The 72,089-nt window shown below is 45.3% G+C and overlaps 1 pseudogene across 1 annotated transcript; it reads left to right on the forward strand.

Annotated features, from left to right (window-relative positions):
- Positions 1 to 15,270: 15,270 nt before the first annotated feature.
- Positions 15,271 to 39,771, forward strand: LOC149469918 (nicotinamide N-methyltransferase-like; annotated as a pseudogene). Its single transcript, XR_016311471.1, has 3 exons — positions 15,271 to 15,479; positions 32,272 to 32,479; positions 39,157 to 39,771. The product of XR_016311471.1 is annotated as a nicotinamide N-methyltransferase-like (transcript).
- Positions 39,772 to 72,089: the final 32,318 nt, after the last annotated feature.

A 72,089-nucleotide genomic window follows, 5' to 3' on the forward strand; every position in this document is an offset into this window, starting at 1 on the left:
TGACAAAATGGAACACACCGGCAGTGTGAGGAGACCTGAAAGTGGCACATGGCAGAGTGTGGCGATGGAGACAGCAGCAATGGGAGGCCGTACAGGGACCCATAAGACACTGTGGACCTGGCAGCAGCATGAGGAGGCGGTACAGGGGCCCATGGCAGATTACAGGCCTGGCAGCAGCAATGGGAGGCCCGTAATCTGCCAGCACCCTATGACAAAATGGAACACACCAGCAGTGTGAGGAGACCTGAAAGTGGCACATGGCAGAGTGTGGCGATGGAGACAGCAGCAATGGGAGGCTGTACAGGGACCCATGAGAGACTCTGGACCTGGCAGCAGCATGAGGAGGCGGTACAGGGGCCCATGGCAGATTACAGGCCTGGCAGCAGCAATGGGAGGCCCGTAATCTGCCAGCACCCTATGACAAAATGGAACACACCAGCAGTGTGAGGAGACCTGAAAGTGGCACATGGCAGAGTGTGGCGATGGAGACAGCAGCAATGGAAGGCCGTACAGGGACCCATGAGACACTCTGGACCTGGCAGCAGCATGAGGAGGCGGTACAGTGGCCCATGGCAGATTACAGGCCTGGCAGCAGCAATGGGAGGCCCGTAATCTGCCAGCACCCTATGACAAAATGGAACACACCAGCAGTGTGAGGAGACCTGAAAGTGGCACATGTTTGGGGCATGATTCATGGCGGATTTAGTCAGTTGTGTCAGGAACTGGTGGTTTGAAATCCAGACTAATCCACGCCTGATTCATTTTCACAAACGTGAGTCTCTCCACACTTTGGGTGGACAGTCGTGTCCTCCGTGGAGTTACAATACCTCCTGCCGCACTAAACACGCGCTCCGATGCCACGCTACTGGCCGGGCATGACAGCCTTTCAAGGGCAAATTCAGCTAGTTGGGGCCAAAGGTCAAGTTTCGTTGCCCAGTAGTCAAGGGGATTGTCTACCTCGGTTGGCAGGGTGCTGTCCAAGTAGGCCCAAGCCTGTTGTTTGAGGTCCTGCTCCAGGTCCACCTGATGCTGCTGCTGCTGCGGCTGGTTAGTAGTTTCCTCACTGCGCTGGTGAAGAAAGCTACTCATCATCGACTGCAGACTGTGGCAGCCGCTGCTGGTGGAGCTGCCACTGCTCCTACCACCCCACCCCTCCCCTGCTGCCATGGCAGCGGAACGCGAGCGCACAGGGCCCACAGTGTCTGAGTATGGACGTTGGCGCAGAAAGGCAGAGACCAACTGACTACATAGGTGGTTTTTATAGTACGTTATTTTGGCCTCCCTCTCAGCAGGTGTGAAAAAGGCCACCATTTTTGAACGGTAGCGAGGGTCCAACAAGGTGGACAGCCAAAAGTCATCCCTCTGTCTGATGGTTATTATTCGGCTGTCGCTACGCAAGCAACCGAGCATGCTATGGGCCATTTGTGCCAAGGAATGCGAGGGACTCCCTGCCTCCATCTCCACAGCATACTGCCACGGTGCGTCTGGGTCCTCTGTCTCCTCCTCCTCTACCAGATGCTCCTGCTCCTCCACTCCTGTCCGCTGAGTGGAAAAACCACCCATTTCACTCAATAATTCCTGAGCACCAATGTCCTCCTCTACCTCCTCCTCTTCTTCCTGTCCTGCCCCCACAGGGGTCATGTGGCGTTGAGATCTGTGCGCCACGTCTACCGCACCCTGACCAGCCATTGTTAACAGCATTTGTTCCAGGACGTGCAACAGAGTAATGACGTCGTTCATCCCATAGTCCTGCCGACTCACGAAAGGGCCTGAGCAAGCGGCAGGTGTCACGCATGAGCTGCCAATGGCTGACATCGAAGTTACACAGGGGAGTACCTTTATCCGCCTGTAACATCAGGAAATCGGTGATGGCCTTTCGCTGTTCGTAAAGGCGGTCTAATATGTGTAGGGTTGAATTCCACCTTGTTGCAACGTCGCAGATCAGGCGATGCTGTGGAATTCCGTTCTGCCGCTGCAGCTCAAGGAGGGTGTGCTTTGCGGTGTAGGAATGGCTGAAATGCATGCAAAGTTTACGTGACATTTTAAGGATGTCTTGCAGTGGGATGGTGGATTTTAGGAACCGCTTGACAACCAGATTGAACACGTGAGCCATGCATGGCGCATGGCACAACCTTCCTTGACGCAGAGCAGACACCATGTTCTTTCCGTTGTCGGTCAACATGGTTCCGATTTTCAGTTTGCGCGGAGACAGCCATCTGTCGATTTCTCTGTTCATTACACTCAGAAGTTCCTCCCCTGTGTGACTACGTTCACCAAGGCATACCAGGTGCAGCACAGCGTGACACCGTTGCGCCCTGCACATGTGATATGCCGGTCGGGTAATGGGTCTTGGCACGGGGGTGGCGGCTGAGGACACGGCGGAAGAAGAGGTGGTAGAGGCGGACATCTTTGCCGGACCAAGAACGTGCAAACGTGGAGGCAAAAGCGGCGTGACCTGTCCAAGTTGCTGGTGCGGCTGTGCCGGCACCACGTTCACCCAGTGGGCCGTAAATGACATGTACTGTCCCTGACCGTAGTTACAGCTCCACACGTCGGCGCTCCCGTGCACTTTGGCAGAGACCGACATGCTCAAAGACTGGCCCACCATCTCTTCTACATGTGAATGCAGGGCTTTCACTGCCTTTTTGGAGAAGAAATGCCGGCTTGGCACTCTCCACCGCGGCGCGGCACAAGCCATCATTTCTCGGAAAGGTGCTGAGTCCACCACTTGGAAAGGGAGGGACTGCAGCACCAGCAACTTGGACAGGAGGACGTTCAGCTTCTGCACCGTCGGGTGCGTGCTCGCAAACTGTTGTCTCTTGGAAACGGATTCCAAGAAAGACTGCTGACGGAATCCGTGAAGAGGAGTAGCAGGAGAAGGAGCATCTGAACGAGCGGAAGATGCCAACGAGCGACAACTCCCCTCAGCAGAGGTGTTGGAGCCTTGACTGGCTGATAGAGGGCGATTGACGTCGGGTGACGGAGCAAGTAACGGAGCGGGTGATGGAGCGGGGGCTGGGGCAGGCAGAACCGCCGTATCTTTATCACGGTTTTCCCAGGCCACCAAATGGCGACGCTGCATATGCTGCCGCAACGCTGTAGTCCCAACATGGGCCCCCTGGCCACGCTTGACTTTCTGGCCACATAGTCGACATACGGCTACGTTTACTTCCTCGGGCGGCTTGACGAAAAATTGCCACACCGCCGAGTAGGAAACTTTGCCCCCGCTACTCCTCACTGGCTGACTGCTACTTCCTCCGTGCACACCGGCACCACTAGTGGCCGTGGTGGTAGGCTGCAGTGGAGCTGGTGCTCTACTCCGTGGCCGTTTGCCTCCACTGACACTGCTGTGACCCTGCTGCCTCCTGGGCAACCCACCGACTGTTTTGCTCGCAGCCAAGCTGGCACCCTCTTCTCCTGATGATGCGGAAGCAATAGCCTGATGACGACGAGGCTGCCAAGTGCGATCAGCCTCATCATCATCAATTAGGGTCTCTGCCTCACTACTAGCCCCCTCGGCTGCGTGTGGGTCAGGAGACAGACCTGTCTCTAGACCGGCTACCGAGCCACTCTCCTCGCCAGTACTTCTTCGCCTGGCTGCTGAAGAGGCGGATGTCTCCCCCCGTTCCTGACCGCCCTCTGTTAGCTCTTCCTCACTGTACAGTGGGGCTGAGCCCACAGCATGCGATACTTCGCTTGGTGAGGGAACACCAAAGGACAGGGGCAGGTAGAGGACACGTGATTTCAGTGGGCTTGCTCCCGGGCCATGCCAACTAACGGTTGTGTCTGACGTACCCACCGACCGTTGGCTGTAGGTGTCAGAGGTGACCTGGGAAGAGGAAGACGACCGAGCCAACCAATCGATGACGGCAGGGTTGTCGGTGGAGACACGACCGCTGGATGACACCAGGAGCACTGGCCTCTGGCTGCGACTAGTGCTGCCTCGACCCCTTCCTCTGCTGCCACGTCTGCTCGCTCCTAAAACATTGCCTCCTCTGCCACTCCTCTGCATGTTGTCTGACATACTCTTTAATTCAACGATTCTGTGTCCCTGAGTAACAATTCTGTGTCCCTCAGTAACAATTCTGTGTCCCTCAGTAACAATTCTGTGTCCCTCAGTAACAATTCTGTGTCCCTGAGTAACAATTCTGTGTCTGTCCCTGAGTAACAATTCTGTGTCTGTCCCTGAGTAACAATTCTGTGTCTGTCCCTGAGTAACAATTCTGTGTCCCTCAGTAACAATTCTGTGTCCCTCAGTAACAATTCTGTGTCCCTCAGTAACAATTCTGTGTCTGTCCCTGAGTAACAATTCTGTGTCTGTCCCTGAGTAACAATTCCGTGTCCCTCAGTAACAATTCTGTGTCCCTCAGTAACAATTCTGTGTCCCTCAGTAACAATTCTGTGTCTGTCCCTGAGTAACAATTCTGTGTCTGTCCCTGAGTAACAATTCTGTGTCTGTCCCTAAGTACCAATTCTGTGTCTGTCCCTGAGTAACAATTCTGTGTCCCTCAGTAACAATTCTGTGTCCTTCAGTAACAATTCTGTGTCCCTCAGTAACAATTCTGTGTCCCTCAGTAAGAATTCTGTGTCTGTCCCTGAGTAACAATTCTGTGTCTGTCCCTGAGTAACAATTCTGTGTCTGTCCCTGAGTAACAATTCTGTGTCCCTAAGTAACGGTTCTGTGTCCCTAAGTAACGGTTCTGTGTCCCTAAGTAACGATTGTGTGTCCCTAAGTAACGGTTCTGTGTCCCTAAGTAACGATTCTGTGTCCCTAAGTAACGGTTCTGTGTCCCTAAGTAACGGTTCTGTGTCCCTAAGTAACGATTCTGTGTCCCTAATACAGAGAGATCTGTCTCTCTTGAATGACCAGAGGCAAATGGAGAATTGTAAGATGGCCGCAATTTATAGCTCCACCATTACACAGTGCTGGCTGGCTGGCTGCTGATTGGCTAATGCGATCACATGTCATGAATGAATGCATTATGGGTCAGCGCGCCTTGTCTGCGCGCCTTCCCAGAGATCCCTGCTCCGTCGCCGCACATGTCGCCGCCATTTTTGGAAAAATTTCGATTCGCGCATCCGAAGTCTGCTAATTTTCGGATTCGGCGCGAATCTAAATTTTTCTAATATTCGAAACGAACTCCACTTCGCCGAGTTCGATTCGCTCATCTCTAATCACAACTAATAAAGTTACAAAATTTTCCCTTTTTGAAATTCTTATGGGCAGAATATTCCCCATCCCTGGACAAGAGGCCATTTGGTAGTTATGTCAGGTGATTTAGAATTAATCCAGGAGAGATATGTCCAGGAGTTGAATAGGATGTTGAATGGTGCATACGGCGATGTCTCTCTCTCGTTTCCTCTTCTCACAGATGATCCAACCCACCCGTAAAAGCAAGGAGATCGGGTGGTGATTAATGAACTTCACAGACACAAGACCATAGATCCTCCATATGGGAAACCCACCATAGTGATGGCTGTGACAAGAACCGCTGTTCTGACTGCTGAGTCCAACGTCTGTATACATGCTTCTAGAGTAAAAAAGCTCCCAGAACCACCAAATAACCAGGAGTAACAGACAAAACAAGGAAAGGAAAGAGACTTAGCGACGCCCTCCAACCTACAGGATGCTGCTTCATCCAGAGATGACTTATTATTTTGATTTCTGTCTCTCAGTGATAACTTTTTCAGTGACTTACTGGGCTAGCCATTGCTGCTATCACCCAGAAGAATGGCCACCAATTTGTGGACACAACAGTGAGACTATGAATGACACTGAACTAATAAAAAAAAGGAGCAGATTGGGCATGGCTTGGACAGTGACAGAGATAGCCGCCTAATCCACTCGCTCCGACACACGGAGATCTGCTGATACTCCTGCACGGAACAGCCCGCCATGAAGCTGCATTACATGAGGTAAGGGGCACTGCGGAGGCCCATACTACTCATATTTATGAACTTCATAGACATTTAGAGGACTTAGATAATAGGGACAAACGCAACAATCTGCAGATCAAAGGTGTCCCGGAAACAGTTGAACCAGGCCAGCTACCCCACGCGATTTTATCGCGATTTTAGTGATACTGAACAACCTCTTAGACAGGTCCCCAGACACACCGATCGAAACTGAACGCCCACACAGAGTGCTACGCCCCAGAAGCAGAGACACGGACCCTCCTAGAGATGTAATATGTTTTATTACCAGCTTTCGTATGAAAGAGGCGAGCAAGGAATAGAAGCTGCATCACTTATCATGGGGCAGAAATTACACTTTCTAAGGATCTATCTCATATAACTTTACAGCATAGGAAGGATCTCCGCCCTCTCCTCGAGCTCCTTCGCTCAAGAGGAATCGCATATAGGTGGAAGTTCCCCTTTTGCCTTACTGCTACCCACTCGGGTCACACAGCGATTCTGCAAGGCCCTGAAGACATGCGACTGTTTTTTGACACTAGATATACTGGTAGTGGCACTGCCGGACTGGTATAATGGTCTTCGGCCCATCATCCCTACCTGAAGGGGAACCCCTGGAGCTCCAGTTCCAGCATAGACCCGCAACAGCCAGACGCCCTAGATCTCTGCGTCAAGAATCGCCATTACCTGTAAACCGGCACTCCCCATATGAAGGCAGCCAACCAACTTCCCCTGCACATCGTAAAGCCTGACGTGACTAGTGCCAACATGGAGGCCTGCTGCCCCCTGACTTCTCCACAAGAAAACTGTCTCATATTATAATTGACTAGATTCAATCTACAGCAGATTCTTTTTGAGGTACGCATATTTGAACTCCCTAGTCTCAGGAAGAAGATTCCTATGTTTTTGCTATCCTGCATATCAGTGATCATCTGACTGGGGACAGTGCAATCCCCCAATACTTTTGATACCATGTGTAGGCCCCCCCTCCCTCAGTATATGACAACCTGGAGCTTGAGTGCTCACAACTAGTTCCTAGAGGTTGTAGGCCATTATCACGCAAACCCGTGTAAAGGTTATGTATATCTCCAGCACATTGCACATTTTGGTGTCTCATTACTGAGATAGTGATCTCCCATCCCACATGTGCCTTATGTGAAAGGTTCGCCTATCTGGCGTTGATTGAATAGAATTACCAGGTACATAGTTACATAGTTAGTCTGGCTGAAAAAAGACAAAAGTCCATCCAGTTCAACCTTAGAAAAAAAAAAGGAAGGCAAAAAAAAAAAAAAACCCCAACACAGCACGATCCAATTTGCTCCTGCAGGGAAAAACATTCTTTCCTGATCCCCTGAGAGGCAATCGGATATTCCCTGGAATAACTTTACCTATAAATGTTAGCATCCAGTTATATTCTGTGTATCTAAGAAACAATTCAAAACAATACATTGTCAGTTAACGCTTAAATGTTATAGTGACCGCATTTTTCAGGATCTTGTCACTTCCCACCACCTGACTCCCTACCAGGGGGAATAATGTTACTGAGCCATATATTAGGTTACACACTGTGTCCATGTATTGTTTGTGTTACTATTGTTTGATTGTTTGCTTTCTTTCCCTACTGTACTTTGCCCATTGGGAAGTGTAATTACACTATAGGACCCTCTTATGAGTCCTCTACTGTAAATCTGCTTAGATATATGCCTCAGCTAGTGCACTGATCCGCTTAACCCTCATGACAGTGAATTTCGGTGAGGCATACTCAGTTTTAGAATACCTGAAGTAACATCAATACACAGGTGGGTTGTTTCTCCACTAGTTCTGTGGAGGATATTAACATATTGTTATCTGGAGCAGTGCACCCGGCCTTGTCTGAGCGGACCTCATGTGCTTTACAAGCACCATTATAAGTGCTGCTGACGAAGTTACTCCACTTATAGGTTGTGATGGATATATTATCATGCTTACAAGCTCCCTTGTGTATTCAGCTTTGTCTATGTTTGCGAATGTGCCCCATTGGGGATGGCCCTCGGGTAGAAAGGTGAGATAGGCAATCTGACCCAGTTGAATAGGAAACTTGACAGCATCGCTGCGCCATTACGTCCAAGGCCTGCCTTTGTGTTCGCTATTAGCGGGAAACTTAATACAGACTTCTTATGATGACAATGAGACAGGTAATGTGCACCACATAGGCGCTTCTTGAGAATCTCCGCCTACAGTGTAATACGTTCACAAACAAATATATCATTAATATAGAGTTTTCCCCTTCAGTCTAATCTATAACATGGGTATCATTCCCTCTTTTCATTGCCTACCTCACCCCTCTGTGGTCGGAAATATTCTGACACTACTCCAAGACTTTCAATTACGGTGCCTTGGGTGGCACAGCGGGCGGCGTCCTAACACTCACTCACATAGCTGGTTCCCCCGAACCGAGCTACACCTATCCTATCCTAGACTTATCCTCCTCCACGGGTAAGACAGCTGGTCTGTCATACCACCGGTTGACAACTTCTCCCCTCTTCATATAGTTTTCAACTAGACCCTTCTCCTCCCCCCCCCACTTTTTTTTTCTCTTTCTCTTCCCTCTCCTTTTTTCTCCTTCTTTATCTATCTCAGGGTGCTTTTTACTCTCACCTACGAGTTTACCAAAACTTCTATACGCATACTGGTCAGCACCAGCCCCTCCTCTCCCTCCTGTATCAGTTGCATCAGTCAACATATTGTTCGAATACCATGGTACTTCTTAACCCTTTAAATGCCTTCCCTCCCCTTGCAGACTAAGATGGCCACTCTTAAGGTGGTCTTGATTAATGCAAAAGGACTGAACCTTCCAGAGAAACGCTCACAACTTCTGACGCTCATGTCTGGCATGCAGGCTGATGTAATTTTCATACAGGAAACGCACTTTCGCTCAAACTGCATAGCAAAAATATCCAACCAGAAATACACAACAGTGTATCATGCCACTAATTCTCAAGCCAAAACTAAAGGAGTGTCAATACTAATATCAATGCAGTTACCATTGCAGATAGACGAGTCACTGCCAGACAAGGAAGGCAGATTCATCTTTCTCAAAGGATCCTTGTGGGGAAAACCTCTAACCTTGGTGAACATATATAGTCCAAACACGAATCAGGTGGGATTCTTTGGAAAGACCACTCAGGCCTTTGCTGCCTTCCACTCAGGAATGCTGATATTAGGAGGCGATTTTAACCTTGCACTCAACCCCCTTGAGGATACCTCCACAGGTTCTGTGTCGATACCTTTCAAAGCTCTCAAACGGATAAAGCTTCACTTACATGAGCTGTTGCTCCATGAGGCCTGGCGCACACTGCACCCAAACACGAAAGACTACACTTTTTTTCTCCCCTCTGCACAAAAAATACTCTAGAATAGATTACTTTTTTCTGACCCAGAGAGATTTGTCTTTCTTAAAAACAGCGACCATAGAAGCAATGGTCATCTCAGACCATCACCCTATAACCATGACGATACAGTTTCCTGTACATCTTCACTGTACCAAATCCTAGAGATTGGATGCATCACTTCTGACGGACTCTGTGCAGGTAACCCAAATTCTGAATAGCATGACAAACTTCTTTGCTGAAAATGATACACCAAACACCTCCCCCCTAGTACAGTAGGAAAAACACAAATGCGTATTATGAAGAACTTTTTTGAGTATAGCAGCAAAGCATAAGAAGGATTCACAAGCTGTCATGTCAGCATTGTTGCACAAGGTAAGGTCACTAGAAGCAACTCACAAACGCACTCTAGCCTTGCAGCCCTAGCAGAATTGCTTGATACACGTATAAAGTTATTGGAGGAACTAGGTCGCAAAACCAGGAAGTAATTTGTCCTTTCGCAGAAGCTCTTTTATAAACAGGGCAATAAAAGTAGTAAACTTCTAGCTAAAGCTATTTAAAATAAAAAGGCAATATCTACGATACGGCAGGTACGCTCCTCACAGGGAAACTTGGTCTCTACTACCCCAGAGATAGTGCACCAATTCGAGACATATTACTCTAACCTATACAATTTACCATCCGCTCACAGACCGACTACTGACCAGAGGCCCAGAATGGAGATTATAGATGACTTTTTGACAAAATATAGTCCAAAACTGATAGCTGCAGACGTGGCACATAAAATAAACAATCCTCTGACTAAGGAAGAATTTATCTCTGCAGTGAAACAATTGGATTCTGGAAAGAGTCCGGGGCCAGATGGTTACTCATCGGTTTATTGTAAAACTTTCTCTGAAACGCTGGCACATCCCTTTCTGAAGGCCTTTAACTCTCTTGAACAACAGGATGAGGATATGACCCATCTTTGGGAGGCCCATTTAACGGTCATCCTTAAACTAGGGAAAGATCCTGCACTAGTTTCCAACTACCGCCCAATTTCTCTGCTCAATGTAGATCTAAAAATTTACGCAAAAATTCTAGCAAATTGGCTTCTAACAATCATATACTCTATCATCGCCAAAGATCAAGTTGGATTTGTACCGGGAAGGGAAGCTAGAGACAACACAATTAAGGCAGTAAACATTCATCACTGGCTCACTACCTCTCAACAACAAGGTTTTTTTCTCTCTTTGGATGCGGAGAAGGCGTTCGACAGGCTAGCCTGGGACTACTTGCAATTGGTTCTTCAGGTTGGATTTGGGAACCCGATTAATCAATTTCGTTATGACCCTATACGCTAACCTTACAGCAAGAGTACATGTTAATGGGAATCTGTCGAGCGCCTTCTCCATCCACAATGGGACACGACAGGGATGCCGCCTGTCCCCGCTGCTCTTCATACTCACACTAGAACCCTCCCTTAACTGCATTCGGCAGAATGACAATATCAAAAGCATAACAATTGCAACAAAACAATACAAATTAGCAGCTATCGCAGATGACCTCCTGCTCTTCTTAATAGAACTACATACTACTCTCCCCAACTTTCTGCAGGACGTCTCCCTCTTCCAATTTATTTCCAACTTTAAATTCAATTTTGGAAAATCTCATGCTCTGAAAGTTACCCTGCCAGCGCCCATGGCTAAGCTTTGTAGAGACAATTTCCCCTTTTCTTGGCAACCAGAGGCCATCACGTACCTTGGTATCCAGTTGCCAAAATGCCTCAACAAATTAGTCACCTGAAATTATGTTCCACTTTTACGCACTGTGACGGACGATCTTAAAAGATGGGATATACCCATGTTTTCCTGGTTTGGGAGAGCGGCAATTTTAAAAATGAATGTGCTCCCACACCTTTTGTAAATCTTACAGACCGTACCAATTGAAATTCCCCAGACCTTCCCAAAAGCTTACCAAAGGATATGCTCACAGTTCCTATGGTGTGGGAAAAACCCATGTATTAGTTATAGCCAACTGACAATGCCATAGCAGTTAGGAGGAATAGGACTCCCCAACCTTACGAAATTCTACTGGGCTTGCCATATATCCAGAATAGTAGACTGGCATGTCCATGGTAAAATAAAAGACTGGATTAGTCTGGAAGTCTCCTTTTCGGATTTTCCCTTACAAGCGATTCCGTGGCTAGCTAGCAAACACCTTTCTTCCGCTATTCAAGCGCACCCCTTGATCAAACCGACCATTCTCACCTTTCACGCAGCATGTAAGCATACTGAAATCTTGATCCCAGGCCCTATGACCCCTATCAGAAAGAATCCAGATTTTCAACCCGGTATGACACCAAGATTTATACCTGACCTCTCCTTAAATACAGTCATCCGGGCCCACCAGTTCTTTCATGCTGGAAAACTGAGGGATCGAGAATACTTCACTATGCAACAGACAGTGATAAAACTCTCCCCGTGGACATACCTCCAGCTTCGCCACTTTCTCACGTCTGCTCCATACTTGATGTCTTTGTCTCGTAGTCTGACACCACTTGAAAAAATTTGCTTGAAAACCGCTACACAACATGTCATTTCCACTGTTCATTTTCTCCTACACACTTATATATTGGCTGGTCCGGAGCTGGCATGTCCAAAATGGTCTAAGGACCTACAAATTGAACTTTCTCCTGAGAATTTTGTACAAATATTTCACAAAGCACATAAAGGTACAGTGAATGTATCGACCCAGGAGACTAATTATAAACTGTTGTCCAGATGGTACAGAATGCCAGATAGATTACACAAAATTAATCCGGCGCTTCCCGACAAATGTTGGCGATGTCAACAACCCGTAGGAACTCTCCTGCATATCTGCTGGGAATGCTCAAAGATTCAAACTTTCTGGACGAAAGTTCACACACTGATACATCAAATTACCTCTGACTCACTAGAGTACTTGCCTGCTCAATACTTACCGCATTACTCCACCTCATCTAGTCGGGCTTATCATAAGTCACTAGCAATGCACCTGGTGAAATGGGAAGGAAGGGAGGGAAAGGGGAAAAAGAACAATATAAAGTGCAGATGTGTTAGGAGTATATGTGACAAGATGTACATCCATTTTCTGTTTTCTCTTTGTATGTTGATTATATTATTGTATTAGTATGACACTAATGTTTTTCCTGAAAAGTTGTGCTATAGCATCTGTACTCAATGACTATATTTTTATTAAAAAAAAATTTTGAAAAAAAAAATGGAGCAGAAAAGTTCATTGACTGAAAATATGTTACTATTGAAATTTAAGTACAGGTATGCCAAGCTCTCAGGATTCGAGAGCTGTTGGGTTTGCAGTATGCTCCACCCTCAAACCATCAACATTCCTTTGTATGCTGCTCCTAAAAATGTGACATCAATGTTTATAAGTAATCTGAGTATTATCCTTAAGAATGTTACTACAAGGCCTAAATTTGAAGTGTTGGGAGTCATGATGGAACCTGAGAGGTGTTTTCATTTAGGCAATAAATCAAATGAAGGGAAAGAATGTTGTAGCAAGTCTAAACTTAAAGTGTTACTAAACCCACAGCAGTAAAATCAGTCTGTATATGCAATAAAACATGCGTGTTATACTCACTGTGGAACCTAAGGGGTTAATCCTCTGCATTGTGTAAAAAGGCTGTTTGATCCTTTCTTCTCTGCTCCTCCTTTTGTTGAAATGACCAACTGATACAGACTGAATCCATAGTCACGTGCACATGCTCAGTTTAGTCTGTATTGCTAGAGAGGTTTTTTTTTTTCTTGGGAGAGTGCATGTGATCAGCACAGGGCCAATCAGCACAGTCCAGACAGTGGGTCAGGGGTTTCACAGCCTCCTAGAGCAGAAAGAAAGCTCCTCCTACAAGCTGTAACCAGCGCTCTGCTTAAGTCACAAGACTGCTCAAATTGCTGATGAGAAAAGGTATTTAGCAGTTTATATTTACTAAAATAATTGCATTTCCATGTGTGGTGTGTACTGTGGGAGACCAGATATAGTGAATGCAGGGTCAGGGGTTTAGTAACACTTTAATGTTACTGGGAAAGTACCTGAGGATGGTAACTTTATACAAGTAAATACTACTAAGAATAGATGGAAACAATACATGGAAAGCATAACTAATGATGCATACCACAGGAAACTTTACAGATTAGGCATTTTTATTAACCTATCTCTAGTTAGTTACTGTAACCCAAATGTAAGCCAAGTATTGAAGAGTCAATCAGTAGCCTTTACTGAAGGAGTCCAGGTAAGTTGTGGGAAAACTTGTCATCCATGGATCCCCCAGGAACAGGAAGGATGATGTTATTTAGCCACCTTGATACCAGTAATGGATGTTATGGGATTGACACACAGTGATGCCTTAATGGCTAGTAGTCATCCCCCATATCCTTAGAAACGTAGGTATGAGCGGGAACTATTTAAAACAGGTGACCAAGCCTGGCCATGGTTCCCTTGATGGACTGGGTGGGGGATAGAATTGATGAGAAGGTTAAATAACTATTCACTCGTTATGGATCAGATCATAAGTAAAACAAAGCAAGAGGTGAGTCTTTTGAATGTTGAACTATGGGCATTGAGAAAACAGGTGTTCATAAATGAAATGAAAATAGAACAAATGGATGCAGCATTGACGGGGCTGTGTGAGTCTACTATTGACTATGAGTGTTGTACATGGATACATAACACATCTGCTGAGATCCAAGACTACTATGAAGTCATTGGGAATCATACAGCCCAAGTAAATGCGTTACAAGCTCAAGCTCGATCCATAGTCGAGGATGGATGGAACCCTTTTAAAGCGTTGAGAAGTTTTGGAGATTTCTTTGGATGGTTGAAGAAAGTAGGCATGCTGATTTTGTTATGTCTTTTACTAATATTTGTGTTCTATATTGTTGCTAAACTTTGTATGTGCATTTTTGACAAGCTTTTAAAGAATCAGGATGCATATTGGAAACAACAACTGTGAAATTGTGTGTTGTCACGTTGTGACAAAAGGGAGGAACTGTAAGGAGATATATCTTTAAACTGGCATCCATTTTGTATAATGCCTCCATTTCAGATATGTAACTTATTACATGCAAGCAGTAGGTTTTGTTTCTCAACAGTACTCAAATTTCTCTGTAAACGGATGCACTTTATATAGTAAAGTAGGTTCTGGACTCCCTGCTATACTTTCTGCTAGGCAGGAACTTCCGCCTGGTATCAGATCATGCCCCATTGACGTGGATGAGACAAAACAAGTAAGCCAATGCCATAGTGACCAGATGGTTACTATCTCTCCAGGAATTCAACTTCATGGTAGAGCACAGACCCAGGAGACAACATCAAAATCCTGACCATATACCACCAAATGAAAGCCTGAAAAAAAAAACGAGGTATAATTCACCTGGATGTACAAAGTGTGATGATATGACCGGTTTTACTAACATGTCAAAGTTGCAAAATTTTCCTTGGACATTAAGATTTGTTTTACCTTTAGGCATGAAGGGGTTAAAAAGGGTGTGGGTTTAAGGTGACATCACTCACACGCATGCGCATGTGTAGCTCACTGTACAAGGGCAAACAGGCAGGTAAGTAACTTTAATGCAGAGGAGACAAAGACAATGTCTCTCCTCCATTAAAAATGCTGCTTGTTTGCTAAATGTCATTTTTTACATGAAGCTCAACTTTATATGTCTGAGCAGGTTTCCGACCTGTAGGGGGGACAGAGTGCTGAGACTAGATAAACAGTGCAAGGAGACAGGTAAGTACCACTAAGCTTGTTAGGTTTACTAAATAGTGTGTATTCATTAGTATTCCAGAAGTAAGTCTTCCTCCACTCTTTAACATATGCAAACTCATATGGTAGGTATAGATCAGTCAGCACAATTCCCATGACTGGCTCATGAATATATTCTTGATTATATTGAATTAGAATATAACAACCTTCTTTTGCCTGAATATAAATTGAGCACCAACAATAGTAAAGTTTAATGTAAAGTAAAAGTCAAAGAGGTGAAGTGCAGCTTTTTTATTATTGCAGGATAATGGATTTCAAAACACATAAACTCTATCACAAACATGGAATGGATTCCAGAAGTCATCTGGATTTATATTTCTCTAATAAGGAAGACATGGTCTTTGCTGAAGATTCTTTAAAGTTTCCAATGGCGAATATTTACTATCAACTCATCAGCGGTATGTACATTATATATCTATATATTTAACAAAAAAGACAATTTTTTAATATATCTAAGAGTATCACTCAGATAAGTGGGGGTCCCTATAACTTGGTCCTCACAGCTTTCTATTGCTGGTAGCGGAGGAATGCTTTATTGCTTGTTCAAAAATCAAGCTATTTCTATGGAAAAAATTATTCACGCCACCTTGGGCTATTCCACATTTTGTTGTGCTCCGACCTGCAATTTAAATGAATTTGATTGGGATGTTTTATCACAGATGTACATGAAATTATATTTAATTTGTAATTAAATAACAAAGGTCAACACTAAAAAAAGTTTGGGCTTCATCTGGAGCAAACAATCACCCTCTAAAGTTGCATAATTGGTTGAATGAAGTCTACTTTTGGGTAATTAGTGTTTCTGGTGTAAGCAAGTCCAGGATAAGGTTTTAGACAAATAACAATCAATTTTAGGTTCTAGAAATAATTTTGAAAAACGTCTCCAGTGGCCTCTTAGTACCATTTTATTGTGAAAAACTGTGTTGGGTGCCACCTCAATGGGAGGCAAATGACAACTTCAGGATTAAACCTCTGTCTCATTTAGTCCATCCAATGGCATAATGAAGGGATAGAGAAGATGTCATTAGTGCTAGCCTGATCCAAAGAAAATTATTTTAAAACAGGATTAATTCATAAACTGGTACCTCATCATGTTGAAACAATAACTAATGATAATTTATTTGTCATGACTCAGTTTTATTTGGTGAGTGTGTCACTCTTCGCCATTAAATTATCACTTTTTATGTATTTGCTTGCAAAAGGTCAATTCAAAAACATTATCATTAGAGATGAGTGAAGTATTCAAAAATTCGATTCGACTGATTCGGCGAATTCGTGGAAAAATTTCGATTCGAGTCGAATATATTCGCTGTGAATTTAACTTAAAAAAGGGTGTTTCTAGGCTTCAGAGAGACTTAATATTAGTGCTGAACACTGTACCTTTAATTTAAATGCCCTTGGAGTCTGCTGGGGAAGAGAAATAATACTGTCAGTCAGTATGACATGCAGATGAGTGCCGTCGATCTTAGAATCACCGCACACTTCACTCATTTGGGCAGTCACGGGGCCAAAACCAGAGTGTGGAGCCACAGTGTGGCGGTGGAGGCAGCAGCAATGGAAGGCCATACAGCACCCTATGACAAAAATGGAAACCACCAGCAGTGTGAGGAGACCTGAAAGTGGCACATGGCAGAGTGTGGCGATAGAGACAGCAGCAATGGGAGGCCGTACAGGGACCCATGACACACTCTGGACCTGGCAGCAGCATGAGGAGGCGGTACAGGGGCCCATGGCAGATTACGGGCCTGGCAGCAGCATGAGGAGTCGGTACGGGGGCCCATGGCAGATTACGGGCCTGGCAGCAGCAATGGGAGGCCGTACAGGGACCCATGACACACTCTGGACCTGGCAGCAGCATGGGGAGGCGGCACAGGGGCCCATGACAGATTACGGGCCTGGCAGCAGCATGAGGAGTCGGTACGGGGGCCCATGACACACTCTGGACCTGGCAGCAGCATGAGGAGGTGGTACAGGGGCGCATGACAGATTACGAGCCTGGCAGCAGCAACTTGGACAGGAGGACGTTCAGCTTCTGCACCGTCTGGTGCGTGCTCGCAAACTGTTGTCTCTTGGAAACGGATTCCAAGAAAGACTGCTGACGGAATCCGTGAAGAGGAGTAGCAGGAGAAGGAGCATCTGAACGAGCGGAATATGCCAACAAGTGACAACAGGGGCCCATGACAGATTACGGGCCTGGCAGCAGCATGAGGAGTCGGTACGGGGGCCCATGGCAGATTAGGGGCCTGGCAGCAGCTATGGGAGGCCCGTAATCTGCCAGCACCCTATGACAAAAAATGGAACCCACCAGCAGTGTGAGGAGACCTGAAAGTGGCACATGGCAGAGTGTGGCGATGGAGACAGCAGCAATGGGAGGCCGTACAGGGACCCATGAGAGACTCTGGACCTGGCAGCAGCATGAGGAGGCGGTATAGGGGCCTATGGCAGATTAGGGGCCTGGCAGCAGCAATGGGAGGCCCGTAATCTGCCAGCACCCTATGACAAAAAATGGAATACACCAGCAGTGTGAGGAGACCTGAAAGTGGCACATGGCAGAGTGTGGCGATGGAGACAGCAGCAATGGGAGGCCGTACAGGGACCCATGAGAGACTCTGGACTTGGCAGCAGCATGAGGAGGCGGTATAGGGGCCCATGGCAGATTAGGGGCCTGGCAGCAGCTATGGGAGGCCCGTAATCTGCCAGCACCCTATGACAAAAAATGTAACACACCAGCAGTGTGAGGAGACCTGAAAGTGGCACATGTTTGGGGCATGATTCATGGCGGATTTAGTCAGTTGTGTCAGGAACTGGTGGTTTGAAATCCAGACTAATCCACGCCTGATTCATTTTCACAAACGTGAGTCTCTCCACACTTTGGGTGGACAGTCGTGTCCTCCGCGGAGTTACAATACCTCCTGCCGCACTAAACACGCGCTCCGATGCCACGCTACTGGCCGGGCATGACAGCCTTTCAAGGGCAAATTCAGCTAGTTGGGGCCAAAGGTCAAGTTTCGTTGCCCAGTAGTCAAGGGGATTGTCTACCTCGGTTGGCAGGGTGCTGTCCAAGTAGGCCTAAGCCTGTTGTTTGAGGTCCTGCTCCAGGTCCACCTGATGCTGCTGCTGCTGCTGCTGCGGCTGGTTAGTAGTTTCCTCACTGCGCTGGTGAAGAAAGCTACTCATCATCGACTGCAGACTGAGGCAGCCGCTGCTGGTGGAGCTGCCACTGCTCCTACCACCCCACCCCTCCCCTGCTGCCATGGCAGCGGAACGCGAGCGCACAGGGCCCACAGTGTCTGAGGATGGACGTTGGCGCAGACAGGCAGAGACCAGCTGACTACATAGGTGGTTTTTATAGTACGTTATTTTGGCCTCCCTCTCAGCAGGTGTGAAAAAGGCCACCATTTTTGAACGGTAGCGAGGGTCCAACAAGGTGGACAGCCAAAAGTCATCCCTCTGTCTGATGGTTATTATTCGGCTGTCGCTACGCAAGCAACCGAGCATGCTATGGGCCATTTGTGCCAAGGAATGCGAGGGACTCCCTGCCTCCATCTCCACAGCATACTGCCACGGTGCGTCTGGGTCCTCTGTCTCCTCCTCCTCCTCCTCCTCTACCAGATGCTTCTGCTCCTCCACTCCTGTCCGCTGAGTGGAAAAACCACCCATTTCACTCAATAATTCCTGAGCACCAATGTCCTCCTCTACCTCCTCCTCTTCTTCCTGTCCTGCCCCCACAGGGGTCATGTGGCGTTGAGATCTGTGCGCCACGTCTACCGCACCCTGACCAGCCATTGTTAACAGCATTTGTTCCAGGACGTGCAACAGAGGAATGACGTCGTTCATCCCATAGTCCTGCCGACTCACGAATAGCGTGGCCTCCTCAAAGGGCCTGAGCAAGCGCAGGTGTCACGCATGAGCTGCCAATGGCTGACATCTAAGTTACACAGGGAGTACCTTTATCCGCTTTTAACATCAGGAAATCTGTGATGGCCTTTCGCTGTTCGTAAAGGCGGTCTAACATATGTAGGGTTGAATTCCACCTTGTTGCAACGTCACAGCATGAGGAGTCGGTACGGGGGCCCATGGCAGATTACGTGCCTGGCAGCAGCAATGGGAGGCCCGTAATCTGCCAGCACCCTATGTCAAAAAATTCTACACACCAGCAGTGTGAGGAGACCTGAAAGTGGCACATGGCAGAGTGTGGCGATGGAGACAGCAGCAATGGGAGGCCGTACAGGGACCCATGAGAGACTCTGGACCTGGCAGCAGCATGAGGAGGCGGTATATAGGGGCCTATGGCAGATTAGGGGCCTGGCAGCAGCTATGGGAGGCCCGTAATCTGCCAGCACCCTATGTCAAAAAATTCTACACACCAGCAGTGTGTGAGGAGACCTGAAAGTGGCACATGGCAGAGTGTGGCGATGGAGACAGCAGCAATGGGAGGCCGTACAGGGACCCATGAGAGACCCTGGACTTAACAGCAGCATGAGGAGGCGGTATAGGGGCCCATGGCAGATTAGGGGCCTGGCAGCAGCAATGGGAGGCCCGTAATCTGCCAGCACCCTATGTCAAAAAATTCTACACACCAGCAGTGTGTGAGGAGACCTGAAAGTGGCACATGGCAGAGTGTGGCGATGGAGACAGCAGCAATGGGAGGCCGTACAGGGACCCATGAGAGACTCTGGACCTGGCAGCAGCATGAGGAGGCGGTATATAGGGGCCTATGGCAGATTAGGGGCCTGGCAGCAGCTATAGGAGGCCCGTAATCTGCCAGCACCCTATGTCAAAAAATTCTACACACCAGCAGTGTGTGAGGAGACCTGAAAGTGGCACATGGCAGAGTGTGGCGATGGAGACAGCAGCAATGGGAGGCCGTACAGGGAACCATGAGAGACTCTGGACCTGGCAGCAGCATGAGGAGGCGGTATATAGGGGCCTATGGCAGATTAGGGGCCTGGCAGCAGCTATAGGAGGCCCATAATCTGAAAGCACCCTATGTCAAAAAATTCAACACACCAGCAGTGTGAGGAGACCTGAAAGTGGCACATGGCATGAGACACTGTGGACCTGGCAGCAGCATGAGGAGGCGGTATATAGGGGCCCATGGCAGATTAGGGGCCTGGCAGCAGCTATGGGAGGCCCGTAATCTGCCAGCACCCTATGTCAAAAAATTCTACACACCAGCAGTGTGTGAGGAGACCTGAAAGTGGCACATGGCAGAGTGTGGCGATGGAGACAGCAGCAATGGGAGGCCTTACAGGGACCCATGAGAGACTCTGGACTTGGCAGCAGCATGAGGAGGTGGTATAGGGGCCCATGGCAGATTAGGGGCCTGGCAGCAGCAATGGGAGGCCCGTAATCTGCCAGCACCCTATGTCAAAAAATTCTACACACCAGCAGTGTGTGAGGAGACCTGAAAGTGGCACATGGCAGAGTGTGGCGATGGAGACAGCAGCAATGGGAGGCCGTACAGGGACCCATGAGAGACTCTGGACCTGGCAGCAGCATGAGGAGGCGGTATATAGGGGCCTATGGCAGATTAGGGGCCTGGCAGCAGCTATAGGAGGCCCGTAATCTGCCAGCACCCTATGTCAAAAAATTCTACACACCAGCAGTGTGAGGAGACCTGAAAGTGGCACATGGCATGAGACACTGTGGACCTGGCAGCAGCATGAGGAGGCGGTATATAGGGGCCCATGGCAGATTAGGGGCCTGGCAGCAGCTATGGGAGGCCCGTAATCTGCCAGCACCCTATGTCAAAAAATTCTACACACCAGCAGTGTGTGAGGAGACCTGAAAGTGGCACATGGCAGAGTGTGGCGATGGAGACAGCAGCAATGGGAGGCCGTACAGGGACCCATGAGAGACTCTGGACCTGGCAGCAGCATGAGGAGGCGGTATATAGGGGCCTATGGCAGATTAGGGGCCTGGCAGCAGCTATAGGAGGCCCGTAATCTGCCAGCACCCTATGTCAAAAAATTCTACACACCAGCAGTGTGAGGAGACCTGAAAGTGGCACATGGCATGAGACACTGTGGACCTGGCAGCAGCATGAGGAGGCAGTATATAGGGGCCCATGGCAGATTAGGGGCCTGGCAGCAGCTATGGGAGGCCCGTAATCTGCCAGCACCCTATGTCAAAAAATTCTACACACCAGCAGTGTGTGAGGAGACCTGAAAGTGGCACATGGCAGAGTGTGGCGATGGAGACAGCAGCAATGGGAGGCCGTACAGGGACCCATGAGAGACTCTGGACTTGGCAGCAGCATGAGGAGGCGGTATAGGGGCCCATGGCAGATTAGAAGCCTGGCAGCAGCAATGGGAGGCCCGTAATCTGCCAGCACCCTATGTCAAAAAATTCTACACACCAGCAGTGTGTGAGGAGACCTGAAAGTGGCACATGGCAGAGTGTGGCGATGGAGACAGCAGCAATGGGAGGCCGTACAGGGACCCATGAGAGACTCTGGACCTGGCAGCAGCATGAGGAGGCGGTATATAGGGGCCTATGGCAGATTAGGGGCCTGGCAGCAGCTATAGGAGGCCCGTAATCTGCCAGCACCCTATGTCAAAAAATTCTACACACCAGCAGTGTGAGGAGACCTGAAAGTGGCACATGGCAGAGTGTGGCGATGGAGACAGCAGCAATGGGAGGCCGTACAGGGACCCATGAGAGACTCTGGACTTGGCAGCAGCATGAGGAGGCGGTATATAGGGGCCTATGGCAGATTAGGGGCCTGGCAGCAGCTATGGGAGGCCCGTAATCTGCCAGCACCCTATGTCAAAAAATTCTACACACCAGCAGTGTGTGAGGAGACCTGAAAGTGGCACATGGCAGAGTGTGGCGATGGAGACAGCAGCAATGGGAGGCCGTACAGGGAACCATGAAAGACTCTGGACCTGGCAGCAGCATGAGGAGGCGGTATATAGGGGCCTATGGCAGATTAGGGGCCTGGCAGCAGCTATAGGAGGCCCATAATCTGCCAGCACCCTATGTCAAAAAATTCTACACACCAGCAGTGTGAGGAGACCTGAAAGTGGCACATGGCATGAGACACTGTGGACCTGGCAGCAGCATGAGGAGGCGGTATATAGGGGCCCATGGCAGATTAGGGGCCTGGCAGCAGCTATGGGAGGCCCGTAATCTGCCAGCACCCTATGTCAAAAAATTCTACACACCAGCAGTGTGTGAGGAGACCTGAAAGTGGCACATGGCAGAGTGTGGCGATGGAGACAGCAGCAATGGGAGGCCGTACAGGGACCCATGAGAGACTCTGGACCTGGCAGCAGCATGAGGAGGCGGTATATAGGGGCCTATGGCAGATTAGGGGCCTGGCAGCAGCTATGGGAGGCCCGTAATCTGCCAGCACCCTATGTCAAAAAATTCTACACACCAGCAGTGTGAGGAGACCTGAAAGTGGCACATGGCATGAGACACTGTGGACCTGGCAGCAGCATGAGGAGGCGGTATATAGGGGCCCATGGCAGATTAGGGGCCTGGCAGCAGCTATGGGAGGCCCGTAATCTGCCAGCACCCTATGTCAAAAAATTCTACACACCAGCAGTGTGTGAGGAGACCTGAAAGTGGCACATGGCAGAGTGTGGCGATGGAGACAGCAGCAATGGGAGGCCGTACAGGGACCCATGAGAGGCTCTGGACCTGGCAGCAGCATGAGGAGGCGGTATATAGGGGCCTATGGCAGATTAGGGGCCTGGCAGCAGCTATGGGAGGCCCGTAATCTGCCAGCACCCTATGTCAAAAAATTCTACACACCAGCAGTGTGAGGAGACCTGAAAGTGGCACATGGCATGAGACACTGTGGACCTGGCAGCAGCATGAGGAGGCGGTATATAGGGGCCCATGGCAGATTAGGGGCCTGGCAGCAGCTATGGGAGGCCCGTAATCTGCCAGCACCCTATGTCAAAAAATTCTACACACCAGCAGTGTGTGAGGAGACCTGAAAGTGGCACATGGCAGAGTGTGGCGATGGAGACAGCAGCAATGGGAGGCCGTACAGGGACCCATGAGAGGCTCTGGACCTGGCAGCAGCATGAGGAGGCGGTATATAGGGGCCTATGGCAGATTAGGGGCCTGGCAGCAGCTATAGGAGGCCCGTAATCTGCCAGCACCCTATGTCAAAAAATTCTACACACCAGCAGTGTGAGGAGACCTGAAAGTGGCACATGGCATGAGACACTGTGGACCTGGCAGCAGCATGAGGAGGCGGTATATAGGGGCCCATGGCAGATTAGGGGCCTGGCAGCAGCTATGGGAGGCCCGTAATCTGCCAGCACCCTATGTCAAAAAATTCTACACACCAGCAGTGTGTGAGGAGACCTGAAAGTGGCACATGGCAGAGTGTGGCGATGGAGACAGCAGCAATGGGAGGCCGTACAGGGACCCATGAGAGACTCTGGACCTGGCAGCAGCATGAGGAGGCGGTATATAGGGGCCTATGGCAGATTAGGGGCCTGGCAGCAGCTATAGGAGGCCCGTAATCTGCCAGCACCCTATGTCAAAAAATTCTACACACCAGCAGTGTGAGGAGACCTGAAAGTGGCACATGGCATGAGACACTGTGGACCTGGCAGCAGCATGAGGAGGCGGTATATAGGGGCCCATGGCAGATTAGGGGCCTGGCAGCAGCAATGGGAGGCCCGTAATCTGCCAGCACCCTATGTCAAAAAATTCTACACACCAGCAGTGTGTGAGGAGACCTGAAAGTGGCACATGGCAGAGTGTGGCGATGGAGACAGCAGCAATGGGAGGCCGTACAGGGACCCATGAGAGACTCTGGACCTGGCAGCAGCATGAGGAGGCGGTATATAGGGGCCTATGGCAGATTAGGGGCCTGGCAGCAGCTATAGGAGGCCCGTAATCTGCCAGCACCCTATGTCAAAAAATTCTACACACCAGCAGTGTGAGGAGACCTGAAAGTGGCACATGGCAGAGTGTGGCGATGGAGACAGCAGCAATGGGAGGCCGTACAGGGACCCATGAGAGACTCTGGACCTGGCAGCAGCATGAGGAGGCGGTATATAGGGGCCTATGGCAGATTAGGGGCCTGGCAGCAGCTATGGGAGGCCCGTAATCTACCAGCACCCTATGTCAAAAAATTCTACACACCAGCAGTGTGTGAGGAGACCTGAAAGTGGCACATGGCAGAGTGTGGCGATGGAGACAGCAGCAATGGGAGGCCGTACAGGGACCCATGAGAGACCCTGGACTTGGCAGGAGCATGAGGAGGCGGTATAGGGGCCCATGGCAGATTAGGGGCCTGGCAGCAGCAATGGGAGGCCCGTAATCTGCCAGCACCCTATGTCAAAAAATTCTACACACCAGCAGTGTGTGAGGAGACCTGAAAGTGGCACATGGCAGAGTGTGGCGATGGAGACAGCAGCAATGGGAGGCCGTACAGGGACCCATGAGAGACTCTGGACCTGGCAGCAGCATGAGGAGGCGGTATATAGGGGCCTATGGCAGATTAGGGGCCTGGCAGCAGCTATAGGAGGCCCGTAATCTGCCAGCACCCTATGTCAAAAAATTCTACACACCAGCAGTGTGTGAGGAGACCTGAAAGTGGCACATGGCAGAGTGTGGCGATGGAGACAGCAGCAATGGGAGGCCGTACAGGGACCCATGAGAGACTCTGGACCTGGCAGCAGCATGAGGAGGCGGTATATAGGGGCCTATGGCAGATTAGGGGCCTGGCAGCAGCTATAGGAGGCCCGTAATCTGCCAGCACCCTATGTCAAAAAATTCTACACACCAGCAGTGTGAGGAGACCTGAAAGTGGCACATGGCAGAATGTGGCGATGGAGACAGCAGCAATGGGAGGCCGTACAGGGACCCATGAGAGACTCTGGACTTGGCAGCAGCATGAGGAGGCGGTATATAGGGGCCCATGGCAGATTAGGGGCCTGGCAGCAGCTATAGGAGGCCCGTAATCTGCCAGCACCCTATGTCAAAAAATTCTACACACCAGCAGTGTGTGAGGAGACCTGAAAGTGGCACATGGCAGAGTGTGGCGATGGAGACAGCAGCAATGGGAGGCCGTACAGGGACCCATGAGAGACTCTGGACTTGGCAGCAGCATGAGGAGGCGGTATATAGGGGCCCATGGCAGATTAGGGGCCTGGCAGCAGCTATAGGAGGCCCGTAAACTGCCAGCACCCTATGTCAAAAAATTCAACACACCAGCAGTGTGTGAGGAGACCTCAAAGTGGCACATGTTTGAGGCGTGATTCATGGCGGATTTAGTCAGTTGTGTCAGGAACTGGTGGTTTGAAATCCAGACTAATCCACGCCTGATTCATTTTCACAAACGTGAGTCTCTCCACACTTTGGGTGGACAGTCGTGTCCTCCGCGGAGTTACAATACCTCCTGCCGCACTAAACACGCGCTCCGATGCCACGCTACTGGCCGGGCATGACAGCCTTTCAAGGGCAAATTCAGCTAGTTGGGGCCAAAGGTCAAGTTTCGTTGACCTGTTGTCAAGGGGATTGTCTACCTCGGTTGGCAGGGTGCTGTCCAAGTAGGCCCAAGCCTGTTGTTTGAGGTCCTGCTCCAGGTCCACCTGATGCTGCTGCTGCTGCTGCTGCGGCTGGTTAGTAGTTTCCTCACTGCGCTGGTGAAGAAAGCTACTCATCATCGACTGCAGACTGAGGCAGCCGCTGCTGGTGAAGCTGCCACTGCTCCTACCACCCCACCCCTCCCCTGCTGCCATGGCAGCGAAACGCGAGCGCACAGGGCCCACAGTGTCTGAGGATGGACGTTGGCGCAGAAAGGCAGAGACCAACTGACTACATAGGTGGTTTTTATAGTACGTTATTTTGGCCTCCCTCTCAGCAGGTGTGAAAAAGGCCACCATTTTTGAACGGTAGCGAGGGTCCAACAAGGTGGACAGCCAAAAGTCATCCCTCTGTCTGATGGTTATTATTCGGCTGTCGCTACGCAAGCAACCGAGCATGCTATGGGCCATTTGTGCCAAGGAATGCGAGGGACTCCCTGCCTCCATCTCCACAGCATACTGCCACGGTGCGTCTGGGTCCTCTGTCTCCTCCTCCTCTTCCTCTACCAGATGCTCCTGCTCCTCCACTCCTGTCCGCTGAGTGGAAAAACCACCCATTTCACTCAATAATTCCTGAGCACAAATGTCCTCCTCTACCTCCTCCTCTTCTTCCTGTCCTGCCCCCACAGGGGTCATGTGGCGTTGAGATCTGTGCGCCACGTCTACCGCACCCTGACCAGCCATTGTTAACAGCATTTGTTCAAGGACGTGCAACAGAGGAATGACGTCGTTCATCCCATAGTCCTGCCGACTCACGAATAGCGTGGCCTCCTCAAAGGGCCTGAGCAAGCGGCAGGTGTCACGCATGAGCTGCCAATGGCTGACATCGAAGTTACACAGGGGAGTACCTTTATCCGCTTGTAACATCAGGAAATCGGTGATGGCCTTTCGCTGCTCGTAAAGGCGGTCTAACATGTGTAGGGTTGAATTCCACCTTGTTGCAACGTCGCAGATCAGGCGATGATGTGGAATTTCGTTCTGCCGCTGCAGCTCAAGGAGGGTGTGCTTTGCGGTGTAGGAATGGCTGAAATGCATGCAAAGTTTACGTGACATTTTAAGGATGTCTTGCAGTGGGATGGTGGATTTTAGGAACCGCTTGACAACCAGATTGAACACGTGAGCCATGCATGGCGCATGGCACAACCTTCCTTGACGCAGAGCAGACACCATGTTCTTTCCGTTGTCGGTCAACATGGTTCCGATTTTCAGTTTGCGCGGAGACAGCCATCTGTCGATTTCTCTGTTCATTACACTCAGAAGTTCCTCCCCTGTGTGACTACGTTCGCCAAGGCATACCAGGTGCAGAACAGCGTAACACCGTTGTGCCCTGCACATGTGATATGCCGGTCGGGTAATGGGACTTGGCACGGGGGTGGCGGCTGAGGACACGGCGGAAGAAGAGGTGGTAGAGGCGGACATCTTTGCCGGACCAAGGACGTGAAAACGTGGAGGCAAAAGCGGCGTGACCTGTCCAAGTTGCTGGTGCGGCTGTGACGGCACCACGTTCACCCAGTGGGCCGTAAATGACATGTACTGTCCCTGACCGTAGTTACAGCTCCACACGTCGGCGCTGCCGTGCACTTTGGCAGAGACCGACATGCTCAAAGACTGGCCCACCATGTCTTCTACATGTGAATGCAGGGCTGGCACTGCCTTTTTGGCGAAGAAATGCCGGCTTGGCACTCTCCACCGCGGCGCGGCACAAGCCATCATTTCTCTGAAAGGTGCTGAGTCCACCACTTGGAAAGGGAGGGACTGCAGCACCAGCAACTTGGACAGGAGGACGTTCAGCTTTTGCACCGTCGGGTGCGTGCTCGCAAACTGTTGTCTCTTGGAAACGGATTCCAAGAAAGACTGCTGACGGAATCCGTGAAGAGGAGTAGCAGGAGAAGGAGCATCTGAACGAGCGGAAGATGCCAACGAGCGACAACTCCCCTCAGCAGAGGTGTTGGAGCCTTGACTGGCTGATGGAGGGCGATTGACGTTGGGTGACGGAGCAAGTAATGGAGCGGGTGATGGAGCGGGGGCTGGGGCGGGCAGAACCGCCGTATCTTTATCACGGTTTTCCCAGGCCACCAAATGGCGACGCTGCATATGCTGCCGCAACGCTGTAGTCCCAACATGGGCCCCCTGGCCACGCTTGACTTTCTGGCCACATAGTCGACATACGGCTACGTTTACTTCCTCGGGCGGCTTGACGAAAAATTGCCACACCGCCGAGTAGGAAACTTTGCCCCCGATACTCCTCACTGGCTGACTGCTGCTTCCTCCGTGCACACCGGCACCACTACTGGCCGTGGTGGTAGGCTGCAGTGGAGCTGGTGCTCTACTCCGTGGCCGTTTGGCTCCACTGACACTGCTTCCACTGACACTGCTGCGACCCTGCTGCTGTCTCCTGGGCAACCCACCGACTGTTTCGCTCACTGCCAAGCTGCCACCCTCTTCTCCTGATGATGCGGAAGAAATTGCCTGATGACGACGAGGCTGCCAAGTGCGATCAACCTCCTCATCATCAAGTAGGGTCTCCGCCTCACTACTAGCCCCCTCGGCTGCGTCTGGGTCAGGAGACAGACCTGTCTCTAGACCGGCTACCGGGCCACTCTCCTCGCCACTACTTCTTCGCCTGGCTGCTGAAAAGGCGGATGTCTCCCCCCGTTCCTGACCGCCCTCTGTTAGCTCTTCCTCACTGTACAGTGGGGCTGAGCCCACAGCATGCGATACTTCGCTTGGTGAGGGAACACCAAAGGACAGGGGCAGGTAGAGGACACGTGATTTCAGTGGGCTTGGTCCCGGGCCATGCCAACTAACGGTTGTGTCTGACGTACCCACCGACCGTTGGCTGTAGGTGTCAGAGGTGACCTGGGAAGAGGAAGACGACCGAGCCAACCAATCGATGACGGCAGGGTTGTCGGTGGAGACACGACCGCTGGATGACACCAGGAGCACTGGCCTCTGGCTGCGAATAGTGCTGCCTCGACCCCTTCCTCTGCTGCCACGTCTGCTCGCTCCTAAAACATTGCCTCCTCTGCCACTCCTCTGCATGTTGTCTGACATACTCTTTAATTAAACGATTATGTGTCCCTGAGTAACAATTCTGTGTCCCTGAGTAACAATTCTGTGTCTGTGCGAGTAACAATTCTGTGGCCCTAAGTAACAGTTCTGTGGCCCTCAGTAACAATTCTGTGTCCCTGATTAACGTTTCTGTGGCCCCAAGTAACAGTTCTGTGGCCCTCAGTAACAATTCTGTGTCTGTGCGAGTAACAATTCTGTGTCTGTGCGAGTAACAATTCTGTGGCCCTAAGTAACAGTTCTGTGGCCCTCAGTAACAATTCTGTGTCCCTGATTAACGTTTCTGTGGCCCCAAGTAACAGTTCTGTGGCCCTCAGTAACAATTCTGTGTCTGTGCGAGTAAGAATTCTGTGTCTGTGCGAGTAACAGTTCTGTGGCCCTCAGTAACAGTTCTGTGTCCCTGAGTAACAATTGTGTCTGTGCGAGTAACAATTCTGTGGCCCTAAGTAACAGTTCTGTGGCCCTCAGTAACAATTCTGTGTCCCTGATTAACGTTTCTGTGGCCCCAAGTAACAGTTCTGTGGCCCTCAGTAACAATTCTGTGTCTGTGCGAGTAACAATTCTGTGTCTGTGCGAGTAACAATTCTGTGGCCCTAAGTAATGGTTCTGTGGCCCTCAGTAACAGTTCTGTGTCCCTGTGTAACAATTCTGTGTCTGTGCGAGTAACAATTCTGTGGCCCTAAGTAACAGTTCTGTGGCCCTCAGTAACAATTTTGTGTCCCTGATTAACGTTTCTGTGGCCCCAAGTAACAGTTCTGTGGCCCTCAGTAACAATTCTGTGTCTGTGCGAGTAACAATTCTGTGGCCCTAAGTAACAGTTCTGTGGCCCTCAGTAACAATTCTGTGTCCCTGATTAACGTTTCTGTGGCCCCAAGTAACAGTTCTGTGGCCCTCAGTAACAATTCTGTGTCTGTGCGAGTAACAATTCTGTGTCTGTGCGAGTAACAATTCTGTGGCCCTAACTAACAGTTCTGTGGCCCATAAGTAACAGTTCTGTGTCCCTGAGTAACAATTCTGTGTCTGTGCGAGTAAGAATTCTGTGTCTGTGCGAGCAACAATTCTGTGGCCCTAAGTAACAGTTCTGTGGCCCTCAGTAACAGTTCTGTGTCCCTGAGTCACAATTCTGTGTCTGTGCGAGTAACAATTCTGTGTCTGTGCGAGTAACAATTCTGTGTCTGTGCGAGTAACAATTCTGTGGCCCTAAGTAACGGTTCTGTGGCCCTCAGTAACAGTTCTGTGTCCCTGTGTAACAATTCTGTGTCTGTGCGAGTAACAATTCTGTGGCCCTAAGTAACAGTTCTGTGGCCCTCAGTAACAATTCTGTGTCTGTGCGAGTAACAATTCTGTGTCTGTGCGAGTAACAATTCTGTGGCCCTAAGTAACAGTTCTGTGGCCCTCAGTAACAATTCTGTGTCCCTGATTAACGTTTCTGTGGCCCCAAGTAACAGTTCTGTGGCCCTCAGTAACAATTCTGTGTCTGTGCGAGTAACAATTCTGTGTCTGTGCGAGTAACAATTCTGTGGCCCTAACAGTTCTGTGGCCCTCAGTAACAATTCTGTGTCCCTGATTAACGTTTCTGTGGCCCCAAGTAACAGTTCTGTGGCCCTCAGTAACAATTCTGTGTCTGTGCGAGTAACAATTCTGTGTCTGTGCGAGTAACAATTCTGTGGCCCTAACTAACAGTTCTGTGGCCCTAAGTAACAGTTCTGTGTCCCTGAGTAACAATTCTGTGTCTGTGCGAGTAAGAATTCTGTGTCTGTGCGAGCAACAATTCTGTGGCCCTAAGTAACAGTTCTGTGGCCCTCAGTAACAGTTCTGTGTCCCTGAGTAACAATTCTGTGTCTGTGCGAGTAACAATTCTGTGTCTGTGCGAGTAACAATTCTGTGTCTGTGCGAGTAACAATTCTGTGTCTGTGCGAGTAACAATTCTGTGGCCCTAAGTAACGGTTCTGTGGCCCTCAGTAACAGTTCTGTGTCCCTGTGTAACAATTCTGTGTCTGTGCGAGTAACAATTCTGTGGCCCTAAGTAACAGTTCTGTGGCCCTCAGTAACAATTCTGTGTCCCTGATTAACGTTTCTGTGGCCCCAAGTAACAGTTCTGTGGCCCTCAGTAACAATTCTGTGTCTGTGCGAGTAACAATTCTGTGTCTGTGCGAGTAACAATTCTGTGGCCCTAACTAACAGTTCTGTGGCCCTCAGTAACAATTCTGTGTCTGTGCGAGTAACAATTCTGTGTCTGTGCGAGTAACAATTCTGTGGCCCTAAGTAACGGTTCTGTGGCCCTCAGTAACAGTTCTGTGTCCCTGTGTAACAATTCTGTGTCTGTGCGAGTAACAATTCTGTGGCCCTAAGTAACAGTTCTGTGGCCCTCAGTAACAATTCTGTGTCTGTCCCTGAGTAACAATTCTGTGGCCCTAACTAAAGTTTCTGTGGCCCTAAGTAACAATTCTCTGGCACTCAGTAACAATTCTGTCTGTCCCTGAGTAACAATTCTGTGGCCCTAATAACGTTTCTGTGGCCCTAAGTAACAATTATCTGGCACTCAGTAACAATTCTGTCTGTCCCTGAGTAACAATTCTGTGGCCCTAATAACGTTTCTGTGGCCCTAAGTAACAATTATCTGGCACTCAGTAACAATTCTGTCTGTCCCTGAGTAACAATTCTGTGGCCCTAATAACGTTTCTGTGGCCCTAAGTAACAATTCTCTGGCACTCAGTAACAATTCTGTCTGTCCCTGAGTATGAATTCTGTGGCCCTAACTAGCGTTTCTTTGTCCCTAAGTAACGATTCTGTGGCCCTAATTAACAATTCTGTGTCCCTGAGTAATAGTTCTCTGTCCCTAAGTATCGTTTCTCTGTCCCCAAGTATCGTTTCTGTGGCCCTAACTCTGTCCCTGTCCCTAATACAGAGCGGTCTGCCTCTGTTCAATGACTGCAGGCAAATGAAGAATTCCAAAATGGCCGCTATTTATAGCTCGACCATTACACAGTGCTAGCTGGCTGGCTGCTGATTGGCTGATGCGATCACATGTCGTTGAGGAATGCATTATGGGTCAGCGCGCCTTGTCTGCGCGCTTTCCCAGACATCCCCGCTCCGTCGCCGCACATGTCAGCCGCCATTTTCGGAAAAATTTCGATTCGTGCGTCCGAATTAGGCAATTTTTCCGATATTCGACTCGAATTCCACTTCGGCTACTTCGATTCGCTCATCTCTAATTATCATGCTTGTTTTCTATTTTTAAATGCTCAGAACAAATGTAGAGCAAAGTGACAATATCTGCTAATAGCCCCCTGAACAATTTATACTCAGGTTACTTGCACTCCCTTTCAGATGCTTCCTCATTTGTCACTTTCATATATGGAGGATCATGTGACATATAATGGTGGCTGGGTCTAGAAGCCAATCCCATGACCATATCACATTATGGTGGAGAACAATTTTTTAAAGCTTTACCTAGAAGTGTCATGAGATGCCAATTATAATGAAAGGTGAAATCTCTTTTTTCGCAGTAAAATTTGGTTCGGGGAAAATAACACATGAATCTGTAATATCCCTGCAGGTCGATTTAAGGGAGAGATTTTAATTGACATCAGTGTTGGTTCTATCGTTCACCATCTTTATTCCACCTCCAAATTCTTCAAAAATATAGTCATATTAAAATTCCAAGAGAAATGTATCATGGAACTGACCAGATGGCTACATGACCGTACTGGAGCATATAATTGGAATCATACAGCAGCAGTCGCCGCTGACTTAGAAGGAACAAGGTAACTTTTTCACTTTTGCATTTTAGTTTGGAAAAAATTATTTCTTTAAAGACAACTTCAATTGTTTTTGAGTATATTTCATTTATTGAGTTGTTTAAAATACAAACTTTTTCATGTTTTTAGTTAAGTACAGTAACTTTGCTATAATGTATTTGAAAAGTTCAAATTTATATCTCAGCTCTCAGCTTTTTATAATGTTTTTATTCAGGATCTCCTTAACTGCTATGCTGAAAAAAGTCTGTTCACAAAATTTACAGTAGTAGTCCAGTCAAATTCTATCTAAACCTATAACCTGCTCCCACTCCCACTCCAAGCCATATACTAACTACCCTATAAAGAAAATATGTCTATACTTACCTATTTTGAGGGCCACCCAGTCCGGTCACATGATCAGCTCCCAGTTTTGGCTTCAGTGTAGAATAGGGAGAGCCAACAATGGATGCCCCATAGTAAGCCTATAGGTCAGTGGTTCTCAACCTTTCTAATGCCGCAACCCCTTAATACAGTTCCTCATGTTGTGGTGACCCCCAACCATAAAATTATTTTCGTTGCTACTTCATAACTGTAATTTTGCAGTGGGAGGACTAGCGCCCCATCACTGATGTCAGTGGGATGAATAGTGCCCCATCGTTGGCATCAGTGGGAGGAATAGTGCCCCATCGTTGGCGTCAGTGGGAGGAATAGTGCCCCATCGTTGGCGTCAGTGGGGGGAGGAATAGTGCCCCATCGTTGGCGTCAGTGGGGGGAGGAATAGTGCCCCATCGTTGGCATCAGTGGGGGGAGGAATAGTGCCCCATCGTTGGCGTCAGTGGGGGGAGGAATAGTGCCCCATCGTTGGCGTCAGTGGGGGGAGGAATAGTGCCCCATCGTTGGCGTCAGTGGGGGGAGGAATAGTGCCCCATCGTTGGCGTCAGTGGGGGGGGAATAGTGCCCCATCGTTGGCGTCAGTGGGGGGAGGAATAGTGCCCCATCGTTGGCGTCAGTGGGGGGAGGAATAGTGCCCCATCGTTGGCGTCAGTGGGGGGAGGAATAGTGCCCCATCGTTGGCGTCAGTGGGGGGAGGAATAGTGCCCCATCGTTGGCGTCAGTGAGGGGAGGAATACTGTCCCATCGTTGGTGTCAGTGGGGGGAGGAATAGTGCCCCATTGTTGGTGTCAGTGGGGGGAGGAATAGTGCCCCATCGTTGGTGTCAGTGGGGGGAGGAATAGTGCCCCATCGTTGGTGTCAGTGGGGGGAGGAATAGTGCCCCATCGTTGGTGTCAGTGGGGGGAGGAATAGTGCCCCATCGTTGGTGTCAGTGGGGGGAGGAATAGTGCCCCATCGTTGGTGTCAGTGGGGGGAGGAATAGTGCACCATCGTTGGTGTCAGTGGGGGGAGGAATAGTGCCCCATCGTTGGTGTCAGTGGGGGGAGGAATAGTGCACCATCATTGGTGTCAGTGGGGGGAGGAATAGTGCCCCATCATTGGTGTCAGTGGGGGGAGGAATAGTGCCCCATCGTTGGTATTAGTGACACAAATGATGGGGCACTATCCCTTCCACTGACACCAATGATACTTACCTTGCTGACTCCTGCTCCAGCCTGGGCTCGCTCTCTCCCTCTCCCATCTACAGCCTGCATACCTGGCTGCAGCAGCAAAATTTGCACTTACCTGTCAGCTGTCTTCCTTCTCTGGCCTCTCTCTTCACTCGTTCCTGCAGCTCCCTCAATCTTCTTCGATCTCCGCGCGCTGCCGCTCGGCTCCTCCTCTCCAAGCTCCACCTTCTCGCCGGTGATTGGCCACCTGTGTGCCTCTCCTGAGCTACAGTTCCGGTGGCCAATCAGCGGCGAGGAGGCGGTGACAGGGGCAGCATATCATCCCGCCCACACATCGCCGGAGACAGCAGCGGTGTCTCGGTTCCTAAGACCATCGGAAATATGTTTTCCAATGGTCTTAGGCGACCCCTGGGAAATGGTCGTTCGACCCCCAAAGGGGTCGCGACCCCCAGGTTGAGAACCGCTGCTATAGGTGATGTCACCACTCATACACCGCTCATGAAAATACAATATGACATGTTTTATGGCTGCCAGTCACTTTCAGATGTTTTATGGCTAACAGTCACTTTCAAATACATTATTTCATAATAAGTAAAACTGTGTGAGCTCCACATGTTAAAAGTTACAATATATCGGTGAGAAACAAAGGAAATTGTTAAAGGACTAGATCATGCTGATACATTAAGGACAATTTATTAAAAAACGTCAGACTCTTCACAAATAGATTCCTGTTCAATTTGAATTCAATCACATGCAGATACTTTTTTTCATACAATTGGATAATTGAGTGAGTACTTTTACATTTTTTTCAGTGGCGATTGCTAACTTAGATAGTAAGACTAGGTTCACAGTGATGTGATCCGACATTCAGTGCGATTATGTAGTGATACTTTGATGCAACTTTGATAAAGTTTGTATAATCTATGGGGTCAAAAGTGGACTGTAATTGCACTAAAGTAGTACAGGAACCTTTTCCCAAATTGTTTAGTCCTAAGTCGCTTAGATGTGAATAAACGCCATTGAAATCAATGTCATTAACCTTGTCATGCACTTCTGTGCGACCCAAGTTGCATCCGAAATCACACTAGTGTGAATCTGGCCATAATCAATCAGATTAACTAACATATGCAGTATGTCATAAAATAAGGTGAATATATATGTGGGTAAAAAGAAAATGATAATGATAATATTGTATAACAAGATGTATTATAAAGTATATTTATTAAAACTGAACTCCAGGCACATATTAAAGACAGAACTATGGAATCCAGGCTTTCAACAGAGTACCAAACAAGTCTGCTGAAAAATTCAAGGAGCTGAAAAGCAGGAAAATTTTAGGTCTAAGAGATTGTTCTGCTCTCAGAGAAAAATTGTCCTGACCTCCTTCAGAATGGTGTTGCATCTCATTCTCCCTTTCCTTGGAACATAAGACACTACCATCTTGTTGTTTATTTGTTTGCCATGCCACTCAAAGTTCTAGAATATTAGAGACTGTTACTATTTCTAACCTCGGCTAATTTCCCTAAGACTAGGGAACTACTAACACTGACATACAAAGCCATTCATAACGCTGCCCCAAACTACCTTACCGACCTGATACCCAAATACTACCCAACCACCCAACCCGTACTCTTTGCTCCTTACAAGACCTCCTACCTTCTAGCTCCCTGGTCTCTCTTTCCCATGCCCGACTGCAGGACTTCTCCAGGACTTCCCCCATCCTCTGGAACTCACTATCCCAATCCATCAGACTGTCACCTACCCTCCTCACCTTTAGGCGCACCCTGAAAAGCCATCTCTTCGGGGAAGCCTACCCCACCCTCACCTAACTGCCGATCTCCTCCACTCCTCCTACCACTCCATCCCCCACAGCCACTTCCTCCTGTGCCACTATTCTCTCCCTCCTAGATTGTAAGCTCGAAAGAGCAGGGCCCTCAAACCCCTCGTGTATTGTTTTGTTACTGTATTGTCTCATGTACTATCCCCCACTATAATGTAAAGCGCTGATCAAACCTTTTGGCGCTATATAAATACTGTATAATGATAATAATAATAATATTCTGAAAATGAGCTCCATAGCCTTGAGGGGTTGCATCTGACATAACTGTGATCCAAGTTCGGGTGTCCAGCCAATTTTGCAGATTCGATACCTAGAGACAGTTTGGCTTATCTGAAGAATGTATCTCCATGTGCACTGGCTCAGGAGGCCTGTTTGAAATTCAAATGTGCCCATTTGACCATTTGAGTGGCTGCTGACAGGGTCACAATCAATTTCATACAGTGCAAAGCTGGCAGATAAGTACTGGTTATCACCAATTTTGTGTACCATTTGGTGGTCTGATTCTTCTCTTGAGGCAACCACACCTAACTGTTGATTGCATTTAATAAGGCCCCCAAAAATATCTTCTGTGTTGGTTGCAAATTACTTTTTTGTCATTAAAGTAGTAAAAGGTATAAATAGTCTTGTAGATACTGAATTCCAGCTTACTTCTAGTAACTTTTGAGATTACAACAATGAGTTTGCTGCTAAAAAAAAAGTTAAAATATCATACAGAAACTTACACAAATTATAGATAAACTGTCCTTGAAGGTTACTGTATCATCCATTGGGAGAGTTAAATGTTTTACTAAGCATATGACTATGTGGTGGATGCTTGTAGGTAGTCAAGACTTTCTCTGACATACAGTATGTGGAGATTTCTAAGACTGATTCCTGTACCATACGAAATATCATATCCATCACTTGTGTATTATCAGTCTCTCTTTCTCTCAAGGATTTGGAAAGACAGATTGCACAGACTAATTTGCTTTGAAGATCTGGTCTGTTGCATGCCCAGCTTTGCTGATCGGACAGACAGCTATATCTGTGAGATCATGGAGTGATGGTGAGCAGACCTTGCTCTTGATCTTTAACTGTAATGATGGAAATGAAAGGAATGCTTATCCCTAGAAAGGTGATTATGGGAAGAGCTGCAACAAAGCCAAATTTTATGTAATTGTTTAAAATGCTCTTCCACATATTTTCTTCAATACGTACCAACCCCTACCTGTTATTGGATGCGGGGTCTATTATTACTTTATCCATTTAGAATAAATAGGGACAGCAGTGGCGACTGAGCAATACTGTAGCAAAATACTGTATGTGTGTGTGAATAGAGATGGAATATAAAAATTTGAAACAGAATCTCCAGACAAGAAATGAAAACCTACCCAATAACAGAAACAAAAAAAGAACAGATAGCGTAGGATCTACCCAGGAAGGAGAGGCAAGAGGTGGCTGCCCTCCACATTGAAATATCTCACTTTATAACCCCACCCCCCATCTGTCCAGAACGGGTGTGTCAGGTGACTGGGCTACAGCCAATTTTAGGGGACAGTCGCAACCATGCTAACCAGAACTGAGGCTTGGAGAGAGAGAAATAGAGTAATGCGGTGTTCTATCAATGAAGCACAAGGCATGCATTCCATGCTTTTATTTTCTGTTAGCTGCTTACTGGATCCCCAAAACCATCAGAATGGGGTTCCTCATGAGGGATGTCTTTAGCCCCTGTGGTATGAGGAGAGGGTATGTCAGGGCTCCGGGTATAACCAGAGGTATGTGAACTGACACAGGGAAACGCAGGCTTCAGATATGTTATAAACAATACAATTTATTAACACTAACAATACAAAACGCAGTGCAATACTAAAACATAAACACAGTGCAAACAAACCAAACCAAACCACCCACAGCTAACAAGACATACAATGCAAGCGTAGTCAGGCAGGCCGGGTCAATAATAATCGGGCAGGTAGGAACAGGAGGAGCAGGCAGAGAGTAGTCAGGTCACGAGCTGGGTACAGCAACTAACGGGCAGGTAGGTACAGGGGGTCAGGCAGAGAATGGTCGGGGTCACAAGCCAGGGATAAAACAGGAGAAGTCAGCAGAGGTCAGGATCAGGCAGGGTCAGCAAGGAGTCAGGCAGGAACAGGAAAAGGAATAGGAATGCAGGTAACAAGATACAGGAGCCCATAGACAAACACACACCAAGGCACAGACTGCAGGTCTGGCCATCCCTTAAATACACCTGCATAATCAGCTTCAGGTGTTTTGGCTGACTGCAGGGTTGAGTCTCTGATTGCTGAGAGCACACGCTGGCCAGCCCTGGTACTGCAGCCCACAAGGCAGGTGAGTCCCACCATTACTGGCAAGACCATTCCTGACAGGGTAGTTTCAGAGGACCTGCCTGTAAAGGACAACAGGAAACAGTCAGGTAAGGGTAAAAATAAGGCAAAATTCCTATTGCTGTGAGGATAAAAAAACAATTCTGGTGCTAGGTAGAGTTTTATTTATTTGTAGAGCAGTCAGTCCTAGTTATTCCAGTAAGGGGTAGCGTTGACCCATTAGTATACTGCCATGCTCAGGAATATATTATTAGGCAGGCTACAAAAATGATAAATGTATTCTGTATAGTGAAAATGTATTGAAATACAATCACAGACAACAATCAGTTTTGAGAATGAACTTCACAGGTGCTGACCAAAGAAACAAATTGTGTGTGATAAAGGTACAGCAAGATTCATTTACTGTGTCTGGATGTAATGTACTCTACATGGTAAAACATATCAAATAACATTAAAATACATGCATACATCAAATTGCCTCTTTGCTCATTTACGGTGCTATTTTTATACTGATTGGAGTTGATTTCCTAAAGGCAAACAGACATCGCAAGGGAAGTTGTACTTTGTAAGGGGATTTTCCCATAGCATAATGAATGAGGTGAAGTTCTGCTGACTTCCATCATCCATTCAAATGCAAGTAAAAATGCTTTTTTTTTTAATTTTCCTTGCACTTGGTTGGGTATTCTTTGCAAAGTGAAACATCACCTCATTCACTAAGCTCTGGGGAAAATGTCCTTACAAACTGGAACTTCACTTTCAAAGTCAACAGCCTATTTGCCTTTAGTACATCAACTTCATTGTCTTACCAGTTCAATAAACAACAAGCAAACAGAAACATTCCATTTCAGTGTCAATAGCTTGTCTAGCAGCCAAATTACAGTCTAACCAAATTTTGGCTGAATTGTTCATCATGATATATATCACTGTATATTGGAAACTTTATTATAATGTCCATATTATGTTTTTTTATTTTTGCAGAGATCAATGTCAGGAGCAAGAATTGCGCCTAAAGTCGTCCATCACGCAGATTTTGAAATGTGATTTTGAAGAGGAAAACATAATCTCTCCAGTGCTATTACCACTTGCTGACAGCATTATCAGTGCGTGGATGCTGAAAAATATCAGTAAAGATGAGAATGAATACATGACAAATCTGGAGAAGATATTAAAGCTTCTAAAACCCGGAGGCCAGCTGTTACTTGTTTCCCTAATAGATACAACTTATTGGGTTGCTGGAGTGGAAAGGTTCCATTGTTTTAAATTTTAAAGAGGAGTTTGTGAAAAATGCCCTCAATAAGATGGGTTTAGTCATTGATTACTACGCAGTGCAGAGCAGAACCAATGTCAGTGATCTCACTGATTATAAAGCGATGTTATTCATTGTAGCATGCAAAGGGGAGTAGATGATTGGAGCCAATAGCATTCATCTCAGCACGTAAATGTTACAAAGAATCTTAAGATGACAAACATAATTAATGATTGACCTACTGTACCAGTTACCTGTGCTAAAGTCAGCAATGTTAATTTGCATTAATCTGTGTTAAATCGTGTTAACAAATATTGCTATCTTAATAAAGATCATTCAGAATATGATTATCAGTTGACTTGTCTTGGAAACATATTGTAACACTTATATATATATATATATATATATATATATATATATATTTATTGATAACCAATGCATTTTGGGATAATTACAGTGTCCCTTTCATCAGAACATGAAGAAAAAATATATAAAAATGCAGTATCAGATACAATGTATGGATAATATATTAGAAAACATAAACATTAACATTATCAGGTCCAATAGCTAAACATTATTAACTGTTTATAAAGAGATAATATATAGGGAGATTAAATTAATAAGTGTTGTACAGGATGGCAAGGATGGGTCCTGGACAGCAGGTATGTATATTTCCCCACTATTTGGGTTGTGGTCCCTTCAACTGAGAGATCAAGAGACAGTTTTCAGTACTCAGGGGTTCACACCCATGCAGGGTAAAGTGTTTTAGGGTAGGCTGATCAGCGAGAGAGGACAGACTTATAGTTCCCACTGGATTGATAAGTCCTCATTTGGGACCCCAAATTTGTAGGTTTGGAGAGGTATTTGGGTGGGAAAGAACCTCCAACCCTGATTTCACAGGCCTTTGTCCTGAAAGGGTTAACACATTTGCATCAGAGACCTTGAAAGGAAGAGGAAGCACTCAGCACCTGCTTCAACTACCATCTCTATGCTGATGACACTCAAATTTACCTCTCCACCCCTCACCTCACCTTCACTTTCTCCGCCCGCATCACTCACCTCCTAAACGATATCTCTGACTGGATGTCGCTCCATTTCCTCAAACTCAACCTCTCCAAAACCGAGCTTCTCGTCTTCCCTCCTGCCCGCGCCCCCCCCCATCCTATCCATCACTACTAACATCACCACCATCAATCCCGCCCCGCAAGCCAAAGTCCTTGGAGTCATTCTGGACTCTAACCTCTCCTTCCAACCTCATGTCAAATCACTCACAAACACATGCAGACTCCACCTCCGCAATATCGCCAAAATACGCTCCTTCCTTACCCCAGACACCACTAAACTACTTGTGCACTCCCTGATTATCTCACGCCTTGACTACTGCAACTCCCTCCTCACCGGCCTACCCCAGTGCAGGCTCTCCCCGCTTCAGACCATCCTCAACTCAGCGGCTAGACTCATCCACCTCACCACCCGCTCCACCTCTGCCACCCCCCTCTGCCTCTCCCTCCACTGGCTCCCTATCGCCCAACGCATCATATTCAAACTACTCACTCTGACCTACAAAGCCATTCACAACACTGCTCCTAACTACCTCACCAACCTGATTCCCAAGTACCACCCTACCCGTACCCTTCGCTCTTCACAGGACCTCCTTCTATCTTGCTCCCTGGTCTCCTCCTCACACGCACGTCTGCAAGACTTCTTCAGGTCCTCCCCCATCCTCTGGAACTCACTACCCCAATCCATCAGACTGTCACCTTCCCTCCTCACCTTCAGGCGCTCCCTGAAAACCCACCTCTTCAGGGAAGCCTACCCCACCCTCACCTAACTGCTGCTCTCCTTCATTCCTCCTTCCACTCCATCCCCCACAGCCACTTCCTCCTGTACCACTACCCCCTCCCTCCTAGATTGTAAGCTCGAAAGAGTAGGGCCCTATAACCCCTCGTGTGCTGTTTGTAGTTGCTGTAATGTTTCATGTATTGTCCCCCCCTCTATTGTACAGCGCTGAGCAAACCCTTTGGCGCTATATAAACTCAATGTAATGTAATAATAATAATGTTTCAGAGGTAGAGTAGAACATAATACAGCTATACACGAATTCTCCAGTGCTCAGAAGGTATACACATCCAGAAGGTACTACCTCATTCAACTGTAATGCCTCGCTGATGCAGCCCTGCTCAGACTGGGGGATCCTGACAGAGGAAACTGTAAAAACACATAGAAGGGTGCAAACGCTTAGTGCATTAGCAAAACCAATTTTATTAAACACCGATAGGCAAAAAAGCATACGCGCAAACATAATGTAAGGTAAGCGTAGAAAATCACAACATTCTGATCCAGCCATAAGACAGTGTCATTTCTGACAAACAAAGGTCTTTTGGAGACGATTCTTTGAAATTTTTGATGACAAATCTTTGTTGCATGTACAGCAGTGGTATGTAAACAAGTTAACAATATCACATATAATAGTAACCCCCCACATTGGTCTATCAATCATTTATGAGAATTAAATGACAGCCATTTTAACACACATAATATTTGATTATTTCATATCTTCTACTGAATGTAAGGTTCTGTTAAAGATCTGTGAAAGTAAACAAAGCAATTTTGCTTTCTATGCTGCCATTTTCTACAGAAGAGACACTAACAAATAGGGGACAGTAATGGGCACAACAGCTAGCTTGCTGCACCCTATATGGTGCCGCCTGAGACTGAATATTGTTCCAACCCAAACAACATTAAATGAGCTCACTGTCAATTGTTGAACATGGTCGATCTAAAACTAAACTGATTTATAACTTTGCCCTTTTTCCTTGAAATGAAATACGTTTTTAATCATTTATTACATCTCTCTGCTACTATTCTATATGCAGCCTCTTTACAGCGACGTATGGGCTAATTGCCCTCCAGCAATGATTGCATGGCATTTTCAGGGAGGGTTTCCTGATGGTGCAAAAGTGGACCATGCATAAGAAATGTGTGCTGAAACAACCATTTGTTATCTCCACTAAAAGGATGTGTGACACGTGACAATGCAGGAGAAGTATTAAGAGATTGGGCAAAGCATTGTCATCCCATACCTGGAAGTGCCTGGAAAGGAGCTTTATTGCCGGATCGCCTAGGATTACTTTACTGGAAGATGCATATATAACATTTTTGAAAATTACTTTTGAAATTACATTAACATGTTAAAGCTTATATGAGATTTTTTTGTGAGTCTGCTTTATAATTATTTTACTCTATACAAAATATAACTTTAAAAATGTTAAATAATTTTATATTTTATCCACCCAATGAGAACACTTTACTTGACAACACCTTGATATTTTATTCTTAGAAATCTTTGGCTAGAACTCAGAAATGGCCCCAGTCCATTATCCTGCTGACAGACAATATTAGTGCAATGGGTTATGAAACACCAAATGTCTGTAAAAAATAAACTACAGTTAATTTTAGGGCACAAAAACACAATATATTACCCAATGTTTTGGTAAAATACAATGGAAAGGTTGTGCTGTAGGTGTAGATGCCCAACATTTTAAAGCTGAAAGTACAACTAAAGGCAAAACGTTTTTTTAGTTTTGGATAGAGTGGAGAGGGATTAGAACACCTGTCTCTCTGTTAGGGAGATTCACCCTATTTGTCCTGTTTACCGTTGTAGCACTACCCCCTTTGGGGCTGCTGGATCTGTTTGGGTGCCCCTAAGTTCTGCACAGCCAGGCAATACATATTTCTAACACTTTGCACATTGGAATCAGTAAATAGTCCTTGAGCTTGGTTTTGTGCTTTTATTAAGATGTTAAATTTGGATGGGTTCTAGGGGTATATGGGATGCTTAAGGAACTGTATAACTTGATGACAACTGTAAGGGAATTCCATACAGCGACTGGTGCATAGAAATGTGCATGCACACAATATCGCACATAGAAATGAGCACGGGTGCATTGCTAATAGAAATGAGCATAAGCTCACGCATGTGCACAAGAATGTGCGCACATGGGTGCATGCACGCGGGAGCGTGCCCACAGTTATGTGCATGAGTGATCAGCACAGGGCCAATTAGCACTGTCCAAGACAGAGGTCAGGGGTTTTGCATCCTCCTAGAGCAGAAAGAAAACTCCTACAAGCTTTAACCAGTGCTCTGCTGGATACTGAGGTCACAAGACTACTCTAACTGCTGATGAGAAAAGATATTTAGCAGTTTATATTTACTAAAATAATTGCATTTCCATGTTGTTTGTACTGTTGGAGACCAGATATAGTAAATGCAGGGTCCAGGGTTTAGTAACACTTTAGGCTCCATGTACACGGGATGTTTGGAAAACATTTCTGAACGATGAAAACTGACTGCTGGAAAACTTAGTTTAAAATATGTTTGCATACCGTGTTTATGCACGTTTGCGTTTGGAAACGTTTTTTAAAGATAACATCAGGAGACCTTCCAAAATGCCCAGAATGCACTGAAAAACAGTAAAAAATGTACTATTTTAGACATTTTGAGAGAAATAGAGAGAGTAGAAGCAGAGAGATCAGTATGTGTTGAGATGACCTGTCTTTTCTGGTTGTATTCACTATGGATCCCATCATGAGCATAATGCGTCACGTTCTACCATTTTTTCCTTCACGCAAAACCTGGAACTGACTGCACTGGTATACCGGGTCCATTTGAATACATGGAAAATGCTTTGCATGCATTTCTGATGATGAAAAAAGGCTCTGGACAGCATCTGAATATGGAACCATTAAAAACCGCTTATAAACGTGGTTAGCCGCATTTATACGTGTTTACAAGCATTTGGCGTTTGAAACGCTGATAAAATCTACTCCTGAACACAAGTTTGGTGCATTAAAAAAAACAACTGTAAACGACTGTAAATGACATAGTGTACATGGACACATAGGAAAACATTAGGGAGAGTTCAGGGGCTGCTGAAAAAAAACTCTGAACAGCTCCTGAATGTCAGTTTATCAGCTGCAGTGTACATGAGCCCTTAAGGTTTGACATTTATATGCTGTTTACATTGTTGCATACTTAATGAGAACACATTTTTATTTGTTGAAGCTCAGCTAGGATCTTGCAATATGGTATTAGAGGCTGTAACACTGAGGCTGGCAGCTATAGGTGATGCACATATGTCATCTCCAGGGGCAGACTGACCATTCAAGCACTTGGGCACTGCCCAAGAGCCCGGGGTCAGTAGGAGGCCCCATGAAATGCCCCTGGTAACTTTTATAGGCTTTTTTGGGTGTGCTTTGAGTGTGGGCAAGGACACAGGTGGCCCCATGATCCCCTATTGCCCGGGGGTCCCATGAATTGTCAGTCCACCCCTGGTCATCTCCCCCACCCGACCTAATCATGGGGGGAACTGTGATTACAGTTACTTATGATCCAGGTTAATGTGTCTTTGACTACATGCTTTGGTAACTAGCTGTGTGAGAAACCCACATTCTGTGTCGTTTTCCTGCACCACATTCAAATTGCACTGCCCTTGCAATCCGCAGCAGATGTAGCAATTGTATGAAGTTCTTCCAGTGTGAATAGGCCCTAATATTCTCTATTATACATATTGATTCTAGGCTCTGTGTGCATACGGTTCCTCGTTTTGCTGACCTAGATTTCTGAAAAAAATGCAATCCAGGTCCCATGGGGGAAATTATCATACTTAGCTAGAAAATCTTGCACCTTATTAAATTGCTAAAACACTGTGGTATAGAGACGAACAAAGTATATGGCAGAGGTTTCAAAAATTCTGACACTCACGGAAGTGTTACATTTAAGACACATGCAGTGTCACCATCTCCGCAATACAGCAGCAAAAGTGAGTTTTTAAAAGAGAAGCATGGCCAAAGCTTTTTGGCCATACTTCTGTTGTGGGTAACAGAGGTGCAATTTCTTTTGCTCTCCTGTGACCCATCATCAGTCAACAGTGGTTTAAAGCCTGCTGTCCGTAGATGTCACAGAGCCACTCCAGGCTCTGGAAGGATCCCAACCATATTGTCAGGATCCACCCAGCTGCATGATTGGCAGCTGGCTCTGGCTCTCAGTGTATGGCTGAAACCCGAAGCCAGATGTGCCCCCCCACCCCCTACCAGCCTGGTACTTGTAAGTGCTGGAAGGGCAGAGCAGAGAATCCGAGACTGACAGTCACTGCTCTCTGCTCTAGGAAGATTGAGAACTGAGCAATCAGCGATCATGTGATCGCTAAGTTCTCGGGCTTAGAGCCAGTGAAGGACAGCTGCAGCATCAGACCAACGCTGCAGCATGGAGGTGAGTATTTATGTTGTTTTATTTTTTTTTAATATACCCCATACATATCCTTTAATATATTCATTAAATGTACATTTACTTTTCCCCCATAATGTTCATTTGTGTATGTGTACAGGAAAAAATATTATTTTGGTGTGTAGAACGTTTTTACACAGGAACTTTACATATTGGGCTAATTCCTGAGTATTTGCTACTGAAATCAATGGATTGGTTTCCCATTTTAAATTGAAAATTGCCTAATATCAGTGTATTCTTCTTATTCTCCACTAGAGGGCAACATACTCTAAGTATTAGCCAAGTATATTCGTTATTCAGTGCTGCAGTTGTCTGCCAACCATATCTACTGTTCCTGTGTTTCCTCAACAACTTCCCCATCACTGTGCTGTACTTCTCTTTACATGTATTGGTTTCTGTGTCACAATATATAATTGCTGGACTTTTAATAGCAAAAGGTAAAGGTAGGTATCTATTTTTATATAGAGCCAAAACATAACATGGTGTATTGCAGAGTATAAATAGAAGCCTTCACATCAGGCTCTGCCCAAAGAACCTTACAATCAGATGTTCCTCATACAGTGATACAAGTGCACCCACCTTGGGAACACTTTGGGCAGAAGACTGGTTAGCCTTCTATAATGGTTTCAGCAAGAAACCAGAGCGCATCTGGAAGAAAGTCACTGACACGGCAAGAACATACAAACTTCATGCAATCATACATCCATGTTCTGGTTAGCACAGAACAAAGCGATGACAGGGATGAGCAGCAGTGCTGCACTGAATGGGCTGTATTGTGATCAACTACAGATGCTCGGTTACTGCACTGCATTGTACATAGTACTAGCACTCAGGGCCAGAGCTAGCCTTTTGTATCCAGCTACTTGCACAACCCCCCCCCCCCCCCCAAAAAAAAAGCAGAAAATATTAAATCAGCAAAACATGAAGCTGCTAAATTTCTTTTAATTTGCAAAAATAAGTGCCATAAGATGCCACCGGCACCAATATTAAAGACAAAATCAGTGTCCCGGGTGGACTGTATCTGTGGCTGGCAGTGGCAGGGTGACAGTTGCAATTAGTGGAGGATGATGGATCCACACTCTGACAGATCCCAGGCTGGAATTCTCCAGGCAATGGGGGGAGATAAAACACTGTGACAGCAGGCAGCTGAACTGAGTGATCCCACACAGTGACAGATCCGACACAACACACCACCACCAACAATGACACAGATCAGCAGGCCCAGCAGGCACTAGAAGAGCAGGTTGTGGAATTGTGACCATGTCATCACTCACTGACACATTGCACATGTGATGGATGTCCAGGTGGCCTGGTCACACTCACACAGACACAATACAGAGACAGACATTACCTTCCTCCGGAGGTGCAGCTCCGCCTGAATAGTAAGAGAAGGGCTGGAACTTTACAATGATCAGCAGCCGCCAGCCGGCTTGCAGCAATGGACTGAGTCTGAGAGGAACACTGGAAGGAACAGCAGTTCAGCTGCTACACTAGCCCCAGACATCCAGCGCCCTTTCTTCCTCCCTCTCTGCCACCCCTCCTCTCAGCTGTAGGATCATTCATGACATGGTGACGTCCCACACAAAAGAGAGTGCCGGCCTGTGATGCACCCAGGTGCCCCTAGGTGGCAGTGTGCCCTAGGCGACGGCCTAGTTTGCCTAGTGGCAGCACCGGCCCTGCTAGCACTACACTTGGCACAGTTGGTGCTCTCTGCTGGTTCACAGTGGAGATGACCATTTCAACATTTCTACTAAGATCCTAGTTGTTCAAGCCGGGTTGAACTTTCAGTTTAAATTGGTTTAATACATTCCAGATGCATAGAATCAAAAGGTGTGCAAAGTCTGAAAACTGGATTTCTTTAAAAATAAGCCATAGCCTGAATAGACAAGCATGAACCCTGCCAGCATACTGCAGAGAAGAACGCTTGCTCTTTGTGTGGAAGCAGTGTTCTCTCTGCAGAGGTCCCATATACCTACTGCTGAATCAGATCCTACCTATTGGAAGCACATTCACAGGAAGGTTTGGCCTGATGAAGATACATTCATCGCCTTTTTTGGCAGCATCTGGATTTTGCACTTTTCTTCTGAGTCTTCAAGTCTTATTAGCATTCACTATATTTCTAATATGGCCTATATTATATTTGCAGGCAATGATTACTTTGAAACTCTGCAATTTTCAAATAGCAAATTGTTGATTTACAGTGCCTTGAAAAAGTATTCATACCGCTTGAAATTTTCCACATTTTGTTATGTTACATCCAAAAACATAAATGTACTTTATTGGGATTTTATGTGATAGACCACAAAGTGGCACCTAATTATGAAGTGGAAGGAAAATGATAAATGGTTTTCAGAATCACCTATTAAGAAGTGGAAAATTTGGAGATCTCTTGATCGCTCAAGTCTGCTCCAGCAAGGCCACCCCTGAACTGATATCCCCAACATCATGCAACTTGGTATATTTATTGGGATGTACTTTATCAGCTCAGGATTAGCCTTTAAAAGGCTTTTCCCTCTACCTTTCCTTCTAACTGTAACCCAGCTACCTACCTCTGGCTCTTGTACCTCCATATCCCCACCCCCTCTATACTGGACCCAGCCAGCACCTGATGGGTAAGGTCCAGGGGCGGACTGACCATTCAAGCACTCGGGCACTGCCCGAGGGCCCGGGGTCAGTAGGGGGCCCCATGAGATGCCCCTGGTACCTTTCATTGGCTTTTTTATAGGCTTTTTTGGGTGTGGGTGAGGACACAGGGGCCCCATGATCTCCTATTGCCCGGGGGCCCCATGAGTTGTCAGTCCGCCCCTGGTAAGGTCCAAACTCCTTTCCAGGTTGTTGATGCTTCACAGTGTTGCCAGCTGATTCTTTAGATCCAGGATCTGGGCTTCCAAAGTAATAATTTGCTCACATCTTGTACAGAAATAGTTTCCCTCTAGTGGCTCTTCAAGGTACGTATACATGTAGCAAGATGTCACATCACCACTCCTGATGGACATTTTACCTGCTACCCTAATAGGGATAACCCATGAAAAAGTGAAAATTATTTTATATCATTTGTTGTTAAACCTCTTTACTTAATCCTCATCTAAGCAATATCACTTTCCTTAACAGTTTGGGATCTCTTTCTCCAGGATAACATGTCCCACAGTGTCCTGTTATCCTGCACCTGCCTTACCGATCACTAGGCCCCCATTGTATTCTCCTCCTGCTACCACACACTGATCACACGGTCCCTGATATCCTCTTCTCCTGCTTCCGCTCACTAGTCATACAGTGTCCTCTCTTCCTGCTTAGTATCGAGTGCCCCAGTCAATCTTAATGCTCCAAGTTACTTGCCATATACTCATTAGTCCTACTTACTCCAAATTAATCACAGTACCCACATTTACTCCTGATTACTCACAGTACTCAGTTACTTACAATTCCCCGCAAGTGACTCACAATATTCCAAGATAATCCAAATTACTCACAGTATTCCATGTTACTCCAAAATCACTCACAGTACTCACTGTTACTCCAGATAACTCACAGTAATCGAAGATACTCACAATGCCCCAAGATACTCCCTTTACTCTCAATACTCCAAGTTACTCCAAATCACTCACAGTACTCACTGTTACTCCAGATAACTCACAGTAATCCAAGATACTCACAATGCCACAAGATACTCCCTATACTCTCAATACTCTAAGTTACTCCAAATCACTCACAGTACTCCAAGTTGCTCCAAAATGACTCACAATACTCCAAGTTACTCGCAGTGCCCCAAGTTACTCAATATCCTCACAATACTTCCCCTTACTCGTTATCACCCACAGCACTCCAAGTTACTCCAGATTACTCACAATGCTCCAAATTACTTGCAATATGTCAAGGTACTCTGATTTACTCACAGTGCTCCACGTTACCTGCAATTCCCCAAGTTACTCCCTTTGCTCACAATACTCCAAGTTACTCCAAATTTCTCACGGTACTTCAAGTTACTCGCAGTGCTCCAAATACTCACAGTGCTCCAAGTTACTCCCTATACTCACAGTACTCCAAAATTATAGTGCTTCAAGTTACTCCAGATTAATCACAGTACTCCGAGATTACTTTATATACTCACAATACTCCAAATTACTCACAGTACTTCAATTTACTTACAGTGCTCTAATGTTACTCACAATATTCCAAGTTACTCACAATGCTCCAATGTTACAATACTCCAAGTCATTCTCAGCACTCTCACTCACAGTGTGCAGGCAGCTCCTCCTGTCAGTGTGTCCCGCGCTCTCACTCACAGTGTGCAGGCAGCTCTTTCTGTCCCAGGATGTCTGCCTTTGGTCTCTCTGTCCTCCCGCAGCAGGCCTCCCCCCTCCCACTCCTCATGGTGTGCCGCAGCATACCTCCTCTGCACAGCCAGTTGCCCAATATATTACTTACAGAAAGTTTAAAATGATACTTAGGTCTCTTGCACACTGTAGGTTGAAAAAGCTCAGTACAGCATTTTTTAAAATGTAGCCCATTATTTACAATGTGAACATAGGCGCATAAAGAAGCACTGTGTATTCTTCAGTAAAAAAATATAGGAATATCTGCATTTTATGTCAGTAATTTACACTGTGTTTACACATTTGCACAAATATGTGCATATGAGCATAAATATTAATGAATTTTCCCTAAGAATATATTGTGCGCGCAAACGTGCATTTGCGGACAAATACGTGCAAAACTAATGCCTGAAATTATGTCCAAAAAAGCAGATCCTCAAACATCAGTACTGTCTGCAAGAGGCCTTACAGGTTAGAATATTTTCTTTGACTTCACTGCTTTTTTGTAACTCCCAATTTCTTAACTCTCTACTTGACCAAATCCTACTTTATTCACAGTCTCAAATATGAGCAAGACAGACAGTTATAACAGTTAACCACTCCCCTTAAAGCGGAGTTCCACCCAAAAGGGGCAGTTCCACTTTAAAGATTGGTCCCCCGCTCCCCATTAAGGATTGGCACCTTTGGGGAGTGGGTACCCGAAATTGACAGGTACCCGCTCCCACTTCTGCTGCGATTGCCTAGGCGATTGGAAGTGGAAGTTGTTCTCCTCCCCTCCCTCTCCGAAGTCTTGTGGGACACGTGATAGGTCCCAGAAGATGACGGGCCATTCAGGAAGCGCAGCGATACCCACGCATGCGCAGTCACAGCCTGGTGCCCACACTGAAGATGCCAGCACCTGGAATACAGGACAGCCGGTAAAATGGGCTGCGGCGGGGGCACCGCGGGATCGTGGGGACAGGTAAGTGGCTGTTTTTTAAAAGTCAGCAGCTACAATTTTTGCAGCTCCTGACTTTTTTATTACAGAGTGAGTGGAACTCTGCTTTAATTAGCAGACTGAAAATCACTATTATTTATGGTTATTGATGACAAAATGTGTGTATTTTGTGTGTACACATGACCAGATGAGTACTGTATGCCTACGTTTGGCCGTATTGTTCTCAATACCTGTAAAGTAAAAGAAATAATACATGAAAATGAAAAATAAATAAAATTAAGTAAAATTAAGCTAAAATTCTTTGATCCAATCATTGATGTATATTTACTATAACATACCATGATCCGATTAGTAATGTATACCTACTTTTGGCCCAGCCTGTATATTCACTTTGAACAAATCCAATCTCTGTCCATGTTGACAGCATGTTACGTTCTCATGCACACTGGACGTTCTTAATGCAGGCCATACATGGGCCGAATTCCGAACAAATTTTCTTTAGAAAATCAGATATTTCATGCATTTTGTAATCCAATGGTGCCACCATTGATTTCGAAATACAACCAACCAAGCCTTCAATTTCTCCTCATGTTTCTACAGAAAAGAATTTTCGTGGCCAAGAATTTTTTTTTCTTTTGAGGTCACAGCTTTATATTTCTTGCACGATTCTCCCATCATTGATTCGAAATTCGTCACATAAAGTGCAAATCTGTCAGCAAATCAACTCTATAAATTGAATGGAACAGTAAAGTGCATCATATACAGGATAATATAATAATAATATCCATGATGGAACGTGATATAAGGTGCACTAAAATTGCAAAATTAGGGTAGAATTAAACGGATGATAATATAATAATGTCTGTGATTATACGTTGTAATTGGTGAATCATGAATCCATAAAATGTCTACACCCCTTGAGGGTTAGGGACTGATGTGAATGCATAATACATATATGTAAAGCGCTGCGTAAATTGACAGCGCTATATAAGTACCTGAAATAAATAAATAAATAAATGTCCATAGAACCATAAGGTGCAGCAAAATTAAGGTGCAAAGTGCAAGTGTGGTACTAATCACACAGGGGAATCCATCACCTCTGTCAGATGTACACTCACCAGAATATAACTGGTAACAGGCAATCAATCATATCACATCTGGAGATGGGAGGCAGCCAAGGGGTAAAACGAACTGCTTCAGTCTTGAGCACTGGTTGAAAGATGAGCCCTTCTACAATTCACATGCAATTCTGTGCGGTGTGATTTCAGCCCATTCATTTAGAAAAGGCTGAAATCTCACCACACTGCACTGCACCGCACCAAAAGTAGTGCTTGCACTACTTTTGGAAACTCACTGCAACTGGATCGCATGTTACTTTTGTACCAGGCAATCCAGTGCAGGCAAATGCATTGTGTTTGTGACCTGTGTTTGCGTTGTCATTAACTTATTATTGATACATGCTGCAGATCGCAACTGCAGTGCATTTTGAACAGGTTGCAGGAAAGGCGCACACAACGCAGGTTTAACCAGGGGCGGACTAACCATTTGGAAACTCAGGCACTGCCCGAGGGCCCGAGGTCAGTAGGGGGCCCCATGAGATGCCCCTGGTACCTTTTTCATAGGCAGTTTTGAGTTTGGGCAAGGACACAGGGGCCCCATGATCCACTATTGCCCGGGGGCCCCATGAGTTGTCAGTCCGCCCCTGGGTTTAACACACCATATTCTGTTGTGAACTGGCCCATAATGTTAGACCTTAGCAGATGTTTGTATGACTTTTAATTTTTGCCTACAAAAACCCCACAGTGAAGTATGCCAATACTAGCATTATTAATGTTTCCTTAGGAAGGTAATTATATATCGGATATGCCATAAAAGGCTTTCTTTGCAGAACTAAAGCTGCTATGCTGTGCACATACCGTATATACACATATCATTTAAGAATAACAAAAACATTTACTTGCAAAAAAAAAATCCCCCAAACAGAATTGCATGAATTTCAAAAACCAGAGTGGTTCTTCTAACGAAATGTTAAAGAAATAATACTTTCTACATTTCCCGTTAGCTAAAGATTTTCTTTAGAGACAAGAAAATAATACATCACCTTAATGAATGAGGCTTAGTAAATGAACAGGTCTGTCTTTTGCACGTGCAGTAGAGCAAATTTCCATTGAGGTTGAGTCATTTACATGGTTTGGGGTAACCTCAAACAAAATTTATACATATTTTTTGCTGATTTTCTTTTGCGAAGTACGTTTTTATACAATGTTTGTTCTATGTAAGTTAAGCGCTTTTATACTTTATTTTTAGAGATGGATGCTGACTTTTTTTTGTGTGGGGTACTCTTTGAGGAGGCAGAGGATAGCAGAAGGACCATTGTGAGTTTTTAACCACTTCAAGTTGGGACACTTTCACCCCCTTCCTGTCCAGGCCAATTTTCAGCTTTCAGTGCTGTCACACTTTGAATGACAATTGTGCGGTCATGCAACACTGTACCCATATGAATTTTTGAAAAAAAGTGTTTTTCTTATAAAATTTTGCATATAAATAATATTCACAAATCTTGGCCAAAATTTATTCCGTTATCTTTTTAGTAAAAAAAAAAAAAAAAAAAAAAAATTATAATTTTTAAACTTTTTGTTTTACATTTTTATTTTTTTTTTTATATTATCATTTGTTTTGTTTTGTTTTTTTACATACTGTCACCCTAGCAGTACAGTGTCACCATGGTGACACTGTACTACTTGTGGGGGGTGATGAAGATTTTTTTTTTTTTTTTTTACACTGATTTCTTTTACACCCATAAAGGCTGTAAAAGCAATAATTCCTCCTTCTCTCTGGCTGCCATTTAGAACTACTTTGTGAGCTGTGATTGGTTACAGCTTGTCACATGATACAAGGCTGTTGTGAATAGCCTTGTACCATGTGACCTCTGTGATCATTCACAGATTTCACACGTAGTAAGCAATGATGTCAGAAGTGACATCTTGCTTACTACTCTGCATGTGATCACTGATTGGCCAGTCTGTGATCACATGATCGGGACCTCGTACAGAGGTCCCGTACGACGGTCGGTGTTCCACTGTGTTCGGAGGACACAGCGGGCACCGGATTGCAGTGCTGTGCGCTCCCAGGAAGCACGCACAAGCAGGGGGCGGGGAGGCCGTTTATAAATTCGGGTACCCGCTCCCCCCCTACCCCCCAAAGGTGCCAATCCTTAATGGGGAGCAGAGGACCAGTCCTTAAAGCGAAACTTCCCCTTTTGGGTGGAGCTCAAAAGGGGAAAGAAGTCAAACCTTGATTTAAGGGGAACTCTAAAGGTGGAAATCAGGATCCCCCCCTCCCCAGCATTAGCTTCTAACTCCAAATCTGTGATTCTTGCCATTGAAATTAATGAATGCTCAAGCGATAGATGCTTTTGGCATTTTTTTTCTGTCCAAATGCTCCTCTCCTGAACACTTAAGTGATAGTTTCGTTTTTTTTCTTTCTCTAAATGTGTATAAATACCTACTGTATGTGTGCCAGGCATAGGCTAACATGGAGGAGCATTTAAAGGTGAAAAAAAAGTCAAATGCCTGTAACAGCCTCTTTTTAATGTTCAGTGTGCATGAGGATTTAGAGGGTTGAGACAAACTATTTAACACTGACAGGGGTGTTTACAATGGTCATCTTCTTTTTGTTTATGTAAAACTTGTATCCCAAAAGGAAAATATATTGTTAGCATATTTAAATTTGCTAGTACATCTAATGCTCCCCTCCCCCCAGACTGACAATGCTGCTGTCCAAGAGTGTCTCTTTCGCACCTTCATCCAGGGCAGGGGCGGACTGACAACTCATGGGGCCCCCGGGCAATAGGGGATCATGGGGCCCCTGTGTCCTTGCCCAAACTCAAAAAAGCCTATGAAAAAGGTACCAGGGGCATTTTATGGGGGCCCCCCACTGACCCCGGGCCCTCGGGCAGTGCCTGAGTTTCCAAATGGTCAGTCCGCCCCTGATCCAGGGGGTGTGTTAATTGCCAGATCACCAGGTGAAAATAGAAGAAAAAAAGCCTAAAAAAGGAATTCTAATGCAGCCACCACATCAAATGACTGGTAAGCTGCAATTAATTACATTTTTGTTTTTTTGTTTAATATATCTTTAAATCAGGCATTGTAAGTCTGTACAAACCAACACAAAATGTCCTATGCCTGCCTAGATGTGCTAGTAGATTTAGATGGACTTGACTGACCCATAAAGCTGAACTCTTGCTAACACTTTGAAGCAGTTAGGATGAATTTAGATTTTGCGTCTGAACTGCCGCACCTCTTATTTTGTTTGGATCGCTTTACAGAGTCATGTGACAAGCAGTGAAGAAGCAATATGATGCCTCTTCACTGCCTGTGTTAACCCCATCATTTCCACACCAACCGCATTGCACACAGTTGCGAGACATTTGTGGCTCCTCCCAATTCGCATGAATGGCATGTGTTCAGTGGTGGTACTACCCGCCAAATGAGACAGCAGCATTTGGCTGTTGGGGGGCTCATCTCCACATTTTAATGTCTTCCTTCCTACTATATTACTATGATACATTTATTTGCTGTTTATTTACTAGTAAAATGGAAAGTTGATGGGATAGTTGCTTGTTTTATATCCCCCACCTATCTTGTTTGTCTGGACATATACTGGTCCACCACAAAAGTCAATGAATTTACTTTTTCTGAGTCCTAGTTGGTGATTATTATCATCTCTTTCTTCCTGCTGCTCTGACTTCTGTGATACCTTATCTCTCTCTAGGTCTCAGCAAGGTTCTTAGCATTCCATCATGGCTCTGTTAAGAACTGTATCCTCAGGTACACCCCGTAATCAGAAAGGACATGAATTGATCAGTGTTTTGAAACCAAACTGCTTGCTTAGAAAATGAACAAGTGTCCCCCATGGTACAAATGATGAGAAAGTCTGTGTTCACTTGAGCAAATGGACATTGCAACATTACAAAATGTGGGATTTAGAAATATGCTCCTTAATGTGCATCTTGTTGCAGTCATTTGGTGAACCCTGATCCTAAAAGGAAAGAATTAATGGATTTAGCAATCGATTGGTCTGGAAAACTGGTATCATTAGTGTAAGGAGTTATATCTTTAAACAATTAAGCTCTCTCCCCCCCATTCATTGAGCCTAGATTTGCTAGACGGGTCTGGGGAAGGAATTCGAAAATTACCATTTTAGATTTTTCTCCTTTCGGCTAAGGTGAGGAACATGGATACACCTGAACTTCCATAGGCAGAGTATCAATGACTATGTTGGTTGACATCTGCCAAGGCCAACATCAGAAATAGAAAAGTCTTTTTACAATTAAAGAAGCATGATCTTGAATGTGGAAGCATCTTGAACCTCACATGGTTTCAAGAGCCCCTATGATAGTGTTCTCCCGACTTTGGCCCTGAGGCCAAAAACGGCCCTCTGCTGGCCTTTATCCGGCCCTTGAGGCATTAATCCTGACACTGACACCAACAATGAGGCATAATTCTTGCCACTGACACCTACAATAGGGCACTATTCCTTCCACTGACACCAACAATGGGGTATAATTCCTTTCACTGACAAAAAAATGGGGCAATTATTTCTCCCCCTAATACCAAAGATTGGGCATTGTTTACTCTCAATAGGCATTGTTTACTCCCAATGGGCATAGTCTGGCCCCCCTAAAGTCTGAAGGACCATAAACTAGTCCTTTTCTTTAGAAAGTCTGAGACCCCTGCCCTATGCAGTTAGGGACATTTTCCAAAGTTTCAAATCAAGCAAAAGGGTGAGGGAGAGTTTGTGGATTATATTGGTATCATGATAAATTACACATAACCCAATAGTTAAAATTGTACAAAAGTATTGTGCTGAACTGAAATTAGAATTTTTCCAAAGTTTGGTAGATATTTCCTCCCACATTTTCTCTGTTGGTTCAGGTTTCACAGCTTCATTCAGCTAATCCCAAACAACAGCATGGGTTTTCCTTGTTATTTGTGCAACAGTAGAAACACCAATCAGGAGCTAGAGATGAACCGATTCAAAATATATTTAAAAAAGTGTAAATTATGATCAGCAAACATGCTTTGTACACATTACTTAAAACGCAACACTAACTTTTTCTCCACATTCTAACTGCTCCAGTTTTGATAAATTCCCCTCACAGTGATGTCATGTTAAACAGGAAGGTAGGAACATTCTACATACCTGGCACATCAAGTACTTATAGCATGTTTACCCCTTTTACAGTATCAGGATGAAAACAAAATTATGTGTGCATTAAAAGCTGCAAGCCTGCAGAGCGATACCCTTGGAAGAGCCCCTGCATAGTTTTGTGATTTCTCAGCACACCTGAAGATGACACACCTCGCTCACCCAGCACTTACTGACACACCTTGAGGTATTTTAATGAATTTATTAGACCAAGCATAGCCTAAAAGAAGTGAGGATTAGCAAGTTTACTCAATGAGACAATAATGTTGCTCTGAGAGATATGGTTAAACATCTGTATTATTCTGAGTAACAGTATGTTAACCCCTTCACGACGGCGCCTCCCAGCCCTTTAAGGGTTTCAGAAGCCGGGAGGTGGGGCGAGATTTAGCATCATGTGGCCGCCGTGACACGCCGTCATGGCGGTCACATGATCGGGAAAGGTCCTGATCGAAAGAGGAGATCGGGACCTTTCCATGAGTACCGGACATGTGTGCTGGGAGAGCGCAGGGCGCGTGCTCTCAGCACATATGTCTTTTTTTAATAGAACGCAAATGTGCGGCCGCTTGGCGTCTAGGCCCAGACGCCGGGAGGCCGCACATTTGCGTTCGGCCGGCGTGAAGAGGTTAATAAACAGATATTAGATATTAGGTTATGGAAAGCTTCTAACATATGTATGAATGTGTTGGATCTTAATAGAATAACTGAGTTGTTATATTTCTATTTGTTCTAGATTGGGAAAAGTAAGATACACAGACCTTTATAGTCAATGTGAATACATATGTATATGGATATATAGCTTGGTTTTTTCTCTACATTCAAGCAACATGTAGTAGTAATTATTCATGAATTGGCTAGCTAGCTTTCCTCCCCCCATCTCTGTGGGTAGGAGCTAAAAGTTTCACTAATAAGGAATTTATTTCATACTTGTTAAGCATTCAAGATTTATATTGTAAAATTTCTTGATTAGGATGTTTATATACAATATAACTTTATATTAAGATTACTTTTGGGAGAATATATATATATATATATATATATATATATATATAATATTTGTAACACATCCCATCCCCCCTGACTGATGGAATGTCAGTGAAGTTTTGATTAGAGGTCCCAAGGATTACATTTCAGATTCTCTCCTAGGGGAGGGGAGTAAGAGTGAAGGTTTGTTCAATACATCTGTCACCAGATATCATTGTAGGGCTATAAGAAACAGAAAGGAAAACCATCCCACTTTTAAGAGAAGGTGCGGGCTGAATTGTTCCAAATAGAGCAGAACAAAGACTTTTTAGTGAGCTTTTTTCACAAAACTTGGACGAGATTACAGGTTGGGCTAAGGAGCCCACAAACTCATACCACACACACACACACAAAATTATACTTCAATTTTTATCTCAAGAACATAACTATATTTTTTGGACATTATCTAACATTCTGTATTACAATGTTTTATTCCTCATTTTATGCAATATTATTATTAAATCCATTTTTGAGTTTATGCAAGAGCTGGAAAGACTTTCTATTTTGGACTTTTCTCATCAATATAAGCTGCAAAATATCAAGACAATCCGGCATTTTACACAGTAATTAACCACTTCAATACCAGGCACTTTTATTCCCTTCCTGCCCAGGACAATTTTCAGCTTTCAGTGTTGTTGCACTTTGAATGACAATTTTCAGCTTTCAGTGTTGTTGCACTTGGAATGACAATTGAGCGGTCATCCAACATTGTACTGTGTTTTTTATTGTTAAAAAAACTTGAAACCTTTGAAAATTTTTCATTGTTTTTCTTATAAAATGTTGCAAATAACATTTCTTCATAAACTTAGGTCAAAATGTATTCTGCTATATTTCTTTGGTGAAAATAGCCCAAATTAGTGTATATTGTGTAAAGAGTCCACAAACCATGGTATATATATATGAAAATCGATCAATCAATGTATTGACGGCCAATCTCATTTTTTAAGGATCAAAAACACCAGCAAAGTATACATACCTCCCAAATTACCCATTTTTGGAAAATAGACAGTCCGTGGTGTTTAGTAAGAGGCATGGTGAGTTTTTTGGAGGTTGTCATTTTTTGTTACAATTTATTGGGAAATGTAGAAATTAAAAAAAAACACAGTAATTTTTTTTTTTAACATATTGCCACCAGTCCAGTACAGGGTGATTATATAACTGGTGTGGCGGTGATCAAGGACACTGACTGGTGACAGTATGTAAAAAAAAATAAAAGTAATAATTTAGGGTTTTATTTCAAATTTTTCTATTTTTTTTTTATTTTTTATTACATTATTGTTTCCTTTTTTACTATTTTTTTCAACTCACTGTGACCAAAGCAATACAATGTTACCAAAATGATTGGATGATGGAAATCAGCAAAGCTTTACCACATTCACTAAACTCAACTGCACTTGCAAAGTGCACAGTCTATTTACCTTTAGTAAATCTGACCCCCGTCTTGTATCATAGTTTGGTGCGGCCACACTTAATATTAAGTCTTGACAGACAGTACCTTTTCCCTTTAGGTTTCCTTTAACTCTCTATTATACCATAGACCTATTTTGCAAATATCTTTATAACAGATTGCAAACTCTAATAAGAAAGGTTAAGTTAAAGATAAATTGAATATAAGTTAAACTGTAAGGCCCCCCTGTACACGGGACACTTCTGAACGATGGAAACTGACTGCTGGAAAATGTAGGTTAAAAAATGTCTGTTTAGCCACATTTGCATAACTCGTTTATGTGCGTTTGCGTTTAGAAGCGATTATTAAAGTTGAGCACAGGAGAACCTCCCAAATGCCCAGAATGCACTGAAAAGTGGTAAATTATTAACTATTTCAGACTGTTTCAGAGAAATACACAAATTAGAAGCAGAGACAGCAGTATGTGTTGAGATAATTAGGTGTGAGTTGCTCATTAACATTTCTTTTGTTTCCATGGGTGGGAGAGGTGTCTGGTGGAGGGAGTCATTAAGGTCACCTGTCAGGGGGTCTTCATGAGGAATTTGAGGTGTGAATGGTCATTAACATATCTTTTATTTCCAAGGGCAGGAGAGGTCTGAAGTGTAAATTGATCATTACAATGTGTGACAAGCTTGGTAGGAACATCCTGTGTTCAGTGTTTTGTCCATCTGAGTACATTGAAAACACTTTATATGCATTTTTCATGATAAAGGCTCTGGACAGCATTGGGAACTGGAAGAGTTAAAAAAAAATTTCAGATGCAAACGCTTATAAACGATTTGCCGTGTTTACAAGCGTTTTGCAATTGAAATGCTGATAAAATCGACTGCTGAATGCAAGTTTTCTGCATTCAAAAAAATGACTGTAAACTCAAATGCCTGTAAATGACTGTAAACAAAGATGTGTACATGGACACATAGGAAAACATTAGGGAGAGTTCAGGGGCTGCTGAGAAAACGCTGAACAGTTCCTAAACGTGAGTTGATCAGCTGCAGTGTACATGAACCCTAAGCCATATTAGCTCCTAAACAAAGAATGGGTTTTCCTGCTTTATATTATGACACATCCTCTGCTGTCAGGCCTTTTCAGGCCATTCCAACTTACTTCCAAGTACGTTTGCACTGGCTGAAATTAGATCTGATAGCATGCTCTTTTCATTGTTAGGAGCCTTGGACTGATTGACTGAATGATAATTTGTAAAAGCTATATTTTTGTTTTGAAATTAAGTAAATGGGGTTTTGTGCTGTCAAATATGAGATGGAAATTACCTTCAATTTTTCAGACACGTTATGACTGATCAGTTGCTATCTTCACAATTCTGCTGATCGGTTGTTTTCAGTGTCACAAAAGAAAATGTGTCCAAGGCCAGCTGTACAGCATCAAAGAATGAATGGAATATCATGAGATTTTAAAGGTGCCAATAATAGGAAACCATCAGTTAAATATATACTTTCTTTATTCATACACACAGTATGATTGTAAGCTCCAAGGATCAGGCCCTCCTAACCCTCTTGTATTGAACTGTATTGTTGCTGTATTGTCTCCCGTTATATTGTAAAGCGCTGAGCAAACTGTTGGCGCTATATAAATCCTGTATAATAATAATAATAATAATAAAAAAAAAAACATATACTGTATATTGATACACACATACAGTGCACCCACAAAGTATTCACAGCGCTTAACTTTTGCCACACCTTGTTATGTTACAGCCTTATTCCAAAATGGATTAAATTAATTTTTTTCCTCATAATAACAACGTGAAAGAAGTTTGTTTTGAAATCTTTGCAATGTATTTAAAAAAAAAACCCCGAAAAATTCACATGTACATAAGTATTCACAGCCTTTGCTCAATACTTTGTTGAAGCCCCTTTAGCACCAATTACAGCCTCAAGTCGTTTTGAGTATGATGCTACAAGCTTGGCACACCTATTTTTAAGCAATTTCTCCCATTCTTCTTTGCAGTACCTCTCAAGCTCCATCAGGTTGGATGGGGACGTCGGTGCACAGCCATTTTCAGATCTCTACAGAGATGTTAAATCGGGTTCAAGCCTGGGCTCTGGCTGGGCCACTCCAGAACATTCACAGAGTTGGCCCGTAGCTACTCCTTTGTTATGTGGGCTGTGTGCTTAGGGTCGTTGTCCTGTTGAAAGATGAACCGTCGCTCCAGTCTAAGGTCCAGAGCTCTCTGGAACAGGTTTTCATCAAGGATGTCTCTGTATATTGCTGCATTCAACTTTCCTTCGATCCTGACTAATCTCCCAGTTCCTGCAGCTGAAAAACATCCCCTCAGCATGATGCTGCCACCACCATGCTTCATTGTAGAGATGGTATTGCACATTTGGTGAGCGGTGCCTGGTTTCCTCCAGACATGATGCTTGGCATTCAGGCCAAAGGGTTCAATTTTTGTTTCATCAGACCAGAGAGTCTTGTTTCTCATGGTCTGAGAGTCCCTCGGGTGCCTTTTGTCAAACTCCAGGCGGGCTGCCATTTGCCTTTTACTGAAGAGTGTCTTCCGTCTGGCCATTCTACCATACAGGCCTGATTGGTGGAGTGCTGCAGAGATGGTTCTTCTTCTGGATGGTTCTCTTCTCTCCACAGAGAAACTCCAGAGCTCTTTCAGAGTGACCATCGGGTGTTTGGTTACCTCCCTGACTAAGGCCCTTCTCCCTCAATTGTTCATTTTGGCCGGGAGGCCCACTCTGGTGGTTCCAAACTTCTTACATTTACAGATGATGGAGGCCACTGTGCTCATTGGGACCTTCAATGCTGCAGACATTTTTCTGTACCCTTCCCCAGATCTGTGCCTTGATACAATCCTGTCTGAGGTCTACGGACAATTCCTTGGACTTCATGGCTTGGATTGTGCTCTGACATGAACTGTTAACTGTGGGACCTTATATAGACAGGTTTATGCCTTTCCTAATCATGTCCAATCAACTGAATTTCCCACAGGTGGACTCCAATCAGGTTGTGGAAACATCTCAAGGATGATCAGTGGGAACAGGATGCACTAGAGCTGAGTGGCTGTGAATACTTATGTACATGTGTTTTTTTTTTTTTTTTTTAAATAAATTGCAAAGATTATAAAACTAACGTCTTTCATGTCATTATGGAGTATCGTTTGTAGAATGTTGAGGTAAAAAAATGAATTTAATCCATTTTGGAATAATACTGTAACATACCAATATGTGGTAAAAGTTAAGTGCTGTGAATACTTTCTGGATGCGCTGTATGTTTGCACAGTCCACTTTGCATAGATAAATGACTGCCTGCAAACTAACAGAAGTAAGCTTGCAACGTTTGTATCATATTGGGTCAAGTGAAAAATGTTGTGAATTAGGAATGTGTGTACAATTGAGCAAGCTTATCCCCTTTCCACCCCAGCATCCCTTTAAGTGGGTCTATACACTGATCGGCATGGACTTCCCGATCACGTGACCACTGTAATTGGCTGTCACAGTGGTCACATGATCAGGAGTAGATCCCGCCAGCTTCTGATCATACCAAGAGATTGAGAGCTGTCTATGACAGCTTCATCACTGTGCTTGGAGCGAGCACAGAAACCTTGGTTGTTTTTTGACGCATTTGTGTGGCGTGTTGGCATTAAAGTTCACCGTCTTTGCCGCCACACGATTTTTGTTGGGGGAGCCTTTTGGAGAATTGTGGGCTGAGCCATGTATTAAAACTTACATACAGTGTGCAATTCCTTTCTATTTATTTCCCAGTGGATATTTATTTGGGGGAAACTCTCTTTTGAGGATCATAGAACCTTAGCACTTTGCTTTTCTTTTACTATATACTGCATTGGTGTGCTAAGATATACCTATTCACCATTTGTTACCTAGGATGAGCTTGGGTTTGGCTCAAAATAATATTCAGGCAAGCCCAGAAGGAAGTTGTCACATGAACATATTAGGTATAACTTCCTGCACAGTGGCTGAACTATGGTATAGGAGTTCCATGCATTTGTACCTACTTAGTTTCTAAAGCAGGTGTTGCACTTGCCTGAGCTGAGGTGTGCTCACATGATTGCAGAGCTGTCAGCACACATCCATCAAGGGGCTTTCTAGCAACAGGGTCCAGCAGGTAAATGTTGTCAAGCACATTGAACTCCTATATAGCTGTGGAAGGGGACCTGTCTCTGCTGGTCCAGATTGTCTAAACTGCTGGCAACAAAAGTGAGTACACCCCTAAGTGAAAATGTCCAAATTGGGGCCGATTAGCCGTTTTCCCTCCCCAACGTCATGTGACTTACAAGGTCTCAGGTGTGAATGGGGAGCAGGTATGTTAAATTTGGTGTTATTGCTCTCACTCCCTCATACTGGTCACTGGAAGTTCATGGCACCTCATGGCAAAGTACTCTCTGAGGATCTGAAAAAAAATTGTTGCTCTACCCAAAGATGGCCTAGGCTATAAGAAGATTTCCAAGACCATACAGCAGTTTAACAGGATAGGTTCCTGTCAGGAATGGACTTGCCAATGGTGGTGGGACACACCTGCCTTGTGGGCTGCAGTACCAAGGCTGGCCAGCGGGTGCTCTCAACAGCCAGAATCTCACTCCTGCAATCAGGCCATCACCTGAGGCTGATTGCAGGAGGTGTATTTAAGCAGGACCAGGCCTGTGACCAGTGCCTTGGTGTATGTTTCCCATGAGCCTCTGTGCCTGGTATCCTGTGTTCCTGTTCCTCTGCCTATCTTCTGTTGCCGACCTCTGCATTGTTGCTGACCGTCTCCTGTTTAACCCCTGGCTTGCCTGACCATCCTTCTGCCTGACCCTCTGTACCGTGCTGCCTGTGAGTTACTGAACCCGGCTTGTGACCCTGACCATTCTCTGCCTGCTCCTTCGGTACCTCGCTGCTCGCACGTTGCTGACCTGGCCTGCCTGACTACGCCTTACGCTACCCAGATGATCCATCCATCCATCCTGCATGGATCCAGCCATCCCTGCTCACACCTTCTGCCTCTTCACATCAGTATATACCTCTGGCGGATCCCTCTACCACGAGCAGGTGTACTCAGGTGCCGCGACCTGGTTCCTGTCTGCTCCAAGTCCATCCCCACCATCAGGGGCCCTGGTGAATAAGCAGACTGGGACGTAGACTCCGTGCCCTGGGGAATCCTGTCCTGAGGACTGCTAGAGGTACCACCAGACGGTCGTTAACAGAACCATATGGCTGGCCTGACCATTCCACCTCTCCAGCCCTGACTACGCCTCTGTTCCTGCACATACTAAGATTAGTGGAAGGTTGGTTTGTTTATTGTGCGTTGTATATTTGGGTGGCTAATAATAAATTGTATTGTTATTATATCATTCCTGAAGCCTGTTACTTCCCTGTGTCAGTCCACACATTTCTGGTCATACCCGGATCCCTGACAGTTCCACTCAGAACAGGCCTCGCAATGGTCAACCAAAGCAGTTGAGTGCACGTGCTCAGCGTCATATCCAGAGGCTGTCTTTGGGAAATAGAGGTATGAGTGCTGCCAGCATTGCTGCAGAGGTTGAAGGGGTGGGGGGTCAGCCTTTCAGTGCTTAGACCATACACCGCACACTACATCAAATTGGTCTGCATGGCTGTCATCCCAGAAGGAAGCCTCTTCTAAGGATGATGTACAAGAAAGCCTGCAAACAGTTGCTGAAGACAAGCAGGCTAAGGACATGGATTACCACGTCCTGTGGTCTGATGAGATCAAGATAAACTTATTAGGTTCAGATGGTGTCAAGCGTGTGTGTGGCGGCAACCAGGTGAGGAGTACAAAGACAAGTGTGTCTTGCCTACAGTCAAGCATGGTGGTGGGAGTGTCATGGTCTGGGGTGCATAAGTGCTGCCGGCACTGGGGAGCTACAGTTCATTGAGGGAACCAAGAATTCCAACATGTACTGTGACATACTGAAGTAGAGCATGATCCCCTCCTTTCAGAGACTGGGCCACATGGCAGTATTTTAACATGATAATGACCCAAAACACACCTCCACCAGGACCACTGCCTTGCTAATGAAGCTGAGGGTAAAGGTGGTGGACTGGCCAAGCATGTCTCCAGACCTAAACCCTATTGAGCATCTGTGGGGCATCCTCAAATGGAAGGTGAAGGAGCACAAGATCTCTAACATCCACCAGCTCCGTGATATCGTCATGGAGGAGTGGAAGAGGACTCCAGTGGAAAACTGTGAAGCTCTGGAGAACTTCATGCCCAAGAGGGTTAAGGCAGTGCTGGAAAATAATGGTGGCCACACAAAATATTGACACTTTGGGCCCAATTTGGACATTTTCACTTAGGGGTGTACTCACTTTTCTTGCCAGCTATTTAGACATTAATGGCTGTATGTTGAGTTATTTACACTGTTATACAAGCTGTACACTCACTACTTTACATTGTAGCAAAGTGTCATTTCTTTAGTGTTGTCACATGAAAAGATAGAATCAAATATTTACAAAAATGTCAGGGGTGTACTCACTTCTGTGAGATACCGTATGTACATATGATTTTTTTATTTTTTTATTTTTAATAAATTGCAAAGATTTTAAAACAAACTTTTTTCACGTTGTCATTATGGGGTATTGTTTGTAGAATGTTGAGGAAAAAAAGAATGTAATACATTTTAGAATAAGGCTGTACCATAACAAAATGTGGCAAAAGTTAAGCGCTGTGAATACTTTCTGGATGCACTGTACTTCAACATGTTGAAATGCTACAAAATATGTGACATGAAGAGATGGACATATTCAAAAGTGAGACATCTGTTTATCACACTCTTTGCAAATGACATATGTTTATCACATCCTTTCAAAATAAATTATTTATATATATATATATATATATATATATATATATATATATATATATATATATATGCCTAATTTTTCTTAATAAATACTGCAAATTGCTATACAAGCTGATTTTTGTAAAGGAAAATTTGCAGAGAAAACTTTTATTCTTAAAAATTCTAAAGTTATAAAAATATTTTTTTTGAAAAAGAGAAGTACATATTCTCAGCTAACCGTGGCAGTAAAGTTGAAGCTTAATAAAGTTGAAAAACACAATAACCACAACTATTTTACACAGAAGCTCACACTCGTTTAACTGAATGTGCAGCAATGGTAAACCACAATGACTAGTTATTTAATATTCTGTGTGATTAAAGGTTGACTAGAAACTTGAATTTCCTGACATCTCAGAGCTGAAGTGAAATAAAAAAAAAACACAGAAAGCAGAAAAATTATTATCATTATTAATACTAATAATATTATTATTATAATTATTTATATATATATATTTTTTTTTTTTCATTTATCCACTTTTACTCTGCAGCTGGCCAGACAGGTTCAGTCTCTCCTGATCTTAAGTCTCTGCTTTATGTGACTCTAAAACCGGCAACAGATGGATCCAATCTTGGCCAGTTTAGCAGGGACCAGATGAGATTTGATCCATCAATGAGCAGGTTGGCTGTACCCAAGTTGATCCATTGATCAGTTTATGGAAACAACTTCCCAAGATCTACAAGGTGTCGTCTGGATCGAGTCACTGCCTGTGTTATTCAACTAAGATTGGAATTATCGCTATCTCATCACAACTGTAAATTACAGAGATCACACTTTCAATGCTTAGATTGGAGAGACAGAATAGAGAGTCTACTCCACATATGTATTGCTGAAGGAGGCTGTTGCAACATTCATAATTAGCAACAACTCCCTTCTGCTGTTGCTTCCCCCTAATGCTAATTGTGCCAATTAGCATTAACCTGTAATTGCACACATCAACTTTTTGTTCCCAACAAACCCACTAAAACTTGATTTCCATATGCTAATGTATGATTGTAGGTCATTGTATAAACAATTTCGGCAGCGGTGCTTCTTAACCTTAGGAACAACAGGGCCTGGTAAATTTTTCCAAAACCTTTCATGCCCTAACATGACCATGATCGAGGGGTAGATTGCGATCAACCGGCTGACAACCTGCAGATCAGTAGCAACAAAAATGATCACTGAGGAGATCATGAGCTTGCCAATCAGCAGAGAATGGTTTTCAGGATGAGGGCAGTGTACAAACATTTCCAGGATGAGGGCAGTAATAGATAAGAGCCATGTGTGTCGCAGTTCAGCCAAATCTGATGGCCACAGAAGGTTTATGTGTATGTAGCACTACCCACTTAGGAGTTGCTGAATTATTTCTGAAAAACCAACCCCTGCTGACACCACAGTACACTCTTAACTGGAATAAATCACTATTAGAAAGAAATCTCACACACGGAAGAAAACTAGTATAGGTTTATAATGAACTTCAATATAGCTTGGTTACACAGCATAAACATAATTGGCATGTGCAAAGTCAGTTGCTACTTGTGTTAGCTTAAAGTGTTACTAAACCCATAGCAGTAAAATTTGTCTGCATTTGCAGTAAAGCATGCTTGTTATACTCACTGTGGAACCTAAGGGGTTAATCCTCTGCATTGTGTAAATGTTTGATCCTGTCTTCTCTGATCCTCCCCTTCTTCCAGTGTCTCCTAAATATCTTCTGATAGAATAGACACTCGAGGGCGAGCAGCACATGCTCAGTTTTTTTTTTCTTGGGAAAGTGCATATGATCAGCAAAGTCTCAATCAGTGTTGTCCAGACAGAGGTCAGGGGTCCTACATCCTCCTAGAGGAGAATGAAAACTCCTCCTAAGAGCTGTAACCAGTGCTCTGCTGGACACTGATAGAAGTCACAAGACTGCACTAACTGCTGATGAGAAAAGGTATTTAGCAGTTTATATTTACTAAAATAATCACATTTCCATGTTCTGTGTACTGTGAGAGACCAGATATAGGGAATGCAGGGTCCTGGGTTTAGTAACACTTTATCCTAAGAAAAGACAACACTTATCACAGAATCTCAGTTAGTGTTAGCAGACCTGCTTTTCAGAAACTAACCCAATACCTTCAACCTGAGGTGGTCTTACAATCCCCAGTGAGCAGCGAGAACTGTCAAATGGGTAGACTAGCTCACTTTGGGCCTTTAGGACCTGATGGCAAGGGCAAGGAGATGATCAAATGATGGCAGCTGAAGGAACAAGGCCGCGACTTCCAATAACTATGTGCAATGTCCGTGACTATGTGCAGGAAAATAGCAAAGGTGGAGCAGGTGTCAGTGTTCCCTGTCCCTGGTAATGCTTAGGACTCTCTCACCCGAGGTATGGAATCTGGCGAATTCTGGTGGTCTTTCTCTCTCCTTCGATAAGGCCTCCACACACTCCCCAGTCCCACCAGCAGCAATCTGTCCGATCACCTGTTAGCAGATTAACTCTCTTCACGATACGGCAAGGTCAGCGATCAACAGACTCTGCTTGCCTCCTCTCTCTCTTTTTCCACAGCCTGGTTTGGCCCTTCCACAGTCAGCACACTCTTCTCTCCAGATCTCTCCCCTCTCACTTCCTGTCTCATCTCCCGAGCTTTCACATATTTATGCATCCGCCCACACGCCAACTCCTCTGGGAAATGTAGTTTTTTTACTGCACTATTCCTTAGTAAAGTCCGGCGGTTCAACATACAAGTTCCATGGGGTACTCTACAGAATGTGAATGCCACTGTTCAGTAGGACACTGCATTCTTGTGTTCATTTTAACATTCTACATCAACACTTGTAGTAGGGTGTTACATGTACTTTCTGTGCAGCTCTGTGCTGATTAACAAGTTCCTCTTCCCTCTGGCTGCAGATGAGACTCCTGCCTACAACTGAGCCTCCACTGCAGTGTTGTGGACTTGGGCTTGTACAGATAAGCACCAGCAGCATATAGGTTGAGATCCTCCATGACTCCAAGGTCCATGTTGTCCTGCACTCCTGCTGGCCCCCAGAACAAGGACAAAGCCACAAGTCTCCCTCCAGCCAGCTCTGGCTACTATTCTGTACTAGTAGGAAAGCTGGAGCCTGGTGTGCTTCACTTTGCTAGAACTGTCAGGCACCCAGGGCAGTCAAAGCTGGATAGAAGAAACCCAGCATCTTCACCCCCACTCCAGTAGCTGGAGGGAGTGCAAAATAGTGCACACCTACTGAGCCAGGAACCTATCTCCTCCAACAGCTAAAGTCTAGCTCTCAAAGCAGACAAGAACACCAGGGACTAGCAATGGGAAGGCTGTGAGCCCCTGATCTACAGCATTGTTGTTATCAGTCCTTTATATCAATCTGAATAGCAGGTTGTGGATTTGTGGATATTTGGGAAATTTTGTCTGTTTCTATTGAGGAAGGGTATGCTTATTTTGACAATCGTTTGTAAATTTTGTATGCAATAAAAAGTATTTATTTTTGCATTGGAGAAAATATCAAAGTGGTGTCCATTTCCACAAATCTCAAATTTAATTTCATCATGTATTTACCTTACCTATGGAGAATGTGGTTTCTTTCAAAGACCCGCTTGGTAGGAAAGCAGACCCAGATCTGTGAAAGGCTCAGTGCATGCCTTCTTGTGATTACTCTAACATCAGTTATTATAGCCATCTCCACCTGGACAAACAATATTGAAGAGGTGTTAAAAAACATTCTTGACATAACATATCACTGCCCTTAAGACCTAAAACTGTCAGGAGACTTTATGGGTGAGGTTGCTATCAGTGTCAATAGGTGCTTTCATGTTAGCAATGGTCACTGTAATAAAAGTACTATGGCTAAAACCATGGTCGGCTGATTATTCAGCTGAAACCAGATAGTATAGGATACCCTATGATGGTTCCAAACTCTTTGGGGAAAAATTTGATTCAGCCATCTCAAAAGATGACAGGTGGTCATTCTGGTTTGCCACCCCAAGATACAAAATGTTTTTTTTTGTTAACTTCTTTTTAGATGTCAAAACAGAGTACCTCTACTTCCCAAAAATCCAAAAAACGCTGTTTTGATGGTGCACATGTACACTCCTGTATGGTAGGTTCCCATTTGCTCATGAGTGGTTTCCACCATTTTGAAAGGTCATTACTAAGCCTTTAAATGTCACCCTCCACAATGTCATTTTGGAGTGGCATCTGGACAAATTCGATTGCTTTATCCACACCACAGTAGGTTTCTCATGCTGTGCAAGATTATGATCTGCTGTCATAGATCTTTTACTCTTTTGAGCAAGGAACTCTATTTGTCATCCTCCACAAAGTCATTTTGTCCAAGCGACTCATTCATGATCTTTTGTTAGTACTGTCATGTTCAGGCTCGGAGACCAGTTGCTGTTGAAGATATGGAGAGCAACAGAAACAAGAGCAAGATATTGGCTGGAGATAAGCACAATAATTTGGCAAACAAGAATTGCAAAAGCATGGCATAAATAGGAAATTTATAGGAGGAGCAAGGAGTTTAAGGTTCACCAGGAACAAGGTACAAGGCAGGATTGTCCAAAGGATTAGGCAGGGTGCTGTACAGTGTCTCAGCTGGCTCACCAAGAAGAGGTGCAGCAGAGGTCGTGGGTCCAGATCCTGGTCCTGACAAATACATATTCAGCTACTGCTCTAAAATAAAACTATTCATCCAGTCCAAAAAACAGAAAAAAATATCCTGCATCTACTCTCTTCTTTTCTTGATAAAAAAAAGACAGGTATCTAAGACCAATTCTGGACCTTTCATAGTGAGTCTCACCAGTCAATCATTCCAGCTATTTCTCTTTGCAACTAGATGCTATCAGTGAACTTGTGCATACCTCCAAATTCCTCATGGTCCTGCAGTACCACTTTCAATCTGTGTATTTTCTGTCTGCAATTTCCACAACCTTAATGACTTTCACAAAGCTGCTACTACCTTTCATCACACATTTAATTGTAAAGGGCCTCAGGATGAATCATTACCTGGATGTCTTCCTGTTCCTAGCACAGGACACCAATATCTTAGTATAACACCAAGAAATACTATTCTCTACAGTTCGAGAATTTAGCTGGCTGATCAATGAAAACAAATCCAATCTTATCCCAACCCAGCGTCTCATCTTCCTAGTTGCTGGAGGAGAATATAGGGAGTATCCAAAACAAGGTGCCTCCATGGCACCTTCTACTCTACAATTCCCTTTGTCAGAAGGGCCTATTGGATAATGAGGGAATTCCAAATAGAGTTCCTTGCTCAAAAGAGTTAAAGATTTGTGACAACAGATCAGAATCTTGCACAACATGAGAAACTTACTGTGGTGTGGATACAGCAATCAAATTTGTCCAGATACCACTCCATTACATCAGGCAAAATTGTGATTCTCACCTCAGAAGCCAGCCATCGAAGCTGGGGTTCCCACTATGAGGATCTAACAGTGCAGCATTTATGGCCCTACTATCTTTTGTTCATCTGCTCCAAGGGAAGACAGTCCAACTGAGAATGAACAACAAAACATTGGTAGGTTACATCCACAAACAGGGAGGAACCAGCAGCAGGTCCATGTTGAAAGAAAGAGAACCAATCATGATCTGGGCCCAGTAAAACCTATTGGAATTGTAGGCGAGAAACAATTTGTCACCT

The sequence above is a fragment of the Staurois parvus genome, unplaced genomic scaffold (genome assembly GCF_062004578.1).
Source record: "Staurois parvus isolate SC_StPar_1 unplaced genomic scaffold, SC_StPar_1.0 ptg000057l, whole genome shotgun sequence".
In the NCBI taxonomy this organism is placed as follows: domain Eukaryota; kingdom Metazoa; phylum Chordata; class Amphibia; order Anura; family Ranidae; genus Staurois; species Staurois parvus.